We start from the raw sequence: 67,521 nt of genomic DNA, 5'->3' as shown, positions 1-67,521 counted from the left end.
TGAAATCATATCATTTAAAAATAGTGTGCTTTGAGTTTAAAAATGTAATATTTATTGCTTGATGTGAACTGTGTACAGCAGTTGAACGTCCTCCACCCTGTCAAATGATATTTCTACAAATCTATGAAAGGAAAACAACTCTTCGTCTGTTTGTCAAGCTTGCTAGGGCAAGGAATGCGTGTACTTTCCCCAGGTGTTAAATTTCACAAGCAAAACTAACTCAATAAAAGTTAAGAAAAGTGACTCTCGAATAAGAAACAAATGATCACAGCATCATGTATTTAAATGTAATCCATAGGTTTGAGGAAATTTATACAAATCTGATGCATAAATTAAATTTATAACAGGCCAGTTATAGTGCATTTTTTCAATCTCATAGCTATGATTTTGGTATGTTGCTAAATGGTATTCAATGAAATTTGAACTCTGTTCACCAAAAACCTATGAATGAGAAAAATATAGGAACTTGAGGGAACAAACAAAAAATCTGCTTATGGAAGAATGTACATAACGTGCAATACTACCTTAACACTTTCATTTTATGTTTCATTTTAACAACCTAACTTCAAGCTAGGCTTTTTTTATAGAAAGTCATATGCGCTGGTAGGTTGACTATCGAGAATTTTACTACAGATATTAAAGGTACGTTGAACCCCTATGAAAGAGATGTTAAGGTCATATTGGACGGCGACCTTGCAATAAACAATGGGCTCTTATTTCATTTGACGTCAATCAGTGGGATTGAATAATTTCCAGGAAATCTGGATGTTCAGAGACAACAACACGCCATGGGAGCACTGGCACTCCCAGGCTGTTATATATGACACCAAAATCACATTAAGAAGATGTATACTCCTAGAAAACATCATCTTACACATGTGCGTCACAGCTTGTTTACATGCGTTAGCACAGACGGGCTGTATACAATTACCCACTGTGATCTGGTTCCAGTTACGTACCTACGTACGTCAACCTTGGTGACCTTGTACATGCCTTGCTAGTTTTTGACCTTGTGTATTGTAAGTTGGCCAAGGCCATATTTCCTATTAGGTTGCAAGTATATGATGTCATATAACAGTGTGTTTGTCCTGGCCTGCCCTTACTCCACATGTTTTTGTTTATTTATTGAAGACAAATTGCTTCCCACCATAAAGGCAGTAGCGCTTCAAAACCAAAAACAAGAAAAAAACCACGGTGTAATTAGAATATATCACATTCCCCAATCAATGTGTACAGGGCTTAGTTCAATACAGGAAAAACATTGTAGAACTGATTCCTTATGTCAGATAATTTGCAGACTAATAAAATGAGCTTGTCTAGTTTTCCCACACAGCAATTACAGAAAGTGCAAAGGAGAGGCCAAGATAAAGCCTCACACACTCACTTTGTGCAACTTGATGACTGTCAGAGAACTTTGAACTGAAATTCCTGAGGCCTATGTTGACGTATTTATTTTTAAAAGCGATGATTTTTTGAGCGAGACCAGGGTATGATTAAACTGTACTCTCTCCATGAAAATTTCTCACTTTCTGCGTCAGGGTCAGGCTGACCTCGCACGGCCGTATAGTATGAATATTTCTTTTGTTCCAATTGTCTTCAATGAAGTGCACAACCAATTAGCTATTGGTGGCCTTATATTTGTGTTGCTTCTTTACGATTATTAAAGTTATAAAAAATTTTCAAAAAGAGATTTCAAGACTATTGTTATTTTACATACTATTGAGTAAATTAGAATAGAGAGTAAAATTAATTATCATTTTTGTACTGAATTGCCCAAGCTGACTCTCAGAGATTGGATTTTAATATTGCTGTCATTTTAAGGTTGACTTGGCTGTTTTCTACAATCTTTGTTTAAATTATTTAACATTGCTATGTGAGAATCATGCATGCATCCGATGGATTATCGTTTTGTTATGATACTTTAATTGGAATGACGCTATAAAGGGAAACAAGATTACATAATATCAGTAATGATATGTAATAGATGATAGTATATCTATATATATGATAGTAATGTTCATTGACGGGGCAAGTGCAAAGCCCGGCTGTTACTAAGGCTGTTCCATTTGTAAAGCACAGTCCCTGTGGGAGACCATTTAACATACGTCCAATTACATTATTAGTGGGATTCAACCCAGGGGTTCAACACAAGCCTTGTAATGATGTGATCTCCACATATGGAACTTTGCAATCTTTCAGTTTTTTGTGTGGAGATATTTTGTTAAAAGGCACAATCTCTAGCAATCTGATTGAAATCAGATGAAGGGATAAATGGTTTGTTATTTTTTCCTTTCTGTGTCCTTGGCTGTTAGTCTCAAACTCCCTACAAGCAAAAACACAGCAAGCTCACATGTTAATCAGACTGAATCTTTACCTGCTTGGGGCCATGAATAAATGATTAGTCACACTCTAATGCTTTTGAAAATTTTTAATTTCAACCAACTTTATGACTAGGGCTGAAGGAAACTGGTTTTAAAGATGTTTATATACACAATAAAGTCCCAGTGAGGTCTTTCAGAACTATAAATTGTACTCGATGGAAAGTGATAAAGGAAAGATATTAAGACTAAATAAAATGTACAGAAGTTATAGGAAGTTGTGTCCTAAAATTATTAATTGTTCTGCTCTCATAGGATCCCTTTTCAAAGTGCACATACAGCTAATTGACATTCACTTTGCGTATGAATATGCATGACTTCAGTTATATATTGAAAGAGATTGAAGTGCCACGTGTCAAGCAATGCTGCTGCTGATGCGGTGGCATAGCGTAGGAGCTCAGACTCCGAGAGCTATAGCTAGCATGAAAGATGGACTCACATTATAGCCACGTTTTGATTAAAACTTTTGTTACTTGACCCCTTTTAGCAAACTTTGATGCAAATGAGCTGACAGTACCACTGGCATCACTGAAATGTACAGGACATTTTTAAAGAAGATTAAATTGTAGCTTAATAGTTCAACTTCGTGGGACTCGGGGGAGGTGAAGTACGACGAAAACAGTTGCCTATCTGATAACTTTTTTTGCAATGTCTGTGAGTATAATCCCTTAATCAACACATTTATTAAACTTTAAGAGTTTTATCAGGGGAGTGTATACAGCCACTCAGACTAATTTTTGAGTTTTTTTTAATGTACTATGAACTTTCAACACTGTATGTATTGTCCATTAATCTTAAATTTGCATACAACTTGGGTAAGCAGCATGCTATAATCTGCATATAAGGTAGTATTCGCCTCAAAATTGAAAGACTTAAAGTTTTGGTCAAACTTTCCTCAACGAAACTTTAAACCAGTCTCTTTCAAAATAAAGAATAAAATAAATAGAGGGTCACATACATTGCAAATTTTGGTATCCCTCCCTTTTGTTAACCCCTTTGGGAAAACTGCAATTTTCGTTTGTCAAAAAAATAAGCTGGTGTAAATTTGAGTTCTAAGCTTCAAAATGAGCCCCCCCCCCCCTAGTGGCAGATAAATTTAAGTATTTAAAAGTTTGAGAGTCCAAACATCTGTCCCCAGGGTGCATTCAACCATAAAACCTAATTCAACACTGAACATTCAGGATAACTATCATCACGTGAACACCTTATTAGATTTTATGGCAGTGTATACTTGTTTACGATTTCTTTATGTCACCTGCCGGCAAGATCTGAAGTGGTTGTGTGGAGATAATACTCCATTTTGAAGGCAAAATCTGTCAGCTTTTGACAAAGAGGTCTTTCAAGTTTTGATATAACATCACATAGCAGAGGTGCTAATGTAAATTCCTTTACTGATGGCGACTGCTGTGGTCCTCTCTCTCAGTTTTCCATATGGTACCAAAGTTTTACCCCCTGCTATAATCAAGGCACATGCGTTGACATAAATTGTCTTGAGGAAAGGTCTGCAGTGCCCCTGTGACCCGCCGCTCAGTGCATACTTTCATGCATTTTTTGAACACGTCTTTACACACGTGAGCATACGTCGCAGCGATGTCCGTCTGTCTGTCTGTCTGTCTGTTGGTCCGATATCTCAAAATCGGCTCATCAGATCAGAATCAAATCTGGTACGGCTTATCAGATTAGAATCAAATCTGGTACATATATTCAGTTAGCAAATTGCAAGAACTGATTAGTTTTTGGTGGGTGTGGCTTGCATACTTTTTACTCATTTGCATAATTAATGATTTTAGAAAAAAAAACCCTGATATACATTAAAAAGGACCACACACAATTTGATGAGATTTGCTACAAATGTTGATCACAGCAAGATATATCAGCAGTGGGAACCATAAGGGGTGACATGAAAGATATTTGCTAATTTGCATATTTAATGAGCTTTCCTAGTTAGGGATATATATCTGATTTGACTTGATCAAAATTGACCAAACTTGGTATGTATATTAAAGATACTATGATTTAACATTATTGAAAGTCATTGAACATTTTTACTTCAGCCAATTCCGAATTTTGTCAACCAAAGTTGACAAAACTTGCTACATATATTGCAGATACCATGGTACAACATTAAAAATCATTAAGCATTTTTACTTAAGCCAATTCCTAATTTACATATTTAATGAACTTTGCTTATTAGGGATATATACTGGGATTTACTTGATCAAAGTTGGCAAAATATGCTATGTACATTGATGATTATACCAGGTTAAAACAATATCAAAAGTCATTTCACATTTTCATGTCATGTAATTTATAATTTGCATGTCTAATGAGCTTTCACAGCACGGCATATATGGTTTGAAGGACTTGGCCACCGGTAATTACACTTGCTTTATAAAGTGGTGATACAATGACAGCAGTAAGAGAACTTTAATATTTTTATTTCAGCTAATTACATATACTTCATGACCTATCCCGTGGTGATTATTGTTCATTATGTTGATCATAATACTTTCAATGAAGTTGCAAACATGTGGCAAAGGTTCAAATTTACACATAACTGCAATATATAATGAAACATGTGAGCATTTTCAGTTCATATCTGGTTATTCTTGATGTGGTAGGTGAAAGTTTTATTGAGGACAGTTTGAGCAAAAGTTTAAGTCTTTCACTTTCGAGGCGTATACTACCTTTGGGGAAAATAACTACAAGCTGTGATAATATTTTCTTTTATTTGTTCTAGAAAATATAGTATGTTTTTTTTTTCTCTCTATTAAAAGTGTGCTAAAATACAATTATTTGTTCACTGGGATTTAATTTTGCTGTTTTTACTCAGAGATGAGTCTAAATTTCATTGTTTCATTGACAAAAAAGTAAAATCCCAGTAAAAATATCCCAAACATCAAAACAGTGCAATTAAAATCCTAGTAGAAATAAATGAATTTTATAGTATAAGCCTTGCAATCACAACACTTCATGCATACTTTGCAGTGTTGGTTTTGAAAGATGAATTTAGTCTGGACTAAAATTCAATTATAGACAATAACATTTGACATTTAATACACACATATACTGATAATGTTGACAAGTTGCATTTGAAACGTTTCAACATGATTTTGAGACTTCAGGAGTAAAACAAGAAACTACGTTTTACAAACAGCAGAAAAATACTTGAAAATACATTAAAAGTTACTGCTTATGGAGCTTGAAATTATCTCATGATATCTATTACATATTGGTCTGATTACAATAGTTGTTAACATTGTCCGATTCTGTAAATAAAAACTCATATAGCGAATGTGATGTAGTAGAGTAATCATGACTTTTTTCTGACTGCGATGTGGTAGAGTTATTGCGAGATTTCCAGAGAAACTTTCTGCCAATCTCATTAACTCCACGCATGCACAAATCCACTACCCGGCATGTTCACCTCACACATGCGTTGAGGACAATGGTGTGGGATCATATTGCAGAATCTCAGTCAAAACATTTTAAATACAAAGTAACATTAACATGTTTACCGTGCATAAAAAGCTTGCTGAAATGACTTTATTTAACACAATTACCGACATGTTTAATAATCCTATAAATAAGCCTGAGTATGAAAACCAACTCGTCAATCAAATGTTAAAAGTGTACCTTGAACATTATTTTGTTGACAGTTTTTGAAATTCGTGAACTTTCTTTCTCAAGATTGAATGGCGTACAAAAACTGTCCCTTCTTGCCAGCTGTTTTTCCCTTTAATAACAGTGAAAGTCTACCAAAGTTAAAACAGCTGTTAAATTAACATTTTCTCATATCTTCTTCAAATCAGCTATCAGTAGACATTTTGCGACTCACAGTTTTGATGAAAGATTGGCAGGCAGCTGCTGTTTTGACATGCTGACCGGCACATCGCTGTTACTTATTAAACAGTTGTTATATGGTACATATATGAAAAAGGATGTATTGGGGATTTAGGCCATATCAACCACCATTACTGTAAAAAGTCGCAGGCTTTTTAAATTGTGTAACGTTTTGCTCTCACACTTAAGAAAGTGTTGAGTGCGTTTTAAGCCACCTAATTGACCGTACTTTTTGACTTTTCAGTGATTTGCCGTGAATGTGTTCAAAGATTTTCCAACCCGTAATAGACAGGAAAAATAACACCCATCGTTTAGAAACATTTTTCTCATTTCATGTATTTCAGAAAAACAACCTTTTGTACCTCGCAAAAACAATCTTCAAACTTATGCATCAAATCACAGTGTATATGAAAGTTTCGAAACCAACATGTTGTAACATATCATTGCTTGGCTGTGCCCCTAACTCCTGGCAGCACACTGATGTTTCCTTTTTCTTGTTCATTTATTGATGCTCTATGATCAGCAGAAGCTGTAATTGTAGATATTTTTAAAAACTGTAAGGTGACGGGCAAGTTACCATTATGTCATTGTTTCGATTGAACTTGGAGCCACAGTTATTAGTTTTTTTGTTCCTCTTTTTCTGCAGGTCTTCCTGGGAGTGTGCCTACTTCTTGGAACAGCCTGACAGGTAACAAACACTCTGCAGGCATGAAGGAAACCAATGGTTTCGGGGGAATTCCCTGACCAGTACCTGACCATAACCAAATGAGAAGTGCTGTCTTACCTCAACAAAGGCATCAAAGCGTATAATGAAAATGAGCGTGCTCTGAATCTTAATACAAAAAGTGGCGTCTTCTTGATTTGAAAATCATGTATCCGCAAGGTTCAACCTCTTGAACCAGGAAGACCATCGAAAAAATAAAGCTGCATTTTTTCCGTTATTTTTTCTGCTACTGTTTTCCTTCTCGAGTCAAATGCACAAACGTATACACATACAAATGTACATGCATGTAATATTTGTCCTTTCAAAGCTTTTTTTTTCAATGATCAAAAACTTCACGCTTTTTGATAGTGTTTTTCTATTATAGGAGTCATTTAAATTAACAATTTTCATGGCATTCTCGTCGCATAAACTTTCAAATTTCGAAGATAAAAGTTATAGCATTGTAGAGTGTAACAGCCGTAAATTTAATTTTTTACATTTCTATCTGAGATTTGAAGTTTCTTTGAACTATATTTTTAAAAAAATTGAACTTTTAAGGAGCAATATTCAGTTTCCTACTATCATGACAACTTCCAAAACCTATCATTCTTTGAAACAGGAAATAAGTTTTTATTTTGTTATTTAATACTGTGAGGGTTTCCCGCGTGTTCACAACAATGTTTCATTTAACAAACTTTTCAGTGTCTTCACTCTCACTTTTTAAGAAATTTTGTGCCGTGAAACTAGTTTTAACTTCTCCCAACAGTATGCTAAAATGGAGTTAAAATATTGCAAATAGATTGTACATCAAATGTGTGCATAAGTTGTGTGCAACATCTGTATCGTTGGCAAACGAATTCTACTCTCGACTAAAATTTCATCATCAATGGTGATACATTTCACATTAACGTAGTATGCGCCTCGAAAGTGAAAGACTTAAACTTTTGCTCAAACTTTCCTGAATGAAACTTGAATGGGGGGTTACCGTGCAAAGTTTAGAACTAATGAAACAAATTATACCCAACGTTTTGCGATATTTTAAATTTAAAATGGCCGCCATTCCTGTGTTAACTCTATGGGGAAAAGTAAATTTTGGATTTTTGAAAAACTAAGACGGTGAGAGTATTTCTTTCTCCAAGAGCTTTAAAATGAACCCCACAAGTGGTAGATCAGAAAAGATTTGTAGAAATTTGAGAGTCAGACTATCTGAGACACATTCTAGGAGGTTAAATATGGTTCAAACCGTTATTAGGCATTTATATGATTTAATTTAGGAGTAGAATAAGGAACAGTGTTCTATGAGTGGAACTAAAATAGCTGAATATACATTGAAAGTTAGAGCTGTTAATAAAAGCTTTAAGTTGTCTGAGTGAAGTTAAAGAGGCACATTCCTGGTGAGAAAGAAAATTACAGAAAGCAAATTATTCCAATTGACTTAGAAATCAGCGGAAAACAATTGTAAAGCATGAATTAAACAAGTATATACACACACTGAACAGTCAATGTATTGCATTCAGAAATGTGTCTCTGTTAATTCCCAATCTAATCGGTTGAATTAGTACAATCAGTGAACAGTCGTCAAGTTACACAAACTCATGTTCATCTTCGCTAATAAGTGTGATATCTTTTTTCCCGTTTTCTAAGCTTCATGATTATCTAAAATTTTAGTCAAGCAGTCCAAACTATGCGTTCAGGTGGAATGCACTATTGTGCCAGTTTTTTTCAGACTTGCAAATTTTTGACAATACTACCCTGGGTAAATTTGTCCGCTGCTTGTGCATGCCTGTGGCAGCTAATGGAAAAGCCTTGCCAAATTTCAAACATGGCCAAATTGTCGGTACCTAAATTGTTTCTCAACTCCCACTTTACCATTTGGATCTCTGATTTTTATTTTTGATTTTGGAGGAGCACGAAGAATGGTGCAGAATTCTGAGAACAAGACAGCTTGTGGAGTGTATTTTGTATATTAGTGGGTGACTGTCATTGTGTAGGAGATTTACACCTGCTTCAGTCACCTAGTCCTCTGTATAACTTCCGAGAAATTTTAATCAAGAGATTTATGAACTTGTGAAGAATATATTTCCCCCGTTTCCCCCATGGATTAAGAATGAGATTGAAGGATTTCAATATGAATAGATGACTTACATCATCACAGTCAGGAATGGTGTACATGAAACACACCACCCACACATGATTTTAGAGCAAACTTCAAATCATAAAATATTCCACATTCCTCAACTGAGCATGTGCTTGAGATAAAATTTCTGTCCAGGGTCAACGAAGAGTGGAAAAAAAACAAATATACAGAGGCGTGGTCTATAGGTGTTGTTCATATTAACCCCAAGATAAAATAGTGTAACTTTTGTTTTGCTTGCAGCTCCATTGCTGTATGCACATACAGATACCAACAGCTTATTACTATCATCTGCATAGACTTTTGATGTAATTTTGCATACTGCAGTATTATTAAACACAAACGGCATGCATCTGACAGCGTCAAGTCCCAGTTTATCTTTTACGACTTGAATTATATTCATTTGTCAACTAAGCATTGTGAGCACAAGGCTTAATTATAAAATATTCAAATTACTTCAGGGAAAAGACACCAGAACAAAAGTGATCATTATCACAAAAAAAGTTGAAGCAAAAACAGATATATCTTGATGCCCTTTAGCAAACAGATAATCAAATAGGGTGTGGTACTAATACACTTAGTTCATCGTTTATAGATAACAGAGCTTTTAGCTCTCTAGTGCTTTTCTCAGAAAAGTTGACTATTTTTTTGACAGGGAGAAGTCCGGTCTCAAATTACTTGGGTCAGCCATCGATAGAAGGTTTAACATGGAAATTAGCTCACCCATGAACGATAGTTTTACCAGATTGAGCTCCCACACAGTAGTTTTGATCAAGAGCGTTATCACCGGCTTCTATAGAAAATCATGTTTTAATATCAAGCGTTTGCTACCGAACACACATCTTTGCCAGCCGAGCCATACATCATCATTATAACCTAATATCAGCTGATATGGCATGCACATAGCTGGCCCCTCGGGAGATAAGTCACAAGGCTGATTTTTTGTTTGCTGTTGCGGCTTTTGCTTATCACAGAGCTCTCATCGTATATGACATACAAACAAGGCGTGTACACCGGACAAAGTTTGAATTTCTGTCCATGACTTCCTCTATGGTTTAAGAAAGGCTACATCCCATGAAGGACAGCAGAAGAGATTTAACTCATCAGGGGTTCACATACACCTATACACAGTGTTAATCCATAGTCAGTCTGCTGCTCCACCACATGTCTATACGGTAGCATCTGAATTGTTTTACTCTCATGTTTTAATTCTGAAACAAAACTATCACATTCTTGCAACATTTACACATTATTCATCAACTTTTTTTATCCTCACAACCTTTTGATATCAGTGCATGTATTTTTCATAATTTGTTTTTATTTTTTCGTAAGTTTTTTTATATGAACAATCATTTAAAAAGTTGTGAAACACTTTTGCGATAAATACCGTCATGAGACTAGTTCATAGCTTTTGACAAAGCAGTGTTGATAGTATCTCCCACACATCAAAATAGCTAGGGTAAAAATTAGTCCATTTACCGTGGTGATGATCAACACTCATTCCGTGCGGTTGTAGTCTGTATTTTAAAGTCTGGTTGAAGTAATATAAATATAAAACCTAGGTACAATGAAACCAAGCAGATTGATGACAGGGTCTACCACATATCATCGGCAATGTGTATGGAAAAATCTGTAAAGTGGTTGATGTGTGAAGAGAAAAAAAAACACATTCTCTTTTATTTTAATATTTATTTGACTTAACAGAGCAACTTGAATGAGAGATATAAAAGGTGAGATTGCATTATAAGGTACTGTACACTAAGCTGGATCTGTGTATAATATATCATATTTCCTGAAACTCCGCTTGCTTCAGGCAATCTGAAACAGGAAATACGGTGTTTTCAATGAAAACTACAGTTCAGTATTGTACATGTAAACAGCATATCAAGAACCAACAAGTCACATTTACCTAGAAAAGAGAAAATTGGTTTATAATTATTAAAGTGTGTGCCATTCAACAGTGTTTACATGGTTTTACAGTCATCAAATACAGGCGTAGAGGAAATACCTTTCATGATATTTCAGCCTTTAAAATATATAATTCCTTCCGTATAAAACTGCATTTCAAATTATGTTTTAGTTTCCTCATTTGCAGCATATCTTAGACATTTATCACTATCCCAGTGTGTGTGTGTGTGTGTGTGTAATATATATATATATATATATATATATATATATATATATATATATATATATATATATATATATATATATATATATATATAGTTAAAACTAAATTGGAAAGACTAACATTCTAAACAATCGTTGGGCGATATAAGTTATTATAATACATATGAAGTATATAAAAATCTATAAATGCTGTTTTATATAGATACTGTTAGATAATCACTAGATATAGGAACGTGCAAATGACACTTACTGCTGCTAGCAGATGTTTGGCCAAATATTGTCTGTTTGTGCATGCACTTGCTTATTGCTATAGCGGCTTGAGATGATAAGTCTCAGTCTCAATTTGTCAATCGTGTGAGCAAATTAATTTCTGAATCTGTTCAAACTTTTTGAAAAAAAAATTTATTGTTGCATATTAATGGTGGAGCGAGCTCTGTCTATTAATCAGTATGAGTCGAGGGTATGACAATATGTCAAACACCTCTCTCTCTCTCTATCTCTCTCTCTCTCTCTCTCTCTCTCTCTCTATGTTTCTGGTTGAACTTAAGACTCCCAAACACAAAAGTTCACGCCCAAATATGGTGACTTTGTCCCACTTTTAATTTGCATATCTGAAGAGTAACACTTTCTATTTTGTGAAAAATCTATATTTGTAACATCTACAACTGTACAGATCGAGCTGAATTATTTATTTAAGCAAAAATAAACACAATTAATACAATTGTTACGACTCTTGTGAAAGGCCAACTGAGAACCCTTTATTATGTCTTTGTTTCTAGGAAATGCCAATTATATCCTTTCTATTTTTGCCTGGTCAGTATAAATTTAAACAACTTACATCCTGTAGAATATTTATTTGTCATAAATATCTATTGTAGTATGTGTTTGTCATTTCTTTGGTAATTGTGAAATTTAAGACTGCTATGGTGATACAATTAATACTTCTGCATCTGTACAGGTACTATTGTACATGTTGTGTGGGTGGTGCATCAAATATACTGCCATGACTCAAACGTGTGATGGCTATAAAATTTAACACAATGATCACCAATGCACTGAGGAAACATACAAGATCATAAATATACAGTACAAATTATAGTTGTATGTTTAGTCAATTATAGAATGAACCATGCAGTTTTAAAATGTTACTTAATCAATTGTTTTTTGTTGATTTTGTGATCCATTTATCTTCACTGGTACCATTTTCCTAAAATCAGTTGTTGTTTCTGATTCTGAACTTTGAACAGTCTCTGATGTCCATACAGTTGTGATATGAAAACTGTAAAAAGTGCAAGCTGCAAGGTGAACCAAGCTCTAACTCAAAATTCTGGTATGCTGAGTATTAATATCATGCCAATTCAACAATCCTGTTTTCATCTAAAAATCATTCATGCAACGCTGATCGAAGCTCAGGCAGCTTAGGCATCCTGTATGTTAAGGGGTGAACCATTTGATATGCGGTGGGGGGGGGGGTCTGAAAGATTGATGAGGTTGCATTATTTTTTTTTACCTGATCCACTGTACATTTTTTCCCACTTTTTTGTCAAGCCTATTCTGGCTGGGCTGATTTTTTTTCATTTCACTGATATTTGCTGGGAATCTTTTTTTTTCGAAAATCTTTCAAACCGCCCCCCCCCCCAGGATATCAAATGGTTCACCCCTAGTGCCACTACACATAGGTTATCAAGAGCTCAAAAGGTTTGTACTTACAAGTTCATACCAACATTCTCACCTGGGACTGTGGGTATTACATCATGATCACATGCTTCATATGACTTCGAGTTTTATGGCAAAAGGTGCTGCATGCATGCTTGGTTAATCATGTACTATTCCTGGACCATGTGGTCATCTTGGAACAATGCTGCCGGACTTTAGCTGAACAGCTTTAAAAATTCCAACATACCTTATTTTATGATACCTGCAATGGCCTGGATTTTTTGGACAGTGTACTATGAAATGCCTTGTTTGTTTGACGCTAATTAGGCTGCAGATGTACACCAATCTCAGAATGCTTAAAGCAGTGTATCAATTTATACCTCAGTGCCAGCCAGGTGATTATTATCAGATTGCATCGGGGCATGCGTGGGTGGATCCAGTTACAGCGCTGTTCAATTTTAGTAAGCAAGTCCATATGTGAATATTATTTAGTTAACACAGTGTGTTGTATTGGCAAGTATTATCTTCAGTGATTTTAAAATATTATTTACAGCTCTGATAAACACGTTTAAAATAACCAATATGTTAATGTTATATAAAAGTGCAGGTTATAGCACCCAACAATGCTCTGTATTCAGGCAAGCCAATAAAGTGGATGTTATAGGAATTTCAACACAGCCAATATGTTGAGTGGTATTTACAGCAATATCACTATGGCCAATTAAGTGGTATCTATAAGCAAAAATCAATCAAGCATAGATTCTATGTTACAATAATATACAGTTGTACCAAATATGATTGACCTTACTTGATCTTGCCAATATTGATTTACCTACATGTATAACTGAATTTTTTACACAGGCCTGATTTTAGAATTCATGATGATTATAATTAATGCATACTTGATGTGCCTTAATTGTCCTGATTTGCAACGATTATATAAATGATTCTGTTCAACACCAATTAAGAAACAAGAATAATTAGCTTATAAAAATACATCAGACATCAGTATGGAATCTTTTACAACTGTCCCTGGCAGTTTGATTTAATTCAGCTTTTCAGAGTCATGAGAGATATACTTCTTTGTTGGCAAACTATGATGATTTCAAAGATGATGGCTTGAAGAGTGAGCCATTGACCTTGCTGTGTATTTAAAATTATAATCCCTTCCCAATAACTTTGTCAGAATAAGATTTTTAAAAAGTTAAAACTAAATTATGTTCTACAGATACATCTGCTGCACGCTATAATTTATTATTTTAGAATAGCTTGTGTATTTTACCATGTACAACTCACAAATTATATCAAATAGAGGACTGTATACATTTGAAATGACAAATACATTTGTTAATACCTTTCCATCACCAATTCAAATTGTTAATATATATATAATTTTATATATATATATATATATATATATATATATATATATATATATATATATATATATATTAACAGAATGGCATACATATGAATCTCTGCTTGTTTGGCTACATCTCCTTTACAATGATCATGGTTCATGCATATTTGTAAATTCATTCAGAGGGAAAAACAGCCTATCAACACTGCAGATTTTTATACAGCTTATGCCTAAGTCAGTCAACATCAACTGAATTAAATTTAATTGCTGTGATAGCAAAGTAGGCAAAGAAATGTGTGTTTCCCACTGTCATTAAAACGATCATGCTTTTTGGCATTAGAGAACCAGTATATAGCTTTAACTATTTCACTATTTTTGTTTTTAAAAGTCAACTTCAGTTTTTTGTTCTTACTTTATAAGAGCATAAGAGTTTGTTGATGAACACAATATTCAGCTTGTCAACTCAGACTACATACATATAAAGACTGCATTGTTATTGTTGACAAGTGAATTCTGGTTCGGACTAAAATTCAAACGTAAATAATAACAGGACATTTTACAGGTATCGAGACATTGTGTTGGCAAGTTAACCAGTTGGTGTCTCAACATGCTGTGGGGAGTAGATCCTTCTATTTGCCCGCAAAACAATGATGTTAAAAAATCATCAAAAGTGGCTTTTGATCTCTCTTTTATCATTTTTTTCTAAAAAAGATATGTGTGCAATATGTTTAGTTCTGAAATAAACATATAAATGACATTGAACAGAGATCAGTAATGACCCAATCAACATTCCATAATTAATTTGCCTTAATAAATTCATTTTACACAATAGCCCTAATATCACATCACAGAGATCCCAGTTTGATACCCTCAAATAGCGAGATATCGATTGGTCACAGTGTGGGTTGAATTAAATTAATGGTTCTCATTTAGCTCCCAACAGAGTGTTAAAGAACGTTTCCTTGGGGAGTATGGTTTTAAATAGAACATATCCCTAGGGGACATTTTTGTGTTTTTGAATGAAATTAATGCCTTGTCAATCAACTTCACAGTGGTATATCTCCGAGTGCTCCACTGCAGATGGAAATGGGTTGACCATTAAGTATGTATGCGTTTAGTATGTACATGTACGTGGTCGCATTTACATGCAGTGTGCACATCAGCAAAAGTCCTCAATCACTACTGGTCTCGCATATATGGTACATGATGTCAGTACTCTGCTTTCTTATGAAAGTTAATTGTGTCCACTTGTAATTTGTGTAAACATGAGGCTCATGAAAAAACTACCCTTATCATGCTCTTTGCCAATTATATCTGTCTCTCAAAACAAGTTTCCGGCAGGCTATGCTACTTTTAACTTGAATAAATAACGAGTTTCACGAATCTTTGGTAATTTAAGTCAGGCAACTTTGAGATCAGGGTATTATTATCAGTGGAACTAGATGACTCACATCCGATATGTGGCAGCAGTGGGTTCAATGACATCTTTCTGACCCTTTGTAACCCCTGCTTCCCCAATCTCAAGGTCCACTCTGCTATAAATAAAACAATAGCATCGGGCCAAACCATGCAATTTAGAGGGGTGAAGGTCCAGTGGTAACATCAAGTGGGTCATCTGTCACATATGACTTTATCTTGGCGAAAAGGACACAATCCAATAAATGGGAACGAGCAGATGGGATGTATAATGTCAAGTGCGTGGACAAGCTGTTTCGTATTTGATGTTGCAATTTATTCTGTTGAAGTATTACATGTCTCTAAAGTGACACAATGGTTGAATGTGTTGAGTTATTGAGCCATTCCGTGTAAAGTAAAATATTACATGTTATCATTTCCAAGAAATGTTCTCTGAAATTACAGTGAAAATTTAAGAGCTATCATACAGCTCATTGTCTGGCACAAGCATATTTTATAGGTATATTATACACATATATTAATTTCAAATGCAGATCGCAGCTGTGTATAGACTGCAATTTAAGATTCATGTGTATGGATCGGTGTTCCACCATCGATCCGCGACCCTATGGAGTGCATGCAATGGCTATAGAGTAGACCCAGTCTTTAATATATCTCAGTTGTTGATTCCAATTGATTGACAGAAAACTAGCATGGGTTTTCTTACATCTAAAGTCTATCTAGCCACACAGGAGCCACATAGGCAATTAATTTGCATATTTGATCAAGCTGTTTTATTGATCAATTCACAGCAGAAAGTTGAAAGACTAGAATATAATTTGCAACACTTTCCACCTGTCACCAGACTCACCAATGCTATTGGTTCTGCCGTCAGTGTAGAATATTGGTGACTGCCCTGGTCTGTGTGGCTTTGTAATATCTTTTACACAGTACCTAAAACTGCTTGTGTGATTAATTGTACAGTAAGTCAGTGGCAACTCTTTCATTCAACAGTTCAAGAATGATCTCATAGGTGGCCCATCATTTCAAATGAGATCTGACATTTAATGGCATTGTATGAAATAATTATAATTGTATTTAAATGTATGTTAATTCTGCTGAGGAAGGATACGCCTCTTCCTCCTGCAAGCACTGACTCATTGTTTTTAAAATGTGTGGAACATCCATTAAAAGTAAAAGATATTTCAAAAATTCATGACCTAACAACCAGATTGCCTGTGGGATATAATAAAAGCAACATGTGTTTTTTTTTGCCTATGTGATACTGGCAACTGTCCATTATAAAAGATGTGGGTAATATTTTCTAAGTAAGATATGTATACATCCTTTTGGCAACCACTACAACTGTTCAATTTTTGTTATATCATTTTGTATAGACACACACACACACACACACATATATATATATATATATATATATATATATATATATATATATATATATATATATATATATATATATATTTGGTTTGATGGATTAATTTCAAGTTTTCTGATAGGCAAAGACTGCATTTTGCTTAGAGTAACTCAATGCCCTTGCAATGATCTATCATCCATCTATGCTGTTGAAAATTCAGCATACGAATTGAAAAAGTGTTTATCTCTAACCATTGAGAATATTGTTAAAGCTAAATTAACGGTTTTATCACTTTTATTTATCACTTCCTTATGTACTAAAATGCTAAAACGACTGAGAATAATTTTAATATATATATATACACACACACACACACACACACATATATATATATATATATATATATATATATATATATATTATATTACATTATATCCATTATATCCACAGACACAAATATATGTTAAATATGTATATATATATATATATATATATATATATATTAAAGATGTGATATATATATACAAAAAATGTATATAATGTGCATATATATATATATATATATATATATATATATATAATATATATATATATATATATATATATATTAAAGATGTGATATTTATGGTGCTTGTCTGATCTTATATACCAGGGGTAATATATGTGTAAATATATCGTACATAAAAATATTCAGACAGAGCTGTATTATTTTGATATTGATAGCTTGTCTGCTTTCAATCTTAGTCGGAAATTTGTCCTTCATGACTGAAACGGTGAGGAAAGTTGCATAATCAAATGTCATTATTCCAGGAAGACATGAGTGTGTGCTCCGTTGTGCGTCAATTGAAACCTGGATGAGGATGTTAAAGTGACTGGCACTGATCAGTTTCATTGATCCCAGCAGCTGGATTGAACGTTTTAAATTGTGTGCCACAATGCTTATATACGTGTCATACGATGCTATATATTCAACCTGCGTGAGCGATATAGGGAGTGTCCTTCAGTCGAAAACTGGAAAGTTCCTGAGAATTTTTGTAGCAATATCCGTTGTTCCAAGTGTTTAAAGGACCTCTAGCGGTTGGCGGTGTAGTTGACTACGCATGGACCGAAATCTACTGGGGCAGGATTATACAGTGTAACCATAGACAGTACAGAAACTGTCTATGGTGTAACATGTTCACTCAGAACCGATGATCAACTTGAAAAACTAAGATCACAGTCATCTGTGGTCTATTCCACTCTGCGTCTATATATGCGCCCCATCACACGTCCATGGGGCGCATATATAGACGCAGAGTGGGATAGATCACAGGTGACTGTGCTAAGATGTTTGATATCCGCACACTGTCCACAGAAATATAAATACTCAAGAAAACTGGTTATAGTGTCTGTACTTTACCAATGAGTTTATTAATAAATGGGTTATTTATTGAATAAACAAAATGAATGAATAAATAAGTAATTAAATGAACAATGAGAGTGAAAACCTGAATCAGTAAATGAAATGCACAGTGTGCGTGCCATGTCAGTTCAAATCCAGAGCATTGGGGAGACTGAGTGTCCGCCATGCCTGCGGTATGCTGGAATGTGACATCGCAACATAAACCTGTTAAACGTTTTGATGAATAGGAATTGATACAGTCAAAGTAGCTGAAGCGCTTCAGTCATTTCATTTAACTGTCAGAAAAGAAAGTGGTTTTACCGTCTTGTTTCGTCGATAAATTTCCATTTTCTCCATTTTAAAATATCCTAAAAACTCGAAAGTCAAAGTGTACAGAATGAAATACAAAAAATGTGCTTTGTAAATAAGTTTAACAGCTCCAAATAGTCTGCTTCTTTGTATAATTTATTTTGCTAAATTAACCGACAAAGAACACTCCAAAAGGTGCTGGTTTCAGTTTTGAAGCCTACAGCTGCGCATAAAGATTTATGAACAGAGATCACGCAGGTGAACGTGTACAACAAAACCTGAACAGATGAATGTTTTAGAACCAATATGGCGAAGCACCTCGGTAAAACAAATATGATCATTCTGTAAGAGGTAAGTTTTATGTTTTTTGTTGGGTTTTTTTTTTCACTTTTAAGAACAAATCAATGAAACGTGTAGGTGAATTCAATCATAAATTTCTCGTGAAATGCATACTATGCGAGCGAAAAATGGGACGACGCAATAAAAACGATGATATGAAATATTCGTGCGCAGAAATTTTCCTGATTCCATGGGGAAATGTAGACCTATACAAAAATATACTGTAAATATCTTTTAATGCTCTGTGCTTTGTGCAAAGAAGCAGAATGAATATTTGTACAAACAAAATTATAAGGAAATGCAAAAAGCCGACTTGACAGCCATTGCTTCCCCCTATGTAAAATGGTTTGTCCTGTGCATTGCGATGAGTGACCCACATTTCACCGCGACACTTTCCCGGTTCGTGAAAACACACTGACAGATTTCTCGTTAGGAATATTCCAGGAACAGATCGCGCTTCATTTCATGAAAAGCTAGTTGGAAAATCTCGCTATTAAAAATTGTCCATCGCTCTCTTTGAGTGTTCGGATGATAGACCGGGCAGCAACAATAATGTCTGATTACGGATGCGTACAAAGACCCGACCTACATTTTGCCCTTCAGGACAAAGTTATGCTCTCTTGCGTTTCTGTTAATTCTTGTCAATTTGGGCAAAGGGAGGAGTCGGCAGTAAAGCGGAACCTTGAAAGTGTTGCCAACCAAAATTACCTGCCACAATACGTATGTAACGTACAGTGTGACCCAGCAGGACCCAGTATATGCAGTGCCATGGCCAGAGTAATTAAATTCTTTGTTTAGCATTCAATTAACATTTTGAAAGATAGGCGGGCAAGCGGTTCAAAGACACACGGACAATTTTAAAGACCCAAGTTTTATATTGACTTGTTTCTTTCCACGTCATACGAATGCCCCCCCCCCGCACTAGAATCTAAGGGACGGGTCATTAGCTCTTTGGAGGTCACAATCAGATTGTAAATATTTTTTACAATTGTATTTTTTTCTAAGTAAACTGTCACACTTATAATGTTTTTGCGTTCTGATTTTATTTTTTTTATTCTAATGATCCATACCTTACGCTATCTGAAGACAGCAACCACCCCCAAAAAAGGGAAAAATTACATGGTTTAATAAGCCACCGTCCTGCCACTTACAGTGAAGGGACGGTGTATAAACCAACCAGAGATCCCGGTCTATCACTGCAGTGAGTCATCTGTTAGTAGAGAAAATGTCCATCTATGCGGATGTCAATAGGCAAAGTTACAAAAAAACATTTAAGGTAAAACGCGCCTCGGGGACCGTCAGATATTCGGACTCTCAAACTTTAACATTTCTTTTCTGGTATACCACCTGTGGGGTTAATTTTAAAGCTCTGGGTGAAAGAAAACTTTTCACCGGCTTAGTTTTTCGAAATTTGTATTTTTTCTCCATAGAGTTAACACAGGGATGGCGGCCATTTTGAATTTCAAATATCGGTAAATCTCGAGTAATTTGTCTCTCTTGTTCCAAAATTTGGACGGTGACCCCCGATTTTTATTCTTGATTTTGAAAGAGAATGGTTTAAATATTCTTTGAGGAAAGTTTGAGCAAAAGTGTAAGTCTTTCAATTTCGAGGAGCATACTACCTTAACTGCTATAAATGATGGCAAATGTGTGGGTGAGGAAATTAGTCGGCCACAACAGCTTTCAAATGTTGATAGGGTGACTGAGGTCAATGACCCTATATGAATATTCATGAGACAAAAAACAACTCTTCACACAGACTTTTGTCGAGTGGTTTGTTTTATTCATGATCTACATTTGTAGAAAATAATATAGACCTGAGCATCGTGTTATATATCATGTAGCTTTGTGAACACAACAATTCAAATAATTCGTGAGTTAACTCTCTGGTTCTTGCCAAATTTCTGCTTTGAACATACTTTCCATGGAAAAAATTGTACGAGCTACATGTAAGAGGTCGACACAAGTTCATGAGTAGACAAAAATATTAAACAGAAATACATGAGCTATAGCCTTGAAGATTACAATAGCTGAGGAAAAAATGCAAGGTGAAGTGGAAGTCAGAAAATATTACATATTGAAAAATAATTTCTAGTTCTCAAATCTTCACTTTTTCCATGGAAATTATTCTCTATTTGATTTTCAGCATGGAATATTCTTAAGTTCATTTAAAAATCAGAAACGTTTCTTCACCTGCTTAAAAGTTTTTTTCCATATATGTATATACAGAGGTGGTCTGTCGACTGAATGTCACATGAACGGCTGTTTCCTGAACTCACCGGCTGCCTGACATCATGATGATGTCACTATCGTAAAAAAAAAACCGCTCTTTGTAGAACTGAGAACTAAGGATGTTTGTTTCCAGGAAGTATGAAAATAATTAATTCTCTGTACAATAATTTAATGAATAATTTAGATATATTATATTCGATATTAACTTGACGCAGTAACTGAAGTCTCACCGAATTATTTTGCGGGCTGATGGTGACTTTACTCAGGCTCAAATTGACAAGTTCTTTGACATTCAGGGTTGAGGTGCTGTTCAGATAGTTGTGCTCATAAAAATCGTTATCATGGTACGAGCACGCCGGGTTTCCAACTTTAATTACGCAGACAAAAACAGGGGAGGCACCTGGCTGTGAGTACACGCACACCCCAGAAAATACCGGCGGACGACACAGGGCCAGCAAACGAAAAACAAATCTAGACGTTGACGAGTATAGGCACCCAACATCAATCCGCTGGAACCGGTGTCTTACATCACGTGCGATGTAGGCGAATGACATCAGACCATACGGAGATATTACCTGTATGGACTGACTGACGCGAGTATAGTACTTGTCTCAGGAACGCCTCAAGGCCCAGGCTGCAGTAGCGTGGTTTGATGAGTTCTCCCCGTCTCGCAGCTTCACCTTTGGGATCGATCGATGTTCATACCTTTGTAGAATGTTGCCGCGAACAAAACTTATCGGTCAGTCGTCTGCTATTAATTAAAGACGACAGGTGAAAACAAGATCACAGCATTTTCTCCGTGACCGAGCATGTAATGTTACGTGAAATTGTCAGTACGCATTCGATCCGAAATAAGCATAAGCTTATGCTCCGCCTCCACGTCGACGTACGTAATCGTACAAAATCAGACATGTGCCGGCAAAAGTCAACCCGGTTGCTCCTAATTACTCGCCCGTGTTCGGGTCGCCGGTATCACCTCCATGGGTTTCGTGAATTTCAACCAGGGTGTGTGCCCTATGGTTTTAACAACGGTCGGAACATGTCCTTGTAACGGCTCACAGAGACGCCGCCTGCCGCGCCGTCATGCTTGCAGCGAGGTCACCATGCCAACCATTTCCGCGAACAGCGGTGAAAATCTCGGAAGTGTTGACACGCAGGTATTCACCGTATGTTCCCCTCCGTGCTGTTAGTGGAATTTGACCGTACGCTGCTGATGGTACGTAGGCTCGGCTACGACGACGTGCCAGATGTACGAAGTCACCACTCAAGGCGTTGGTCTTGTAAAAATGTAGTGATATTTCCAACAAACGTGCGTGTCTTCGGAAAGAACATATCCGTTTACGGCCAGTGTGTGTCATTTGTCTTCTACATATGACAACTTTTTTACCGAAATTTGAACGGCGTTTCTGAACATAAGTTAAACAACAACAGTGGCTTGTACAAAAATAAGTTTCTTTCAAGTGTGAGATCGAAAAGTTTGTCGTTCAAAATATCATTGTCTACACTGATAGTCCATGAGGTAATTTTTCAGTGTCCCCGGCAGTGGCAAGTTCGCTACACGCTTCTTAGGCGAGATGTTCGTTTTGAGCGACCTGTTTATTGACAGTCTACACAGATGTTGCAACGTCGGTACGTCCGCTTTGAGCGGGCAGCTGAGTTTCACTGGGACGTCTTTTCTCCCAGATGGTTCGAGCCAATAAAGTTGCTTGCCAGGGTTGTAAGTCGTGCTCTCCCCATCCATGTAGTATGCTATCAGTTTCACAACACAGTCGAACACGGGCGCCCGGTCCCTTATACTTTCGTCGGAATCGAGTCTGAATTTCCCCTCGCTGGTGTATTCGATTCGCACACTTGTAGTTCCTCGATGGGTCTTTACCGACAAACTGAAGAGGTGTCTCGGGTCTTGGCTGTCTCTGATCAGGAAGGTACCGGTCGGGGTCGACCTGAGCTTGTCTTTGGCTTCCTTCGATGACATAGCCCCGTGATACCAACAGGACATCTCCAACATGCCCAAAGTTTTCACAATTTTGTCCAAATCAAGTTGGCTATGCCGGTGATAAACATGCTTCTGGTAGTATTGGTATATCCGGCCGCCTCCCGGTAGCCGCCCAAGTGTCTGTTCAGCACCGTTATTATCATCCTGTGCCATTTTACCTTGTGGGGATAGGCACAGTGACACTAGAGTGGTGGTGGCTACCGTCGACATGTCAATGTTGAGTTGCGTATCAAAGCACTGTAGCGCGCTGGTTGTGAGTACAGCAGTCATTGACTCGGCGAGTGGGTACTGTCTCCGTCGAAGTCTGTTCTAAGTTTGCCGGTCGCCTGGCCCACATCGTCGTATATATGAGCTTTCAGCGGTTTACGTTCCAGGAACGGGGGCCCAGAGCTGCGCGCGCGACCTGCTTTCCAGTAGCTGCGTTCCCCGTACGTACTGTGACTGTAGATTTCGCCGAATCACAAATCGGAACTGGAACGGTTGATAAGCGGCTAAGCTGGCCTGTTCCGTTACGGCGAACTCCCTCAGCAGTTTCGGACGATCGACGCTTCGCCGAAAACCAAAAGTCACGAAAATTCCTTGTCTCTGTGGATACTTTTTTGTAAAGCTGACGGCTTTTGTTAACAGTTTGCTTCACCGAACCGAAAGTAGTACAGCCGCGTCGTTGGCAAACAGTACACTGGAAGCTCTAATAATATGCGCGAGTTTTCTAAATTGGGCATACAGCATTTTCCTGGAACCATGAGGCTCCCTAAGCTACTATAATTATATCAGCCAATGGTGGCGCATGTGCTGTTTAATCGGTATAGGTACCGTTCTGCGAAACGCCGCAACATGCGTCACGCTTCTTGTTTACAATGCTGTCAGTACTGAAGTAGCCAGAACCGTGTCGTAAAACATGTTTTTGAGAGGATATGACTCAACTCTGTAGCGAGAACAGAAGCAGAGCGGGGATAGCGGTAAGGATTTGATCAGATCAAACCATAGTCATCCGTCTAGTTACCTCCATGGTCGTACGTACGTGCACGCGCCTGGCGCCTGCTGTCAATCGATGAACGATGCGGCCCATGTGCAGATGTGGGACATGCGTTATTCGCCACCGAGCGGTGTGCAAGTCACTGACAATATGGATATGGGGGCGCTACTCCGCAAGCTAACAAATTTCAAAGCGAAAAATGTAATGTGACTCTTGTGAGCTATTAAAACCTAAAGTATCGCGTAAAATCGCCTGTGCTCGAGACATTAAGTTAATTGTTACTGAAAACTTGCGTCAAAATGAAAGAAATTATCCGTTTATGCGTGTTTGATGATAAATTATTTTTTCTCTCTTGTCTGACTCCCACTATTACTCTACAGCAGCAGGCGCGTTTAGTATCCTCTGTCATGACTGTCCTTGACATTGAAATAAAAAATAAAATGGATTGAGAGAATTCAGAAAGCGAAGGACATATACGTCAAATTGAATAACCGCACTTGAGTATTAAAATATAATTCAATAGTACTACTACCCTTATCGCTTACTCTTTCAATATTAATAACTTTTCTTCCCGATTCCACGTATTATAAGGTAAATTCTCTAAACACGACGCGCGCATAATTTTTGTTCGTTACTGGGTAAAGTCGTGCCTTCGTTTTGTCTCCTATTTAACGGGAAGTAGGCCTATCATTTCCACTTTTGGGGTGCTGTGCGTCACGGTGATATAGATTCAATTTGTAACAATACGAAGTATATTAATATAAAGACCGATTGTCTACTTTCGTGGAAATAACGAATTGATTTTTATTACAGTTTGGCTTGAGAGTCACTTTCCTTGCTTTTTTAAATTTCATACCGTTCGTAAATATTACTCGCTTGTTCTGCTTCCCCGAAGTAGTAAGAGCATTAACCCTTTGAGTGCCAAAGTCCATTTTTGTTGCCTTTATACTGTATAACGCCAACAATTTCTTTCAGATCTAGACAATTTTTTTCTGATTTTTCCCAAAATTTTGGTCAAAAAGTGCAGCCCATGAAAATGTATGTCCATTAAGTCCAAAATCGTGGAAAAAATTACAGAAAAATTCATAAAAGTTGGTAAAATGTTGCCCTGATATTTTTTTTAGGGGGGGATTACAGTGCTCAAGGGGTTAAATTCCACCACTGGTAGATGCAATCTCATGAAAATGATGTAGAACAATAGATTGCTTTATTTGTTTTGTTTTGTTTTGTTTTGTTTTGTTTTGTTTTGTTTGTTTTTTCGGAAGCAAATCAGTGAATGCCAGTGAAACTGCCAGTATCTCAAACATCAAAGGAGTGAAATTACATCCAGGATTTTTACCTGTGGAAGCACCATGTGAGTCACTGGGACATAATTTTCACCAGTTGTAGCCGATAACTGAAATCCCATGCAGTGAAAGCATTAAATAACAATACATTCGATTGTGTTACTTACAAACTTGAAGTCGGTGAATTTGAATCCTGGTGAAACCGCCTGAAACATCAAAATTTAAGAGTGACATTAAATCACCGTGATATTTAATGATTTTTCCAGTAAATTTGTCGAGATTGCTACACCCCTTGGCCACAGGCGCATTTTAATGATTTGCCACGTCTTTCATTTTAAGTCTTTTTATCGTACGCTTCCTTTGCAAATCATTAAAAGATCATAGATAGGACGCTTTGTACACCCCTATATTGGGAGTGAATTGAGTCCCCCCCCCCAAAAAAAAAACCCACTTTGTTTTGATTTTGTCACCGCTAGTACAGTGACAATATTCTTTAAGAGCTCACCGTGTTGATTGTGGCTCCTTGTTCTTTTCAATTTATGCCTTTTCGCGCTCTAAACATGGTTGTGCAGGTCCCCTCGCTAACTACGCCGCGAGGGGATGGGGTGGGGTTGAGGAAGGCGGCCACATATTACGGTTTTTGTCTAAGGGCTATGTCACAAACAGCCAGATTTATTGTCGATGAAGAATTATTGATGCCTTGTTTTAACATTCACGGTAGCAAAAACAACAAAATTGTAAAAATTACAATCCGAAAAATAATCAGTTCCAGTTAACCGAAAATTTCAATATAAGGGTATTTTGACAAACTGACAAAAGTTATGTCCATTTAATGTTCATGTTTCCGTGGTAACCGTTTTGTGTTTGAGAGTTTATGTATTTATAATCGTCATTATCAATTATGAGCATTTAGGATGATGATAACAACGCCTTTTTATCATGGGGCCTCATTCTCGGAAACAAGCGCAAACGTCACAAAGTACGATTAGTAACGGCGGACGGATCCAAGTCACTGAAGTGATAAAGCGATGCTATCGATGTGCCCAGATAATTAGAACCCTGCAAATCGATATCATCGATTTTTTGCAGAGGGGCTATGTGTTAGATGTATTTATTAGAAAAATAAATGTAACACCTATGTACAGAAACACGCCCCCCCCCCGAATTTTTCTGTATGAGTAACTTCGATTCTCCTGAGCTGTGAAGACTAAAATCAGACACCGTAATTATGAAGTAGAGAATTTGATATATATCTAAAAGACGTCGCAAAACACACCACCTTTAACGTGCACCTTTAACGTGAACAAAGGCGCTCTCCCTGATATCTGTGTCGTATTGATTGAGAAGGCGTCGTTCCGCCCTGCCCAGGTGAAGTAAATCTAAGTCATCGGGCATCCTGTAAATAACTTCCAGATCTGGCCAATAAACCGGCCGGCCCCGCGGGTGACTTTTGTTTCAAATCTCTCATTGGGCTCGCCCGTATCAGACAGAAAGTTTCAGGAATGATTCATGGTTAGAACTTTAGATCCACCGACAAGAATTCTAGTCCGGCTCGGAGCTCTTAGTTTAATGATCGGTGCACATTTTACGAGTGAAAAATGATGACGGCAATGGTATATTTTATATAAACTTCTATTTGAAGATCGCATTTTCGAACTTTACGAGTTCGCATGATTATTACAGAGAATGTTGCTATCAAGACACTTATATTTTCTCATTCTTCTCCCTAAAGTGCGTTGAAATACCAAGTATCTGCCTTGTCGACACAACGCATCGTGCGCAATGATGTACTACAGACTTATATATGTTGTGAGATAAATGACTTCTGGTCCGAGCCGAATTTCAGATTTTAGTGACTGGATATCACTTTCATCACACAGACAGACTGACAGACAGACAGACAGGTTGTGATGACAATTTGGACATCAGAATCGAATAAGGAGCCATACCTTTTAACCCCCCCCCCCCCCATTACTTATAGGAATATGACAAGCTACTGCTGTAAGGGACCGCACGATTTTACCGGCGAAGGGATGCACAACAAACGGAGGGCCGAGTCATTTGTTTCGGGGAAGGACAATTTTTAAGGATTCGAGGAGGAGTCGTGGTAGTGTTTTCCGAAACATCTGAGCCGCTTATGCGCGATTGGTTGAATATGGGACTAGTATACCTAGGTATATTCGTCCCAGGTTGAATATACCATAACTTTAAGAGGCCTGTGGAACAGCATACCTCTCAATACGTCCAGGAAAAGGCGTGGAAATTCCAGTGCATAGGGTGGGGTAAAATTAAATCTTCCACAAAAGGGAGGGTCCATAAACAAGAAAATGAATTTAGCCGTTTGAAAATGGTCGTCGGTCGATAGAAACTTGAACGTGCGACCCATTGTTTGATGACTGTTTGTCGTGCACGGTCTTCCGTCAGGTGTGCGTGCGTCGATCATGGATGCATGCTAGCTTTGTATCCCAGCATTTTAAGCGTTTACAGACGCGCACCAGTCTGCTGCGTATAAATACATGTATGTGAGATTTTTCCCGTCCTAATTTCTGAACGCAGGTCCCATCGATTATACTAGTATTTGAAAGGTATCAATTTCATATTTTGCAATAGTTATTTGTAGGTGGCAAGTTAGAGTTCTTCACGACTTGACTCTGTTGGCGGGACTTCGTTTAATCGCAGGCGCCCGTTTTACGTAGTCGTCTCGGATTTAATTGACATCCGTGAGCAACGATCGTGGTATGTTCTAAGCTTATGATTACTCTTCTCGGAATATCACTTAATGAACATGCATGATTTTAAATGCGGTGGAATAATTAATTATGTAAATGATTAGTTTTTGATGGTCTCACTTGGTACCGATTTTGTAATATCTAGAGATGTATCAACCAATGAAAAATTATCTGCATGCTCATGTGATTGGATGCTTCATATGTTAAATTTACATTTTATTGTCAGGTTGAAGTTTGGTGTTATTATTCATAACGCTCTGTTTTAGCATCGAGCACTGTGATTTCCAACGAGGGCATCTATACTTTGTATATTATATATATATATATATATAGATATATATAATATATATATATATATATATATATATATATATATATATATATATATATATATATATATATATATATATATATATATATATATCAGTGTTGGAAACTGGCCAAAATATTTGCCAGACATCAGGACTGGTAACTTTCAAAACTTGCCTGTCCTGCCAGAAAGTTGCCTGTCCTGAATTTTTGACAAATCCATTCATTCAAAAAACACAAAACCATTATGTACTTCAAACTGTAAACAACTTTATTTTCAACATGAGTATTAACTGTGATCTTACAAACTGTTCTGAATTCCACTGTTTGAAATGAATTCTAATCCGGACTTGAATACAAAATTTCTACAATAACAATGATGATAACACGCTGATTAATTAATTAACACACTTTGCCCATATCGCTCAAACAGTTAAAAGGTTTCAGGATAGCGGCTTTAACAACGAGGAAACATTTTTTTTAATTTGTCTCCATTTTATGCCACTTTATCGTATAAAACCAAGATGCAATCTGTCATCGAATTGGTACTACAATCAACCAAACTGAAAAGATTGCTGAGCAATACAGAAAATATCATCTGGCAAAGAAAGTCAAAAACTGAGAGAGCTGCCATATAAGTAATCAAAGTTGGCGACATGAATTAAATAAACCAATACTCTCCTCAGACCAAACCGATTTCAAAGGCCGTTTACAGCAAATATTGTTAACGAAACCATGAAACCTGGGAATGGCTAAACACAGAGAAACAAGATTTATTTCTCGAAGCAGCCCTTCACAACATGCTTTTCAAACACCGGAAAGCAGGCAACAATATCGACCCGAAATCTATTACAAAGTCCACGAAAACTTGACACAAAACTAAAAGTTAATTCGGATAATCGATTTAAATGCCTAAAACAAACTAATCGTTGACAGATTAGTACAACATTTACTGTTAAGATAACGAGCACTAGCAACGCTCAAAATACTAGTATGCCCCACGGTCCCTCCACAAAACAAAAATCCTTATAAGCGTCCAGAAACTCCGGTCGATGCTGGGTCATGTTAATTATAATATGACACCACACACCGGATCGCTCACTATAGAATCAGTCAATAGTGGCTAACTCTCTCAATAACGAATCTGGCTTCTCCTCCTCGAGAACGAAGATGACTTCATCACACAACCAAGCGGATGGGATACAGAACAAGAGAGCGACTGATGAAGGAACCCCATTTTTGGTTCCGAACACCGTTAAGAGAAATCACTCAATCAATAAACCGGTTTACCGGGCACCCAAATCACATGACTAGGGTCAAAGCACTATCGATTCACCGGTGTCTCGCCATGTATTCCACACAAAATAAATGCAATGATCCTTTTTTTCACCATATCGTAATACAAAACAATCTTGGTAGAGCCAGGTGCTGTCAACTAAGCTGTTCGTGCAAAAAGGTGTTCATGCGCAGTTTTTCAGCGGGCGGGCAAATTTCAAAACTAATCAGTGGGCAGGGAGAAAATATCGATATTTTCTGTGGGCGGGGAAGAAATTTCACTATTTTCAGTGGGCAGGGAGAAAATTTTTGACAGTGGGCACCGGAAGATACGTAGAGGGAGGGGAAAGCAGCGTGGTTGATTGAACTTGCGGGGAGATTGAGCGCCTAACTTAGAGGGGAGCAATGTTCCAAGGTGTACTGCTAGCTGCTCGCACGGTTTGCATTGATCTGGGTTGCCTGGTAGGCATCTAGTTGGCAATGGGAAATTTCAGTAGTGGGGAGAGGGCAGAGGGAAGCTTGAAATGTTGTGGGGAGTGGGGAGCGGGCAGACTATAGGTACTGGAGGGCAGCGGGCATCAAAATTCAGTGGGACGGCACATTTTTCTTGTATGCCAGTGGGAGGGCAGTTAAGAACAGCTCTACTTTCCCCTCCAAATTTTAGGTCTAGGTCAAAAATACGAAAAATCGGCGTATAAGCCTTCAAAACATGTTTTGTGACGATTTTGCGAAATTCATGAAATTTAGCAGTTGGCGGCACCTTTAGATGTGTGGAGTTGCCCTCATTTTCCTTTATATCCTTTATATCTTTATATGTTTCCTTTATATCTTTATATTTATAGCACTGGCTGATATCGCACAATCTCGCTTAGTGTGAGGTTTACTAGTATGAGAGACTTCCTGTTTACCCGTGTTTACGTGTCTCGCTTGCATTGCGTTCCGGCGTCGCACAGTTTCAGGAGCATAAACGCGTCGAAGTCGGACGTATTGGTATACTACATTTCGTTTATTTTACACAACATCTAGAAGCGGCTGATCGATGAGATTACTTGGTATGCCGTATAGGCTACTATCGAGAGCCCGACACACGGACGTGGAAGTAAAATTTTCCTCCCGTCCGACTGAAAAGTTACCCGTCTCGGACGGGAGGACGGGCGGTAGTTTCCAACGCTGTATATATATATATATATATATATATAATATATATATATATATATATATATATATATATATATATATATATATATATATATATATATATATATATAAACAATTAAAAGTAATAATATATGTTACTTAGGTTACATGCATCTTGCAATAGTCAGACAGATATCTACGTTTATCTATAGCTATAACTTTAGATATTTAGGTGCTATATAAATTTTTGTGTTATATATATATATATATATATATATATATATATATATATATATATATATATATATATATATATATATATATATTAAATGACTTCATTGCGTCGTGTTCGTTTCGTTTTCGTTTCGGGGAATCATGCAAGTCACGATGAATTTCGGGTATCGACACAAAAAGCTTATCTCCGATCACCGGTACTCGATAGTCTTGTTTCGGTTCTGTATCCACCTATTATGCGTGCGGGTGTTTTCCCAAAGTTCCCGAAAATAGTTCAGAGGCCATGGGTTCGAATGCGTAAAATTGCTTACACAAGGCCTATGAGTACAAATATACTGCAGATTGTATGCGTTTGCACGCTATAGACGTAGTGGGAATATTGAGAGATCAGGTGAATCGTGCGAGAATTAGCTAGCTCTCGCGTAAATCTCGCCCCAGGCATGCAAAGGTTGTGACATGATTGCGTGAAATGGCGTTAAATCTTCAAGTCACATCCATGTATACTTATTTATCGGCGCCACGTAACGTTAATACATCTGATGCGTTGCGAAAGCCACTTGTGTGCGCAGGGTGGATGGCTGTCGCTCTTTCACTGTCGCAATGAATATAAATAACCACCTTGCTATCGTTGCCGTTATGATAAGATTAGGCAGTTCGTGGTAATAACACCCCCCCCCCCCCCACTATTTACATTATTTACAGTTATAGGGTAGACCTGTGAGCGTGGACGCCGACTTGCAACACAGAGGGTACTCTGTGCTTGCAAGTAGTGGTGGCGGCATATTTTATCGCTGGTCGTGTAGCCGCGAAATACAGCGTTTGCGCGGAGCATTTATTTGAAATCGCCTACAGTTCATAAGAAATAACACCGATACTCGCATTAAAGAATAGGATTAAGTAAATGCATAGGAAGAACACTACACCTGTAAACCTGGCACAGTGGCCTCAGGTGACCTCGTGGCAGTCATTTCATATCAACATGTGTACAGTTCGATCTATGCGATACACGAATTCGACGTTTCGTGGTGCCTGTACCAGCTAGGTGTAGGCCTACATATTCATATTATTGAAAATTAGTTCATGAATGTTACTGTAACGTTGCCACTGCGCGACCGGCGACAACGGCCCAGGTTACTAAATTACCGGAAGTTGACAGCACTTGCTGACTTTTCGCTGCTGTCTAGGCCTACATTCATGTATTAAGGGATGGACCATCAGACCTTGGGAGGGGGGGTGGTCACAATGAAATTGTGAAAAATTTTTTACTATTGTAAATTTCTGAAATTTTTTTTTCCAATTGAGATTAGCTGTGCAAATTTTTTTTTTCAGAGTAAATTTTCAGATTTATAATTTTTTTTTCGTTCGTCGCTGTCTGAAGGTAAAGAGGGCAAACGTGGTGCCAAGCACCACAAGCGGCCACGCAAGCGGTCACTGGGAAGAGGTCAGGAGAGGGGTGTCTCCCTGCTGCTGTTGGAGCTTTTGAAAAATAGAGATTAAAATGGTGTTATTTGGTGGCACTTGGGGATATTTTTGTGGGGGGTGGTCAGGAGGGGTGTCCCCCTCCTGCCGTTGGAGCTTTTGAAAAATAGAGATTAAAATGGTGTTATTTGGTGGCACTTGGGGAGTATTTTTGCGGGGGGTGGTCAGGAGGGGTGTCCCCTCCTGCCGTTGGAGCTTTTGAAAAATAGAGATAAAAATGGTGTTATTTGGTGGCACTTTGGGAGCATTTTTTTCGGATTACACATCTTCCTCTGAAACATGGTCTTCTTGCTCCTCAGTAGCTTCGTATAGTTTTGAAAATTGACTATTTTGGTTTCCTGGCTTCCTTTCTACTGCATGGTGAAATGCCTACATTCACCCCACCAAACATCATGCATATCTCATGATTTACAATTGATTTTGACAAGCTGAGAAGCTAAAATAAGCTAAATAATATAGTGAAATTTGCATATTTGTGTTTTTAGAGCAATTGTTGCCCTTTTTTGATCAAAACATCTATTTCTCCGTAGCAGCATGTCCAAATTGATTGGATGTGTATATAGATGTGTTGAAATTTCAATATTTGTTTTTTTAGGGCAATTTATGCAATTCATAGTCAAAAAATCTGTATTCTCTGAAAGGGCTTGTCCAATTTCTTTGAAATTTGCTACACAAAAACGATTAACCATGCAGATTTATTCAGTATTTGCTATCGAGAAACTTTCAAAGTTCAACCCTTTTATGTGTTTTGTGTTGGGATTTGTTGGATAGATGGCATTCTACGTAGTGTATTGTTGAATGTTAAAACATGTGTTGCTGTTGTTATTTGAGGCTGATTTTTGAGAAAAAAGAACTGAAAATGCCTTTTTAAAAGCAAAATAATACATAATGACTTGATATGTTGTTTATCATTATTGACGTGTTTCTACTTGTTCACCCATTCTTGCATTCATCATTGTAATAAAATGCTGTGAAAAAAATGAAACTGATGTGGCCTGCATCTGTTTACCTTGATCTTAAAAGGCAAATACACTTTCTGTCTTGACAACCATACCATAGTTTCAATGTTTTTCCTAGTGTACCTGCTTGGTATGTACGCAGGAAACAAGTAGAAAACAGGCTCTATAATTTCATAATTTTCAAGTGATCAGAATACAAAAGTCCTGAAAAGATAAGATAATCACAACTTCCAGTATAAGGGATACAGTCACTCTAAATGTATAAATTAAAATTAAAAATGTGCCGGGAGGATGTATTAAAAATACAGAAAGTTGTTTACTGTCGGTAAAATCTAAAAAAAATTCAAAATTGTAAAGACTTTTGCAGATTTTTTTTAGGCCTTTGTCTTCTTATTTATTTTTTTTTATTTTGCAAACTAGTTTGAAGATTTTTTTTTCCTAACTTTCTGCTCTGAAATTTTTTTTTCTGTTTTTGACCACCCCCCTCCCAAGATCTAATGGTCCGTCCCTAACCCTGTCTATTTACTTAGGGACCGTTCAGTTTTTACGGCCTGGGGGGGCGGCAAAATCTTGTCGCCAGTGTTCAAATCAATATAGACCCCCCCTGCATTTTTCGCGCAAAAATGATGACCCCCCCCCTTTGTCAGACGAAAAAAATTGATGACCCCCCCCCCCCCGCTGAAAAATAACCAAAACCCATATGTCAAATTTACCCGCACGGTTTGGATTTGAACTCCGGTACGCGGCGCACTTTATTCGTGTAGCAGAGATGCCAGTGCACAACTTCTCAGCCACATCCATGCAAACGTCTGTACGTTACTTAGGACAACTGTAAGGCAATTTTTTAACTTCATTTCCATAGACTAAAAAAAAAGTAAACTTTATTAGCCCGCCAGTTAAGAGGGTCATGGGCCATTACGTAAAGTCAACTTTATTCTAGTGGGCAACCAAAGGTGGCCCGCTGGGAAAAAGAGGGTCGATCATGGCCATTGCACGAAGTAAACTTTACTGACCATGGCCGCTGAAGGCGTCCAGCCATTAAGATGGTCATGGGGTATTACATAAAGTCAATTTATTGTAGTGGGCCGCCGCAGGCGGCCCGCCGGTAAAGAGGGTCGATCATGGCCATTGCATGAAGTAAACCTAATCGGAGTGGGCCGCCAAAGGCGTCTGCCCGTTAGGAGGGTCATGGGTAATACATAAAGTATATATTTATTGTAGTGGGCCGCCGAAGGCGGCCCGCCGGTAAAGAGGGTCGATCATGGCCATGGCATAAAGTGAACTTTATTGTAGGTATTATGATTTTGAAAATGTGGTGACCCCCCCTTTCCTACCAGTGAAAAAGTGATGACCCCCCCCCCCTTCGCGGATTCCAAAATTATGATGAACCCCCCCCCCCCCCCCTGGATTTTTGCCGGCCCCCCGGCCGTAAAAACTGAACGGTCCCTTAGTCTGGAGAGGGGCGGTTTGCAAATCAGGCCTTATTCATCGATAACATCATTCTAGGCTAAGCAAAAGCATCCATGGTCAATGTTTTTCAAAACCAAATGTTGCGAAGCGAGTTGCTTGGTATTGTGCATAACTTTCATTTTGTATCTATCACCTGTGTTTCTGAACACGGTTTGCAGGCGGCCGCGCCTTCGCTGTATGCGTATAGTTAATAGCTCTTCACGCGTGAGTTGACGGGCATGAGGCACGTCCAGAAGCAAGTTGGCCTGCATGGTAAATGCTCGTCGTGTGCAAATTCTATTCTTACTCTAACCCCGTGCACTGACTCGACTCTCGGTCCTGTACCGTGGTTCTCTTCTACGATTGGCTGTCAATAGGAAAAACGAAAGTGCCCCTATGATGTTTCGCTGTAGGTCTAATGCAATGCGCATCAAGTGAATCGCGTTACGAGATAGCTTTGCATGGCAGGGCTGTGTTACCGGCGTCATACGGTCTCACTGTGGTGGGAGGCCGTATAACGCCGGTAACACACATGCAGAGCATGTGCCATGCAGAGCTAGTTACGCGACAGACAGAGGCCGCAGTCAGAATACATAATACCTTTGTGAACTTACGTTGAATTTTGTTGTTTGTAAAAAGGGCAAAGTTTTCTTTCTCTAATTCTTACAAAGAGCAGACCATTTACGTTTGGTTTCTCTTTAATTTCTAGGGATTTGACATCTTTTATAGGTTGTCCCCGCTACCCTGGATCCATCCTTGAGGCACGCTTCAACTCGACCCCTTTCTTATCAGTACAACTATTAAAGGTCACTGAGGTACGCCCGCCAGACGCTCTCATAGCACAGCAATCTTTGACATTTTATGCTTCTAGCGTTTGCTCTTGGCAACAGACCTGTTGTGTACCTCTAAATTGAATTGACTCGTTTCTCTGAAAATGTCTTGACAGAATCGCCATCAATAATCCGTTAGAGCTCTGCCGCAAGTACGTGCATGGTGAGCATAGTTTGGCTGGGGCCCACTGTGAGCACCTTCGTAGTTCAGGTCGGAATGAAAACCAGAGCAATTAATAGATATTATCTTAATATACCAGTATTCACCCATCAACACAGTCATGCAACAGACACCCAGAGAGATATGAGACAGTTATGGCTGCTCCGTCCACACCGCTCCTATTTGTCGGCCCTGCAATAAAGACTCTGCCCCCTCGTATATAGTGAGTGTATTCTGCATGTCTGCAGAAAAATCTCGTATTAAATTGTGCGTCCTTTATCTCTAGATGACAGATACAGCTGTTGACAAATTCTGCTGTAGAGATGGCGATATGGGCTTTTGATACAAGAGGAAACCATTCCTTCGTGAAACATTTGACAGGAAAATTCAAAGTTTAATGGTCATTTGATTTCCCGCCATTTTCAAAATCTGGTAATATTATAGGAAACAACATACAATGTCACAGTTGAAAACATTCACCCCTATGCATTACATTTGACCACTCTGTCCAGTTTATGTGAAGATTTCAGTGCAGATAGGCACAGTATCCACGGTTTTTGCCTTTCCGCATTGGGCAAACATTTAATTGAAGTGTATGTTGTGAAAAATAGCACATACAGTCCCAGCGGGTAGTTAATAATAAGTGTATACTCACACCTGAATTAGTACATTCTCACAAACTTACATGTATTTTAGTTTGAAATAAAGTCACAAAAATAATGCTAAAAAATACAGCAAGTGGGGCTTTAAAGCCAATTGAAACTGCCGCCGGCGACATTTTAATACACATGTGCAGGTATTTTTCTTTAATTTGATGGCGCCCCGTCCATAACGTTCTGTTGTATAGATGCGCGACTTTGCCCTTGTAAAAAAATCAACAGTTAATTATTATCTATAGTATTGATAATAGTATTTTTGATAATAGGCTGTGCGAGAGTCATTGAGGTCTCCGATAAAGAACCTCTCCTCCCCCCCCCCCCTCTCTCTCTCTCTCTCTCTCTCTCTCTCTCTCCTCTAAATGAATTGAATCAACAGTTTAGTATTTTCATGTGTCTGTTTTAGCGCCACACTTTCTTTGTGCACGGCATTTTCCAGCTGTCTCGAGCCCCATGGGGTGTCATGGATCCCTGCCCTTTCGTTCTACCCATTTTACGCGGCAGGTTTTCACTTTAGGGACGGACCATTAGATCTTGGGAGGGGGTGGTCACAATGAAATTGTGAACATTTTTTTTTACAATAGTAAATTTCTAAAAAAAAATTTTCCAAATGAGAAAAGCTGTGCTAATTTTTTTTTTCTGAGTAAATTTTTTTTCAGATTTATAATTTTGTTTTAGTTCGACGCTGTCTGAGGATACAATGTACATCCATAACACTAGCGCAAATAAGATTGTGTGCTGTAACCCAAACATACATATGGCCTAGTGATTTACATTGCTGATAGATTTCACGAAATGTTTCAGATCATCTTGCGCACTGAATGTCCAACAGTACTGCCTAATACTGGAACAGAAGGAAATGAAGAAGTGGTGGAATCAGAGACTGATTTTTGCACAACCAATGACAGTCCATCCGTCACTCCTGGTTCTGTAAACAATTCTGAACAGATGATTCATATAAATGAGACAAATCAGAAAAAAGACAATGTCGGCAATGAGTTTCCCTCCCTGTATGATGACAGTGTTCTCCGTAGGATTTTTTTACAAGCGGGTGAAGATGTGGTGCGAAGCGGTCGGGGGGGGGGGGGAGGTCAGGAGAGGGTGTCCCCCCTCCTGCCGTTGAAGCTTTTAAAAAATAGAGATTCAAATGGTGTTATTTGGTGGCACTTGGGGAGTATTTTTTCAGATTACACATCTTTCTCTGAAACATGGTCTTCTTGCTCCTCAGTAGCTTCCTATGTTTTGAAAATTGACTATTTGGGTTTCCTGGCTTCGCTTTCTACTGCGTGGTGAAATGCCAACATTCACCCCGCCAAACATCATGCATATCTCATGATTTACAATTGATTTTGACAAGCTGAGAAGCTGTTTGCAAAATATAGCGAAATTTGCATATTTGTGTTTTTAGGGCAATTTTTGCCCTTTTTGATCAAAACATCTATTTCTCTGTAGCAGCATGTCCAAAATGATTGGATGTGTATAGAACTGGTGAAATTTCAATATTTGTCTTTTTAGGGCAATTTATGCCATTTATGGTCAAAAAATCTGTATTCTCTCAAAGGGCTTGTCCAATTTCTTTGAAATTTGCTACATAAGTCCCTTAAGATTTGTTTAAATCATGCTCTTTTTTTGTGGTGGAAAAATTCTTCAGATAATTGTCATTCAGCATTTGCTACACACAAACGATTAGTCATGCAGATTTATTCAGTATTTGCTATCGAGAAACCTTCAAAGTTCAACCCTTTTGTGTGTTTTTGTGTTGGGATTTGTTGGATAGATGGCATTCTACGTAGTGTATTGTTGAATGTTAAAAATAAGTTGCTGTTGTTTTTAAGGCTGTTTTTTGAGAAAAAAGAACTGAAAATGCCTAATTAAAAGCAAAATAATACATAACGACCTGATATGTTGTTTTATCATTATTGATGTGTTTCTACTTGTTCACCCATTCTTGCATTCATCATTGCAATAAAATGCTATGAAAAAAATGAACCTGATGTGGCCTGCATATGTTCACCTTGATCTTAAAAGGCAAATATAACTTTCTGTCTTGACAACCATACCATAGTTTCAATGCTTTATCTAGTGCACCTGCTTGGTTTGTACGCAGGAAACAAATAGAAAACAGGCTCTATAATTTTATAATTTTCAAGTGATCAGAATACAAAAGTCCTGAAAAGATAAGATGATCACAACTTCCAGTATAAGGGATACAGTCACTCTAAATGTATACAATAAAATTTAAAATGTGCCCGGAGGATGTGCTAAAAATACAGAAAGCTACTTCCTGTCGGTAAAATCTAAAAAAATTCAAGATTTTTAAGACTTTTGCAGATTTTTTTACGCATTTGTATTCTTATTTTTTTTTTTTTTTTGCAAACTAGTTTGAAGATTTTGTTTCCCCTAACTTTCTGCTCTGATTTTTTTTTCTGTTTTTGACCATCCCCCTCCCAAGATCTAATGGTCCGTCCCTTATAATATGATGATTACAGGTGAGAGATTTTTAGACCCAAGCCTGCATTCGGTATTCCATTAACGTCTTAGCTAAAGGTTGAAGGACGGTCAAGACCGACATGCATGCCGACGTGTCGCACGTAGGTGTCTTTGCGTAAAAGAAAGTGGTGAATTCGTAAATTCATCTGTTTCGATGTTTATTTGAATGGAACGGTTGCTTTGTCTGCCTCGGTATCCTTTCATCTGAAGAGAAAGAGAAAATCGTAGTCGTTCGGCTGAAAGAGAATATGCACGTCAAAATGAAAGTGATAGGGCGGGGCGTGGATATCATTTCGAATGCAAGAGTGATGATGTCACAGAGGCGCGAAAAGATATCGTTCGGTGTCGGCAACAAAGAAAAGGGAAAGTGACTGGATATTTTCGCTTGAAGAATTTGTTATCGGATAACCTCATCATTAAAGGAAAGTACAGGCTGCAAGACATTGCTTAACAAAAATGAAAATTATTGAAAAAGGCGTGATTTTGCTCAAAATTTATGCTACGCCTACACAAGTCAAGATAGGACCTTCTCCTTTGATGACATTGTGCTGGTGTCTGTCTGTGTAGGCGTAAGATATATAGTGCACTTGCCCCCAGGCTCGCCTAGGCTCGCCAAACCCCATTTTACGTGCGATTTTTTCAGTTTTATCGTAAATCCTTTGATGTCATTTCCCCCCTAGTGCATAACTTTATTTGATAACTAAAAAGCTACATCAATTCGCCGTTTCATTTCGTTTCGCCTATGAGAAGAAGAGGCGGTACTGTTGAAGATATTGTGACATTGTCTGTTCCCGATACTGTATTTAAAAGCATATATATGGGAGTGCTAGGACCGGTAAACTGATTTCATTTCGTTCCTTCGGTCTTTCGACAATTTTTTCCGTTGTTTCAATCCTCACTCGTGTTTTGATAGTTCATTTGGGTTGTAGTAATCTTTTCAACATCTTGTCGGAGGCATGACCTGTATACTGCACTGATGTACAATTATAACCTTTTCGGGGTTCCACCTATATCACAGGCTTGCCACCCTATCCACACCTTGTCATAGAATTCGGAAACATTTGGATCAGAGTGGCCCTGATAGAGTCTGGGTATATTTTACACCGTCGGTGTAACGACGCCCACAAGTGCCCGGATCGGGTGACACAGCCATGCGGCGACTGTGACATGTGCGTCATCAAAGACAGCCCCCCCCCACACACACACATGCACATAGACTTCAAAACTCTCGACACACCTTTAGGCTAAATGTCGTCACTGACCAGTGATAAAGTTCAACGTTTCTACTCGACAATATAACAGATTATTAAGGTGATCGATTATATCTTCCTGATTTTAATAATCATCATCGTGGTTTTTTTCCAAGTCTTGTCTTCGTTGCTGACAATCCTGTCGAGTATACGCCATAACAGACCTGTCTTTTCTTGCCCCCCGGGGGGGCAGTCTCAATCTGATACAATTTTGACCGAGTTATTTCTGTGTCATGGCCCACTGGTGGAGAGGTGTGCCATTTGAGGCCAAATAAAAAAAGAACATGTAGTTCCAGTAACCTGATCCTTATCCTATTAAAACAACCTTGACCCAACTTTTCTTTGAATTCTTAAAAATTATTATGAATAATAGTTCGCTGCGTCGCAACCCGTTTAAAAACGAAAGTAAAATTGTTTTCGACTGAGTTTCACCTATACCATTTATCCTGTTTTGTCCTATTGACAGTCTTTGTGACTTTTGATCCGTAATCGCGCAGTGAATAGAAGACCTTTGAAGGTTTCTCTGGCAATGCTTTTCGACAGTCCCCTCACGTCAATGAGTCATTAATATACTATTTTATCCAGACAGCGGCATGCTTTTCAAAATATGTGACAACTAAGCACGTTTTCTTTGAAAAATGACGATGCTGTCCTTTTTGACAAATGGCTGACATTTAGGTGATGTGGTTTCTATTTGAATTCGAGGGATAAGAGACAACATACATAAGATTTCGTCAGAATTATACCAAGCTGTCATTAACACAATGGACTGACTAGTAAACCTATTTCATTTCATTCATCCTATACGTACATTGGCCAACCCATCGTCCGCCTGTATGGGTCGTAAGTTCGACTTCAGTCTTCTATTTGTATTTCAATGAGCATCAAACTGCCGGACAAGACTCAAGAGACCTTTGTGAGCGATGATGCGTACACACCCTCGCCGCTCCAGTGCATTCCTGTGTTTCAATTTGATTCAGTGTTTTTTTTTTTTCAACTGGGCTCCTTTCTGTACAGAACACATTCACATTGATGTGTACTTTACTCATTCTCAAATAACTTTAGACGAAGGGTTGACTCAACAAAGAAACCGCAGGCTGACATCTGCACTGCACTGTATAAAGTTTGATCTCCTCAAGAGTTCTGCGTACCACGGATAGGACGACGCAGCAACTCACACGTGCATCATCTCAGACTTCTAACACATTCCCTGAATGGAGGGAGTCAGTGTAACATTCATTGTCTTGGGCGGATATCGTCACCAATGACTCCTCTTTGTAAAGTTCAATATCATCATTTATTGTATAACAGAATACAAAGGTTCTCAGTTATCATATAAATTGATTTTAATATTCATTACCACGACTTTTTTCTGCTGCTGACATTCGTTTCGAACTGCACCGCAGAAAGACATGTCAGTTCCAGTCTGACATCTTTGACCGAATTAGGCCTGCTTTGTGCTGGTGTGCTATATGACCCACCCGCCGGCGGATCTGTGTGCCGTTTGATTTCACGAGGTCAAATTTTAAAATATATATTTTTTTTTCAAAGCAGCTCGGCCTACCTTATTGAAACCCCCACCCGACCTTTTTGTTGCGTTTTTTTTTAAATTATACATGATTTTGCCAAATTTTGCTGTTTTTATAGGTTGTATACCGTTGAAGAGAAACAGAATTCTGGAAGTTCACGACCAGCCTACCCTACTTCCACGAGGCACGTCATTACGTTGGCCTAATGTAGGTCTCTGTGACTTCAACAGCCTTCGCAACCGCGAAATGCAGACTTTGAAAGTCTCTCAGTCAGGATTTCCGAAAGGCGCTTTTGTTCAACTCGGGCCATAGCTGACATTGGCGCACGCACCGTAGGGGTGTGGTGCATAAAACATGCGTGGGTTTCTATGCTTACCGCCACGCGTGGTTTACCGCTGTTGCTTACAGCATAGGAGATAGTGTATATGTCCGTCCCCAGGGGTAGGGGACACGGGGTAAAGGTGTCTTGATCTGAGCACAGGTCTCTTGATGCTATTGTTTATTTTATTTTAATACGTTCGGCCATGATATAATATTGCCAATAAAGATTTATACTACCAACCTTGTGTCTCGGTCTTATGTTGGCGCTGGTTTTGCAAGATTTCTTTTTCTCCTTTACTCTGTGTACTGTATTTGTCCTTTTGACAATCTTACGCAATCACTGTGTTGCGTCTGTTACATGTATCTGCCTTTGATCACGGTCCCTGACCTATGGTCTGATTGCCTAATGCGTCCAAGAAAGCAAGGGTTAGTTACTAATCTGTGGACGATGTCACCAGATTATCACCGGATTAACTTTGACAAAATAATAATAATAATAATATAATAATAATACTTGGTTCTTATATAGCGCACATATCCACAAGTAGATGTGATCAAGGCGCTTTACAATTATTATTGCCCCTGGTCACTGGACCTAATATTATACCACTCAACTCCCTGGGGAGCAGACAACAGCTCACATGTGCAGCCAATAAGCGCAGCAGAGCTAAACACACATAACAACCTCTGTCTTACCAGGTACCCATCACTCCTGGGTGGGGAGAAGCAATGAGGAATAAAGTGCCTTGCCCAAGGACACAACACCACAGCCATGCCGGGGCTCGAACTCACCATCCTTTGATTGTGAGTCCACAAAGTCAACAAAGATCGCACCTGCAGGGGTTTACCCTTTTTATTTTTTATTTTTTTCTTGATTTCGAAAGATGGTCTATGACAGTTTGAGCAAATTTCATTTCGAGGCGTGTACTGCGTTCAAATCATGCCACATCTCCATGCTTCAATATCTGCACCGTTATTGTGCTCGGTCAAAGACCATTCGCTTTATAGTGCCACCATATAGGGGCAGTTCAAATGTCCGTCTCCTGAGGGTTGGGGTAAAGGTGTATTGGTCTGAGCAGAGGTTTCTTCTTGCTATTGTTAACTAATACCCTTAGGCACAGACATGCGAACTGCCCCCTATGGTGCCACTTTGTGGCATGACATGTAGATTGGGGAACAATACTATGACGTAATATAACCGAAGTTGTACAATAGAAACGTGAAAACAATTAAATGTGGACAGGCGTTGCTGCGCCTTGTAAATGCCTAAGTACTATAATCTATGACGTCACTCACACATCGCATTGGGACTTGAACAGATTATGGACAGACGAGACGAGCGATTGTGACAATGGCGCATCGGGATACCCCACAGGCGACCCATTAAGTATTACTGAGTTTTTCAGTTTTCTCTATCATTTTCTCTTCTTTCTTCATGCTCTGAATGATCGGAATAAATAAAATAAATGGTTTATATAACCTAACCTAGCCTCTGTGACTCTTTATTTATTTTACACTCCATTACAAGGACGTATATCTCTCATACACACATGCTGTAATTAATTAGTCAACACAACTAATTATGCTAATCCGTGGACTTATCAGGGATTTTACGGGTTAGTCAACATCGCGAAAGATAGGAATGGTTACTAAAACGGGAAGGTAAGAAGCTCTCCTGAAATGTGTCCAGAAATTACCAAATTGCGGCCGGTCATGACCATTTATCCAAAATCTACTGCAGCCAATATATTTCGATGGCGAGGAAAGCCAGCTACTCTAATTTCAAGCGTGTATATGGTCGCGAACAGTGCAAACCCTACCAGTGCCTTGCCTGCAGCTCATGGCATGAGGACGTCCGTAAAGCAGGAAGTCGGAAGTTGAAACCTTTGACCTTTACGTTGTTTAGATGTGGGCAAACTTGTAAACATATTTCCCAGGGACAAGTCTGATTTTGACTAGGGTCAAAGTTCGTGTGGTTAAGCGTGGTTCTCTCAATCGGGTGGTGTTGCTAAGGTTTTGTCTGCCCACCGTCCGTGGGTGGAGGGACGGTGGTCTGCCTTTCAGTTGAGCTGTGCGTTCTCGATAATTTTGCTGCATTTTTTCTCACAAACATTGGAAATTCGTTTAAGATTTAAGAAACATTGATTTTTATATGAGGAATATTCTAGCTCGTATCCTCGAATTAAATCAGCCGATTTTCTTTGATACAGTTTTTTATATGGTTTGGAGAACTCTTTAGGGCGGCGTCAGATATTCATGAGACAACAACATTTCGTTCATGTAAGGAAATCATATAGCAAGTTCTTCTTGCGCTGTTGCAAACTCTACGAAATATTATGATATCAAAGATGTTTTCCATGATAGTTTACAAGGTTTCTTGTCTAAATTCGAGGAAATCATCAAGAATATCTAAAAAATACTACACGTAATTATGACTACATTTTGTATGTGTAGAGGTGTTGTTTACCGTTCCTAACGTATGTTCTACACGTACGCGACGTATGTTTATCACTGATCAGCTGAATTACGTGTAGGCCTAACTAAACTTCTCCATAACGATATGTTACCGGCAGACATGGAGATGATAGCGAGTAAATAGAAATGACGGTGACTGGTTTACAAAATTAATAGTGCTGGTAAAAATTCTCACAGGCTTCTTAAAGTAGTGGCCGACATCATCGGTGATGTCAGTTTGTGTTTCGATGTTGCGAGGTCACCGCTCAGGTGACTTTAGTGACGGGCTGCACTGAGCCTCGTCAATTGCTTGTACGCCAGAAAAAGAACGGTCTGCGAGTAGTCATGTCGGGAAAAGCTGGACAAACGGCGATAGTTTGGTGATTTTTGAGCGGATTTCTGGTAGTGGTAGGCCCCTGATAACCATGTTGTCGACGAGTGTTGGCAATTTGGGTGGAAAATTTTCGAAATATCGACAAAGTTGCGACAAGCGTGCTGTCGGGCAGCATGGACGTTCCCATGGCTGTGGTGGTGACGTTAAAATCAAAACCAGCCGTAAAAGGCAGAAATCCCGTCCGAAAACACCACAGCTATGGACCCAAAGCTAGCCTAACAGTACAAACGAAGTTTTATAGCCCGTGCGCCGCTTCTTTCGGAAATTTTGTACACTAACAGCACAAGGCGCGATTCAAGTTGAAAATCGAGAATTCCTTAGAATAGTAGCGACCATGGAGCTAGAAACTAGCTCCATGTAGCGACGAACTCTCTTTTATTAGGCGAAAAAAGTAACCGGCGAGATTAACTCTTTGACGCCGTAGAGTCATTCTAGTCATGAGCTTGGTTGCTACCGTATACCAGAAAACAACCGACTTTGACGTCAAAGGCCTGTTGCTGGTACGTACTTTGAGACAGAAATAAAACGATATGTTACCGGCAGACATGGAGTTAATAGCGAGTGCAGAGAAATGAAGGTGACTGGTTTAAAAAATTCACAGTGCTGGCCAAAATTGTGTGCTGCTGCTAATGTGTCACCATTGTGCCTTGAATCACGACGCGGTTTGTAAATTATACTTGGTATATACACTCCCAGAAAACGACGACGTGAAACATACATCTATATAATTTTGTTGAAAAACTCATGAAACGGCCACTCCGGCAACCTTTTTCTGCTTGGTCTGTCGATACTTTCTGGGTGGCATTTGTTACATGGAGCAGGACCATGTCTGCTTAGTTATGTGAGAATTTGGCGCTTGGCAACGAAAAGCATGCGCGTTTCCAGCGTTCCTTTCGATCTAACTTCCCGTTTATTTTTGAATAATGAGCAGTGTTTGTTTGCGCATATCATGAATATATAAGCGTCCACTAGGTTTACGGACGTCCTCGAGACACATTTCCCAAGATCTTCATACCTTCCCCTTTTTCATTAACATCACTATCTTTCCGATGTTGACTAACCTCTGATAAGTCCACGGATTAGCATAATTAGTTGTGTTGACGAATTAATCACAACATGTGTGTATGAGAGATATACGTCCTTGTAATGGAGTGTAAATTAAATAAAGAGTCACAGAGGCTAGGTTAGGTTATACAAGCTAGCCATTTATTTTATTTACTCCGATCATTCAGAGCATGAAGAAAGAAGAGAAAATGATAGAGAAAACTGTGAAAAACTCAGTAATACTTAATGGGTCGCCTGTGGATACACATGTTGCTTTTCAAACATTTCAGAAATTATTGCTTTTTTACTTGTTTTACGGGCCTCAAAGGCAATGCAGACTGCAGTGTGACTCGAATGCGTGTCTGGTGTCTGAATCAGCTAATTTGTACTCCATATGACCGAAAGCAAAGGCGGGGCGGAGGGCTGGGGAGGGGGGGCAATTTGATGCAGATGAAGTAACAGGCGTGAAAAGTCGGGAAAATGTTTAACCCCGTTGAGCGCCAAAGTCTATTTTTGTCCCCTACATAAAATAACCACCGTCAATTTTTCTCAGATTTTTGCCAAAATTTTGAGAAAAAGCCGTAGCCAATGAAATGTCATGTCCATTTGATCCAAAATTATCAAAAAATTACAGGAAAATTCATAAAAATTTGTATAATTTTGCACAAAAATTTTGGCAGGAGAAAATGACAGCGCTCAAAGGATTAAGGTAACTTTGTGAAGTAAAACTTCCCGCTGTAGCTGTGATCAAAAGTTTGCTAAAAAAACCTACTGGACGATAACAGAAGAACCTATTACATCAACGCAGAATATGCCGTAGCTTACCTTGAACTAACAAAAAATATGTTTTTGTCACCCTGCCAATAACAACCGGGTGGGTACTATTTTCAATCAAACTAAAACAGTTTACGGTATGCTGTTGTGGAAGATTAAAGAATCCTTTCTCCGAAATACATTGGACCCCAGGAAGGGATGGCTGTTCTCGGAAACACGGAGCGACGGAGTTGGACAGCGTGCCAGTCGCGTGACTGTCATCTGGCCATCACTGGCACGTTTCTGGCCATCTGCAGGAAAAGCAAAAGCACTTCAAACACGTTTACATGATTTGCTCAGCGCTGTTCTAATCAATGTCGCTGCCCATTTCGTTGAAAAAAGTTCTAGTTCGAGAAAGGCTGAAATTTGTTGAAAAAAAATTGGATTTCTGTGATGCAAAGTGTTTTTGATGCAAAGCGAAGGTGTTGGAATATATCCACCGATTACAGTACAGCCGCGCGCGTGGCCGACTCGCAGCGATTTCGAAGCTGTTATCCAATTGGTTGGCAGAATCGTACCGTTATAATGAAATAATACAAATAAACTCCCTAAGTTGCTGTGAATAGTGACAATCGACCAATCAGATATAACCTTGCAAACACGCTGCGAGTCAGCCGCGCGCGTTCAGTGAGTATTGTTTTTTTTATGGTTAGGGGGCCTGTGATTTCGCATTTGTGTCTGTGTCGCTCCATTTTCGCCGTGGCAACCGGTTCCTGGTAGACACTACCAGGGACAATTGAAAAGTTTGCCTCATTGTACATGCCGTGCTATTGTGGTAGTTGTCTGAGATACGACGTTATGCTGCATCGCCTTTTTACTACAAAAAGGGTAGAGGGGCAAGGCCTCGAAATTTACCCTCAAACTATTTACCCCCCCCCCCCAATATTATCCAATCCCATACTATACAATGCTATAAAACTATTAGAATACATTTTGTCGCATGGAATCTTATAACCCTGAGAAATATTACGACTTTGGAGCCTAAACTTTGGAGCCTAGCCACTAAGCCAAAATGCAACTTCCACGTTCCTAGGAAAATTATTGTCTGATTTTACATGGAACGCGTATGTTTTTTTCCAAAATTTTCTCACGTTTTCCAGGCAATCTTCATGTTTACAATGTTTTTCTCAAAAGAAGCATTTAACCCCTCGTCACCGCTCCGTCTTCTGAGAAGTACCAAATCAACTTCAATATACTAGTATTGTACTACAATAATACACAATACTACAATATGCTACAGCGGGGGTGATTCATTTGTTACACGACAAACAGACGCTATCATTTGTGCGATGTAGCTTTTGGCGGGCGAAGAAAGGCTTAGAAATATGTTGGAAAGGTGAAATACACTAGTTGTAAATTTACGCTCTGATCAGTCGGGCGACCCATTAAGTATTACTGAGTTTTTCACAGTTTTCTCTATCATTTTCTCTTCTTTCTTCATGCTCTGAATGATCGGAATAAATAAAAATAAATGGTTTATATAACCTAACCTAGCCTCTGTGACTCTTTATTTTTTTACACTCCATTACAAGGACGTATATCTCTCATACACACATGTTGTGATTAATTAGTCAACACAACTAATTATGCTAATCCGTGGACTTATCAGGGATTTTACGGGTTAGTCAACATCGCGAAAGATAGGAATGGTTACTAAAACGGGCCCCTTTTTCATTAACATCACTATCTTTCCGATGTTGACTAACCTCTGATAAGTCCACGGATTAGCATAATTAGTTGTGTTGACGAATTAATCACAACATGTGTGTATGAGAGATATACGTCCTTGTAATGGAGTGTAAATTAAATAAAGAGTCACAGAGGCTAGGTTAGGTTATATAACCATTTATTTTATTTACTCCGATCATTCAGAGCATGAAGAAAGAAGAGAAAATGATAGAGAAAACTGTGAAAAACTCAGTAATACTTAATGGGTCGCCTGTGCTCTGATCTGTCGGTAGGCCGTGTAACTTATAGCAACAACAAGCAGGTACACAGCGTTGTCGAAATTCACGTGACACTCATGTGATTTATCGCAAAATACACGTCGACAAGTGTTCATGCAAAGCCCTTTTCTTTTTAGCCTACCTTCCGGTTGTTGTCTAACCTTTTTATGACGCTCGACGATGCCTCTGCTTTGTAAACAAAAATGAAATTGTTTGGCTTAAACAGTTTCGTTCGCAGTAAAGGGGCATAAATTCGCCATACTGAATTCAACATGATAGCAAAGGTCAGATTAACAGACGCGTTGACCGATGTTCACCGTGATTTGCATGTTATCCGACCTGAATGCGCGATTTCGTAGAAGCTGGTCCCTTGTGATCGAAGTATTGAAGGTAAGTTAGAGGGTATTAAGTTCTATGCACCAATCACACCGCCATTTACATAACGATGCATATATTATCTTCGAACACATGAACATGTTTATTGCGGCAACCTGTACCTCAGACAGTGTAGTTGGTGTCTCAGCCTATAAAAGAAGACTAATGCATGTTGGGAGCAAGCGTAATGCCCATAAGCGGTGGTGACACTCTCAGAGAGCATGGGCATCCATGCTCGTTCCACAAAATTTGAAGATACCCGTAATCTGGGATTTTTCAACTAAAAAAGTCCCCCTTATTTTGAGAAATATGGGAGAAAATACGACCAAAAATACCCCCTTACTTACAAAATCCAGGGGAGGGAGACGTAATATTAGAGTTAGGTCAATGCTGAATTATTATTGTTTTCACATATATTAACACATCAGAGTCTGAAAGAAACCGTTAACTTTGGAACAAGAGTGTCAAACTCATAAAATTCATTAGATTTCGAATAACAGTTTTAAGCCAGATCAAATCATAGGAAACGCACAATGAAACTCTTGGTGAAGTTTTAGTGTCTAATAGATATTTCCTGGAATATTTCAAACTTTCTTAGGCAAGGTTTTTGGAAAAGTACCCCTTTTTCTCGATTTCACGGACCCGTGATAGGGAATAAAAAACACTCCCTTCCCCATGATTTTAGGAACACCGATTTCCCCCGACAGTGACACCACCGAGCCATTTTTGCGGGAGGGTTCCGTAAACTGGGTCGTGACTGCGGGCAGGTAACATGTCGGTACACACATCTTGGTATAATGTGACAAAAAAGGCGAGAGAATACTGCAATCGTGACATCATCTCCTATTGCAATTTTCCCCTAAAATGCTGTAAATTTGACCGTACAAATGCTTCGCATTTCAATTGTTTGTCAGTGGTGTTTTCCTGCCGAGGTGAACCCATATTCATTTGAGAAAAATATCTAAGGTTAATCTCTATATCTTGGAAAAAATTGAAATGACAAATTAAATAAATTCTTGAGTATTTTAAATTATTGAAGAAATTTACGAGTAATAAAGCATTTTTAATCTATCTCCGGTTTTGTTGCCCAAACCTGGCTACTATCCACGAAACGCTATTTCTTCTCTAGCCAACCGGAGCTGCACCAGATCGTACAACAATCACCCTACTTGTAGACTAGACTTTGTTCAAGTCTGTGATTTGTGAATGTGTTAGTGTAGTGAAAGCGACACAAGACCCCCAGGGGAGCTTCACCAGAAATCACACTACTGCGCAGACTCAAAGGTAACGCCTTCGATCACCTACTAGGAAAACCTGACCTGGGCAGCCAAATTTCAAATAGCTTTGTATGAAATAGAAGATCGAAGAGATACAAGACAACTTTTGCAAGTGATTTTATTTGTCAAAAATTCACCGACTTGAACCAAGTTTACCCTACTAGCTCTTTGAGACACAAATGTTTCACCTTTCGCCGCTTTTGTTGCGGGTGGGGCGTCCATGACATGTTCTTTTAGCAGTTCGTCTGACCAGACCATAGCCAGCAAATCTACATAAATTAACATACATGAATGTGCTATCTTTTGCCTTCTGCAGCTCGCCTGGGTGACCTGTATATAGCTTGCTGAGTTTATCTGTGAATACGCTGTGGCGTATGGATGGCGCCCAGGTCAAGGATCATTTTGAGCTACTTCAAGATTATTCAGACGAAAAAATATCCGTAGCTGAAAAGTTCGAAGAAGAACGGTTCGTACCATAATTTCTGCAACTTACTCCCCAATAAAGACGAGAAGTCTGAAAAGTTGAAAGACATTTTGAATTCTGAGAAACGACCGTTTCAGCAAGATCACAAATGCACGAAATGTTCTGGATATAACACCGTTCTTGCACTCCCTCTCTCCCTTCCTGCCTCCCCTCTCTCTCACTCTGTTCTTGTCTGTCTCTGCCTGACTCTAGCTGGATGCCTGTTTTAATATACGTCACTACAGTTGTCTGCCTCCCTCTTCAGTTGTGTGTCCGTCTACCGTGACTGCTTGAAGAATCCTGATAATTGAACAACTGTAAAAAAGACTCAAAGGTCAAAACAAGTGGAGGGTTCTCATTGTCTCGTTTACGAGGAAAAGCAACGCCTTATCGAACCGTGGTGACCCACAGGCGCCCGTGGGTTGGGTAGTCTGCTGGGATCGATCGATCGATCGATCGATTGTCTGCTCCATCTATCGATCCCGTTCTGCGTGCTACTGCAAGGGATTATTTAGGTTGCAGCACAGTCACCTGTGTTCTATCCCGCTCTGCGCCTATGCGCCCCATAGACGTGTGTTTATACATGCCTCTTCTAAACTTAAAGCATATGCACACACGTCTGTTGGGAGCATGGGCACAGAGCGGAATAGAACACTGGTTTGTCTGGGCACACAGTCCATGTAGCGACAATGAGATGCAAATGATATGCGGTCAAGGTCTCCTCAACTAACTTTCAGCTGGTTCTTCACTTTCTACTATTTTTATAGTATTTTTTACAAAGGCACAGACTTATTTCTACCTGCAACTTAAACTGATAGTGATTTTGTAGCTCATTCTTTACTGTTTTTCATAGTTTTGGTAGCCAGTAACAGACACTTCGTGTTCGTGTCGGCTACATGGACGATCTGCCTGTGTCTGTGGTTGCAGAGGCGAGCAGATTAATCGAGTCCAAGGATCGACAGATCGAGCAGAGAATCTATCGATTTAGCAGACTACCCATCCCACGAACTCCTGTGTGGTGACCGAAGCAACACAATCTCCATGTAACTGCCACACACACCATTATAGCTCGAGGCGAATGTTTCATGCAAACGCGGCAGACCGACTACTAAGTCGCATTTGAAAATAACATCACGTGTACGATCGCTGGAAAAAATATCACCATATACGACAGTCCCTTCCAACTTCCATCACTTTGCAGTAAAGTTTCAAGCTTGTCAATGCTTTATCAATTGACATTAATGGCGTAAGGTCGGAATTTAAGTTTCGCCACAATGTTTGGAATTGTTTACCGTTGGCGGCGTTTTACGTCGTATGCGTTTTGGAATCTGGAAGTATAAAAAAATATAGATCGGGTAGGGATTGAGATATCAGTACCGGTATTAAGTTCATTTTTGATCAGACATTTCCATGAAAAGTTCGGTAATTACGGTCAGAAGTTCTCTGTAACGTAGTGCATTTCTAAATTGGCTTATTGTCAAGAGAGTTGAAAATAGATCCTGTTATCACAAGTTTTGTTTCCTGTTAATGACCCTGTGCACCACCTCTCTTATCTCACTTTACTCGATAAAATACACACTGACTACAATAGTGAAGCTGCCTACTGGAAGTCCCGACTTTAAAGGGATTTGTGAGGTAACCGATATCTAAATACACGGCATTCCTGTATGAGTCAGCATCCCGGATTAGTAGTTTGCAAGGACGGTCACGCGCCCTTCTCGGGTTAAACCAGTTAAACACGTACCGTGCCCGTTCAGAGCAAACGATTAACTTTTCCCGATGCGGACACCTGACAACGGCGACATAATTCAAAGTCATCGAGCGACGTCTGTAGACTGAACAGTATCAGATAACGGACGTTTGGTTTGCACATTTTTGATGAGATTCTAACCGCTATAGTCTCGACTGTGTTAGGTGAATTAGTACGGCTGTGCGTTAAGTCGGTAAATTGAAATGATGTACAATATAGAGCAGGACAGATAGCGAATTTCGGTCTCAACTTTTACCCACACACTTCACTCGCCCACAATTTTCTTGGTATTTCTAATAATTTAACTGTCTCTGAATATTAGTGAATTTTCTGTGATCGTCTTACTGCGCATGCGCTTTATTGTTTATCTGGTGGTACCCGACGAAAGCGGATCTTTAAGGAACACAGAGATACTGCTCATGGAGGAACTTATCTCTGAAAATGTCTGAAATTTGTGTTTGTTCATCCCACACACGTCATTGTAAAGGCTTTACAGGGATTCCACCGAGATAGACTCCAAACTTCCCTGTTGCCATTGATATTTTGCGTCCAGTCATGATTTCTACCACGGTCCCTCTGGACCTTGCTGCGGATCCGTAGCCCTACCACCCCCTTAGCTGGTTATGTTGGGGGAGGGCCAACATAACCAGCAAAGGGAGTGGTAGGGCTACGGATCCGCAGCAACTCTGGACCGTGTTTCTACTTGCGCTCTCCTAGCTACAGTACAGTAGCTCGAGGTTTTGTCTGGGTATGTGGGTCGGACGGCAAAACCAGATATTGCCTGGTTTTACCGTCCGACCCACATACCCAGACAAAACCTCGAGCTACAGTACTGAAGCTATAGCGCCTCCTAGACTAAAATTTAAACTCTGAAAATTCTGTTGGGCAAACGACGTGACGGTTGACCCACCAACTCCTTCAACGAAACGCATGTATTTGATACGAGAATACTCCGTATAGTGGTGCCGGACAAAGACCGGTGATAGCGCGCTCCGTATATCAGGAAAAATGTTTATTCCTTGAATTGCTTACTTTACAAATTTAGTCTGCCGTCTAATAATCCCGTTGATTGGAGCACTTTTCCAGAACGCGTAAACGTTTCCCGAAAATGAATGGATTTCTGGGCAAGCTGTATAGTCATGCTGATTCTTTATCATGCATTCGCCGTAAATATACACTGCACTTTTCGCAAATTACGGACTTGCCAAACAAGTGTTACACACTTCAATACAGCTGATGTGGATAAAGTTTATGATATCTGCGCAATGCTCTGGACAAAGTTTACGATATCTGCGCAATTCTCGAAGGTCACCTTGACGTGTGCGCCACGCGGACTTTACACCAGTTCGTGGTACTAGTATACATGAAGCGTGCGTGGAAGTGTTTGTAATTTAAATCATGCAGCCTTCTTTGTCAATTGGGCTCAAGCAAGACTGATTCTTCCGCCAAATGTCTATGAGCTATGCATCATGGGATATATCCTGACATCAAAATTCAGGATAAGGCAAGTGACTCGTTTTACCACTAACTCTTTCGGTAATCATTCAATTGAAGTTAAAATAAACATTTAACTAAGAATATAAAAAAAAACCATTTCACGGAAACTCAGCGCAGACAATGCATCCTGTCTCAGTGAACCGTAAAAGAAAATATATGTCGACGTTCAATGATCGTGTCTGTGCAAAACACCGATAAACCTTTCTGACGAGGAATCTCTGTATAGCCCCGGCTCTAACATGCATTTTGGTCTAATGAGTGAATGTAGACCCATTTTGAGATCTGTAAAGAAGTTGCATTTTAGCCGTCCTGTTTGTTTTTATCGAAATCGAAAACCTATATTTTTGTTCATACAGATTCAAAAGACAGCCACTTTGAATATGAAACACCTGAAAATATAACGCAGTATACTGTTATCGTCTGAAAAAAAAGCAAGATGAAGGGGGGGGGGGAAGATTCCTTTCTGGTCACCGCTCGCGTCGTTTCAAAACCTGAGCGTCATGTCTTTTTTTGGGTGGTGGTGGTGGGGGGGTTACATACTCATTAGTATCGCTATCCTTGATATCCCTGTTTGCATGTCCAAAATGCTAAAAAGAAACTGGAATATTATGCAGCCAGTGATAAAAGACAATAACTGTTGTATCAATAGTGCCAAACCAGCATTGTTAGGAATAAAAAAAGGAAAGGAAAAAGAGAAGACCGCGTCGCCGCATCACTTTTGCTGAATGTTAAGGGCCAGAAAAACTGTTTTTGTTTGTTTTGGTTTTTTTGCCTTACTGACTTTGCGTTTTGATTTGAAAGTGATTAATGCATTGCTTGATTTGCATATGGGCTAATTGTTTAATCTGCTGTGTAATTAATTAGGATTTCGCCGCCTCATTTTTGCGAAATCGAATATTTTCCTTCACCACAGGTAAAATGGCAGCCATTTTCAATCCAAAATAAATTGACAAGTTCGAAATGTTAAGTGATTATGGAAAAAACGTGCACCTTGACTCCAATGGTTTGCATGTTTATTTTACTGAGAACCTTTGCAATTTTCTCGAGCAAAGTACTGAAGCTTTATGAATTTACCTTTTTTTCAACTTTCGACATTATTTTCACGATTTGACCTTTAAACTGACATTAGGCCATGAACGTGTAATGACACCGAATGAGTTGAGTTGCATTGTAAAAGTATTATCTATGGACCGAAACGGCATTTGAACAGGATAAATAACAAACGGGTGCCCGTACTAAATGCAAAATCGACGGGGTTCATGCGCGATGTGGTGCATATATAGGCATTTGAATTGTCGCAGAACAGCATGTCTTTGTCGATAGGAAAGCACGACGACGAACATCCACTATTTTGATGTTGTATTTTGATCTGTTTCAGTGTAACCGGCTCTTTTGAAAATGTCAGGGAAAAAATGACGTGAAAACTGTTGAATGTACTTGCTCATTCCGTCACAAATGAATATGCTTGTGATGCAGAACAAAAGGCGCCTACACAGGGTTACACAGTCCTGAGGCCTAGCATAATTCAATAAGGTCGTCTCGGTTCAAAAATATCACCCTTCGCTTCTCTTCGCTTTTATTGGATTATGACAAATATATCGCACAAGAAAACATGCTCATCGAGTTTTTTCATCAGTATTGGGACAGCTGCTGTCTGGGGTGGTGATAACAGCCCAAACTTTTGACGTGTTGCATCTGCTTGTCCACTTGTTCAACTCTCTGCCATAGGAATTTCAGCTTCCGTAGAATATTCCAGCGATTTCACTTCTTCTAATACTGACGCAGCCACTTTCTACTTCTCTTTTTAACTTGTGGTGTTGTGTGCTGGGCAGGTGAAATTTCAGACCACAACAAACGAAGATCGAAAAAGTCAATGAAGAAAGCCAGTAAGACCGTTCGAGAAACTCGGCTATCCATTGAGAGTGAATTTATGATTAGCGTCTTTCGGAGAAATTAATATCTCGGTCATGATACTCCGCTTTACAGCGAATTTGACGGCAGTTGAAACGAGTGGAGGCAGGGGGCTACCATGAACAGACACAACTTATCACAGAAATTTATTTTTTGTACAAATTATTTTTTTAAATCCTGTTTTCTGTGCATGTGCTATACTGCTGCTCACCCATTGTTGGATGGATATTTCTAGACCTGTTCATCTGTTATTGTTAAGTACATGTAGATTCGGTTTCGTGTTTTGGATTATTTGTATTTCCCTACATGGGGTCATATTTGTTCATTCCTTATCGGTAGATCCTTAGCATTAACTGCCTATTTTTTTTTAAAGCAGCGCTGATAAGTACTCTGAACGGAACTCCTAAATTGGTATGTGTGCTTTACCGGTTCGAAATTGCGTACATACATGGACTGTTGAAGGTCTCGGTTTCCAGGATCTCACTCATCAGTGTTTGTAGATCGGTCATATTTACATCGCAAATACCGCTGGATTCACGGAAACGAACATATTTAGATTAAATTTTTAATTTCGTCTCACCCCTGGAGGCGCCCTACTTTCTCCCCTGACCTACTTCGGCTGCAAAGAGAGTACGACTTAACGACCTTTCACGAAGTTATACCACGTGAGGGAAATACCTATTATATTTAGAAGAGGGTGGTCACAGTCCATAAAAATCTTCCAACTTCCATTACCTTCTGTGTTTAATTTTGTCTAAGTCAAGGCTTAACTATTTTGCCCGGCATATTTTAGTTTCAATTTGAGTCGTACTCGTACTCGACATTATACAGAAAATAGGACGTGATTGTGTCCCTCAGTTATATTGATTTTTCCAATCTGCCGTATTCACTTGTGATGTTCATTTTGAACAGAATTTGCTAGATATCTTAACTAACCAAGGTTATTTTGCACTTTTTTACAATTCAAAAAAGCCGTGCCAGACAATCACATTTCGTTTTGGTACATCGAGATATAATTAGGCTCAATCGTTGAGTTTCTTTCTTCTTCAGAAATTGATGTATGTTTGCTCACAGGGTAAAAAGAATATACCATTTGGAGCTGCTTGTCGTTTTTAACGCAACCAAGAGTATCTCGAAAAGTAAAAAAAAAAATATAACACCATGCAATGTTCACGTTTGCAAGTTTAATTTGTTTTTCCACCTACAAGTTGGCCCGTGTATCACGGACAAAGGTGAGGCATGCACTTCATCTAGAGGTCGATAAAAGTGGGAGCACATTCTGGTATTTCTGCAACAGCGCTATTTCGCTTTCTTAAACGTTTGAGTTATAGCGAAAACAAGTGATATCCCCATAATACCTTGCCCTTGGACAATTAGAGCTAGGTTTGGTCTTTCAGGATTTTTCTCTCACTAGATCTGAGACTCGGCGTCAGATCTAGCGGAATTTACATACAGAGACGGCGGATAAATAATCATAATGGCTGCCGTAAAAACATTGCAATGTTTCGAGTTCCTCTTCGTTCACAGACGCCGGTTTCTCTACTTGTCATTTTGGCATTCAGGGTTCACATCTCCCGTTTTGGCTGTCCCCGAACTGTAAGGCTGTAATTCCCGATTTCGACCCAGACATAATAAACAGATCTGATGATATAACGTTTCCAAGAATATCAGTGTATAAAGCGTTGGTCGTTGGGTGCAACGCAAATAGTTCTTCTGTGTTCAATAAGTTGGCTTTCAGCGTCCCTGGACGTCGATACGCAAAGACAGATTCCGTGAATTCCATCGTAACACGAATTCCTTTGTGTGCTCTGGTTGAACAAGAATCGACGAGTACCTACATTTCAACGGAGTTCCAATGCAGCGCGCCCTAGAAATTGAAATGAAAGGGGCAACGGTATACATAAAAAACAAAGCAAACCCAAACCCATAACGTTGACGGCGCTATAAGCAGATTTTCGGTGACGCCTCAAAGCTGATGAGCAGCGTCTCGGAAGCTGATGTCCCATTGGGTGGCTGAATCTTACAGTTATAATTCAATATTACAAAAAAAGATTTCCTAAGTTGCTGTGAATAGTGACAATCGACCAATCAGAAATAATCTTCCGAGCACGCTGCACATTAGCAGGGAAAGTTCCTCCCTTATACTGCGATTTCCCTTTCCCGTTTTCACTTTATTTTTTTTCTGCGAAATGGCTGTACAGAGTGAAACAGAAATCTCCCTTTTCACGAAAGGGCTACTCCAAGTACGCTGCGTTGAATTGACAAAGTGCATGGCAACCCATCTATAGACAATGTGAGTCAAGCGCAGGGCGGCGAGAACTGCATGGCCAAGCTGTATTATTTACTCACTGCAAGCCCGTTTGAGCGTAGTGTAGACTTCATGCGAAATCATACTAGACTGGTCGAATGGTCAAGAGTTCTATGAGTATTAAATATTCATATCATTCAATAACGTTATACGACCAGACCTTCAAAAACACACAGTCATGACAATGCTTCTAATTTTCACCAGCACGAATTCATCAGTTCAATTTTTTGCACTTTTCTTGTGGTACATACGTATGTTACTGCATTTATTCAATTTGAATCATAGAGTCAACACCAACTATCCTGCTCTCATTTTTGTGTAGATTAGACGGGCAAGGCTGACGGCGGTTGCGTCCATATAGAATGTCGAACACACGCTCCGAAGCAAGATTGACCCAGGCCGCTATACTTCAGTATGGATCTTGTTCAGTACAATTGTGTGCTTTAGCACAAACGGCTACTGCGGCTAGTGACACAGGGGCTCTCAGAAAGGTGCGGTGATCATTTTATATAGGTTACGGAGATGTGGCATCGATATGTGACACGCCTGTTTCTCAGGTTTTGAGCCAGTTTGAGCAACAACCTTCGCTACAGGCGCGTGGCAACTTAGCATTTTAGTGGCTTTGCCGCATTGCACCACTCATCACTTGTGGCCAATCTTCACGGGAGTTGCATACTTGGTTTAATCATTCTGAACACGTGGTATTACAGTAGTAGTTCAAGATGACTATTGTGAATTTCTATTTGTTTCTTGGACCTCGTAAATTATTTGTCTTGAATGATACTTATTATACTGGGCCTGTTTTGAAGTCATGTTACCCGGGACTTGAATACGATATGGTGTTGCAATCTTACAGATTTATGACATTTCAAGTCGGCTGACTGATAATTAACCTGTTTGCGATAAGAGGCACATTATCTATCCATCTGACAGGTGTGTGACGTACAGCAGAACACGCACCGGCACGTACTCACGGACGTGCCAGCTGCATGTAGGGGGCTACGCCATCGGCTACTCAAGGATTGTGTCATTTCGTACAGATGGTAGAGACTTGTCCATTGCCGTGTCTCTTTGCAAAGCGACGCATTTCTACATCACTGGAAAATACGCACTTCAGGGTATACTTCATAAAGAAAGCCTAGCGTCAACTTTCTACTCCAGAAGCAATAAACACGATTGGAACTAATTTTGGATTATTGGATCTTCAGATTTTCAAATTTCTCAAAAAATGTCAGGTGCCCTACAGCTAAATGTTGCAATATCACAAATTACTCATAAAAACAAGTGTATAACTTTAAAAAAAAAGCAGATGGGCTTACATTTGCGGATCAAAACGACATAACTTCACTATCCCAAATTAGTTCCAATCGTGCTAATATATTTTTCTTTGTTCCGATCATGATAAAATGTCACACGGATAAATCTAGTCTTCATTTCAAACGGACAGACGAGAACGTCCATTGTCCTGCTACCTGAAGCAACGACCCCGATAGAGGCAGTTCCCGAGACAAGGAGACAGGCCGTGACGCGTTGCCCCAGCGTTGAGCGATATATGCTGAACGCTTTGTCGCTTGATGGCGCCCTTTGAAGTTTCCGTGACGACTATCGACTGTCTCCTGGACTTAATTTTCACATAACGATGAACACCAGTAGTCGTCTGAGGTTGGACTAATTTATACCTCTCTGGAGATTGAGCCACATAACAGATAAACACCAGTAGTCGTCTGAGGTTGGACTAATTTATTCCTCTCTGGAGATTGAGCCTGGCCACGGGCTCAAGGTATGTTGAGTGCGCATTCATCACGTTAATAATCCTCTATACCACACACATCATGACATGGACTCTCAATGGCTTGAACCCAGCCAAATAGTTCACAAAGATCCTGCAGCAGATGATGAAAGACTGTTCAAACTGGGAATATGGTTTTCACACATTGAAAGACCTCATTTTCAGCTTTAATAATTCATTTCAACAAAACAAAAATATACATAATCCAATACAAAGTTGGTGTTTACATGTATACACCGAACGTGCCGGATGAAACTTTAGTCATGTAACTATAATAAGGTAACCGGACTTGTCCAGTTAATAAAAAAGGTGGCGGATTCGGGAGTAAAGTTACTTGGTACAATGTCATTAGTGCAAGTGCATTGGCATAATTTGAAGAAAATGGACTGTACCTACGTGCACAGGTTCCAGAAAAAGTAAGATAAATAAATAAATGATAAGATAAATGAAAATAAATAAAGATTACAGTAAGAACTCCAGCACTATGATGCTGAGTCATTAATTGTCCTTTCATGACCAATCTAATAAATAGTTGATTTTGCTGACAAAAACGTCGCCCAATCTGATTGGGGGGGGGGGGGGCATGAAGAAAGGAAATCTTTCACCATATGTACCAGTGAGTGACACTTTCTTTATACTTGTATGTTTGTTGTCTAAAAAAAATCCCCGCATGCACATGCACAGCATGCAGCGCTGATGCGCACTGCATGCCACTCACTTTCCGCTGGTTGGGCTTATGACGCTTGTCAATCATCTTCGGCTGCTGTCTGTGATTGGACAGAGTCTGAAAGTGGCGCAGTGATTGGAAAACAAGTTGGTCAATTTCTATTCAATCTCCATGGTTACGTCGATTGTTTACAACGCGACCAGTTAGTTATCATCACCTAGGCTCATGCGGAGGGCTACTAGTAGGCAAGCCTAGTCGGCACTCCGAAATAGCACGGAGAGTATTAGTAAGATAAAGTAGAGTAAAGATTACTTTTGATAACATTTTTAGCATTGCATGCGGTTTCGAATGTGATAAGAAAAACTTACAAAACATGGAATAAATTATGTATAAGTGAATATGCATATGCATAACGGTAGTTCTCTTTTTGGAGGATGTGTTGGCCCTGAAAAGGGCCGTTTGGTATGTGAAGTAAAGTAGTTACTTCTTGGCCTTCTTGGCACCTGCTTTCTTTGCAGGCTTCTTTGCTTTCTTTGCAGGTTTCTTGGCCGCCGCCTTCTTCTTCGGTTTGGCTGCTGCCTTCTTCTTTGGAGACTTTTTGGCTGCCTTCTTTGTGGTCTTCTTCTTCGCAGTTTTTGCCTTTGGCTTCTTGGGAGCCTTAGCCTTCTTGGCGGGCTTCTTCTTCTTGGGCGCCTTCTTCTTGACGACCTTCTTCTTTTTCGGCTTGGCAGCTGCTGGTGGCTTGCCGACCCGGAATCGGCCCGTTGCACCCACTGAAGTGTCGCCTTTAGGTCTGACAAGCACACCTGAAGCGAGGCCGGTCTTGACAGCTCGTCGTAAAGATGAGTTGAGATGGCTAGCTTGAACGGTTGGGTAATTAGCCTTGATGTAGTTGCGGATACCTTGTAGTGAACTACCTTTGGCATCCTTCAGAGCCTTGATCGCCGCCACGACCATGTCTATGGTCTTGGGATGAGTTGGTTTTGCTCTGGCCTTGGTAGCCTTCTTCTTCTTGGGTGAAGCGGCAGACATCGTGAGAGAATTATCAACGCTACTTGTAGAGTTTCGAACTGGACGCAAATATACAGATTGAACTTCGCGGGAAGCTGTCTGCTATATTTATTGATTCATTGCGAACCTCCAAGAAAACACCCGGGCGACCCCCATTCACAGCTACCGACATGGCTGCCATACATGTTGTTTGTGTTAGTTTGTCTTAATCTCGTAATTTTTTGTATATTTTGTAACGGTTCTCCGCTATTCAAGTACCGTGCAAGGCTTTTTGGATATCCTAGCTCTAATTTGATGACTGCACATTCCAATTTACGGGTAGGTGTGAAACTAAATTTACGGTGAAAATGTTGTGAAGCATGTGTGAAAATGCATATTGATGTTTGACGATCGTGAATGTCTTGCATAATCACATTTTCAGAACGTATATAAGCCAGATATGCAGTTTTGATCTTCGATTTAGTGAAGACAGAAAATTTTCCGGGTTTTAAAGACGTGAAGTGGCGAAATTTGACGTACAACTTCAGTTACTAGAACATGTTGCTCGCCATCTTGCCCGCTGTTCTGTGAGATGTCGTCGCTGTCTTATCTGAAACACACAAACTCGATTAGCAGCGGTTTCGATGACCCTTTGCCAGCGTAAACCCTGAAAATGTAAATGGGAGTAAACTTGTAAGAGGGACAAGCAAACCCTTTTACCAAACCGCGAAACCGTTGTGTTACCCCTTTATTTCAAAACGCAAAACTGGCGAAGCAATCGGGCGTACTGTTCGCAACTTGTCTGCGTGCAGGAAACACAAACACATCTGGAATGGACGTTCGTTCCTGCAATGATTTTCGCTCTCTAGTTTTCACGTCGTTCGCACTTTTCCATACCAGTGTGAAGACATTACTTGGAGCCAGTCTTTAAGGAATGGAGAAATGTTTTATTTTAGTCCGTAATGTCTTTCATGTAAGTTGCCATTGACGATGCTGTATTTGGAGTCAATCATATTTGTGTGCATGCACTGTCAGATCTTGGCAAATTGCTGAATCGGACATACTGTACTTGCAACAAAATGCCACCCCCAAAAAACACAAACGTTTATTGTAATTCAACCTATCTAACAATGAAGTTATTAAAACCATAGATCCTCGAGAATTGTTTCTCTCGAGGCATTCTTCCAAACCCATTCGAACCACGGGATTTGAACTCCATGTGTTTAGCTTTGGGAGAGTGCCTTTGCCAAGTTTCAATATTTCGCCAGCAGCAACAGTGTGGGCAATAATATTGACCTGTAAATATCATAAGGAAGCCACTGTTAGACAAATGTGATATATAATTTCATACAGAAGAAGACATAATGAAAAGACAAGGCTCAAAATACCTGGGTGGTCGTTGTGATATTTAGAAATGTCCATGTTTATACCTAAAAGGTGCAGGTAGATTGCTAAACTGGTGTGCACACAGGTACTGCATATGCTGAAAATAATACAGCACATATTCGGATCTTCACTCAGTAAACAGACCATGCATCATGCTATTGGTCAGTTTGACCAGCAAAATTTTCACAATTTTGATATTATGTTGAAAATTAAGTTTTACCCACAACATGAAGTTTTGTTTGCCAAATGCGCAAGGCGGATAAGCTACCATGGCCATGAGACCAATTAAAGTTTGACACTAAGATAGTACTGATAAAAAACACATAGGAGGCACAAACATTGCCGTGTGTTCCAGGAATGCAATGAAGGAACTTGGCTAGGATAATGGGAGGGTGACTTGGAATATATATCATTTATGAAGAATAACTGAGTCACTGTACACATACAGGGAAGATGGGGATGTTGACACAAAACCTAACATGCACAGTGCACATGTTGGCAAAAAATTATTTCAATCGGGATAAGGTGTTTTTGGATTTTAATAAGTCCTAGAACTGCAGGTATTGAAATACCAATGGTAGCTACAGATATTTTATAACTGATGCAAATACCCGTATTGATTACGATTTCACAAGCAACTTTTCCAACAATTACTATGGCAATGTTTAACTTTTACAAAGTGAAACAGGGGTGAAGGGGTCAAAGGTCATTGTCGTATCTACCTCATATCTATATCATACATGTATAAAGGTAAATGTTGAAACATTGTTTCACTTTGACACCCAGTACAGATTGATAAATCAAAGGGAGGGACTTTTGAGATGTTTCACTCACAGTTCAAGGCAAAGTACCCAATTGTTGACAGAACAACTTCCAAATAAGTCCAGAGCAACACTGATTAAACCTGTGTAGCTAGTGCCAGTGTCCCCTGAAAAACTTTGTTGGTGTCTCTGTTCTGTATTATCATTTAAATAATGTACGAGCTCGTGGAAAAAATCATGTAATGTCTTGAATTAGTTTGCTGACAAAATCTTTTTTTTTAACCACCGACACAGAAAGCTTGTTTGAAGGATATGTAATGTGTGTATGGTTATGATGTGTAATTGAATAGAGCAGCAATACATACAGCCATAATGTGTGTTGAATCTAAATATTGCTTTTTCCGTAGAAAAGGAAAACAATACAATAATTCACTTAAAAAATTATTGCATCACTAGATAGAAATATGGATCCTGTCATAACAGATATATGTCTAATACTTGATTCATGTTATTCTCAGACAGATTCTTTGGATTGATGTGGATCAGAAATTGTGAAAATACAGATGATATTGAGAATGGCTAAGTCTCTGACAATGATGAAAACCTGTTCATCAAGGTGTCTGCTGAAGCATTTCGGGTCACTGCCTTGTAAACTCAAACCCAGACAATTCCCTAGCAGATCAGCGATTGGACCATGGATGCTAAGTTCAAGGCATCTGTCTGGTAATGAACCGGCAAAAAATGAGAGGAGTGGAGGATTCCGCATGAGCCTTGATGTCGATTACATCCAGCAGCACGTACTAGAACTCAGGAAGTACAACCGGAAGGGGGATGGAAATTTGCAAGAAGTTGAAACTCTGCTGAGGAGGTTCAACTCCGCTTCCAACTCGGAGAAGGAGCGCCTTGCCCTTGAGTTGTCAAACGCGGCGTTGTTACTGCCGAATAAAATGAATCCAGCTGTACCAATCGGAGATGAAAGTCAAGCTAATGTTGTTGGTTACATCGGGGAAAAGAGAGACTTTGATTTTGAGCCCAAAGATCATGTAGCAATCGGAGAAGATGTCGGTATTATGCGTGTGAGAAATCTGGGTCACTTCACAGGTCATAGGTCATACTATTTGATCGGTGAAGGGGCTGAACTTGAACAAGCTTTAATCAGGTATACATTGGATAGACTTCTGAAAAAAGGATTTCGGTGCATTTCTGTCCCAGACATTGTCAACTCGTTTGTCTTTGAAGGTTGCGGAATGCAAACTTCCGGAGTTCGGACTCAGGTCTACCACTTAGACCCTAGACGACACGTTGACCTGTGTTTGGCTGGAACGTCAGAGGTGTCTGTCGCCGGCTACTACATGAACCAAACCCTTCAGGCAAAAGACTTGCCCCAGAGGTTGACAGCCATCAGTCGGTGCTACAGGGCGGAGACAGCACATACAGCGGAGGCCAAGGGGATATACCGCGTGCATCAGTTTACGAAAGTTGAAATGTTCGCTGTCGCATCAGATGAGGAACAGAGTGATCAGCTACATCACGACTTTCTGGCGATAGAGAAAGAGCTATTTTCAGAGCTTGGCTTGCACTTCAGAATCTTAGACATGCCTTCAGAGGAACTCGGTGCACCAGCTTACCGCAAGTACGACATCGAAGCATGGATGCCGGGAAGAAGCACCTATGGGGAAATTTCCAGTACTTCCAATTGTACGGACTACCAGAGCAGGAGGTTGAATATCAAATATCTTGATGACTCCAGTAGGACGCACTTTATTCATACGGTTAATGGAACAGCCTGTGCTGTTCCGAGAATGATAATTGCTATCCTAGAGACATATCAACAAGAAGACGGCAGTGTTGCAATTCCGGATGCATTACAGGCGTATATGAAGGGACGGAAAGTTATCTGTAAAACAGGAAGGAAACCCATGCATTTTTGCCGGTTTTAAGTTATAACCAATGATGTGTCCAATTGCATCCAAATGTGTAGAAGTAAATGCCATGGCGTTTTCAACTTCGTTACTCTCCATATGATATGTAGAGTTCATGGAGGTATCACTTAAGAACATTCAGGTTGTTTCATTTCACAGGTATTTAACATAGCAAAGCATTAGATGCATGTGGCATTGCATATGAAATCAACTCATGACAGCCAATAACATAGAACCTGGAACAATCAAGCCTACAGGGTCCACCTACAGCCCAATGATTTGTATTACTAGTTCACCAGGCCTACTATTCTTGATGAACATTGTATTACACATCAGCGGATAATCAGTGATTTGTTTTGTTGATTGCAGTGCACCAGTCATTCGGAGTTGATTTTACAGGTGTACTGGATAAATAAATCATGTAAATTGCCAGATCTTTGAAAAAGCTTTAATTATTCAAATGAGAAAGGAAAATAATTAGTAGTAATTATCTCAAAAGCTTTTTGTAAATGTCATCGCTAACCCGCGACAAACCAAAGTTTGATACAACCCTATTGTTTTACTATTGTAATGTCAGACCCGTTTCCTCTCTATCACAGCGGATGACGTGAAAAGGTGAATAAAGTTGACAGCATGTTAATAATAAACTGTCTTACCTCCATTTGCCCATATATAGATAGGATTGGCCCATTGAAAACAAGGAATATACCAAGGTGTGGTTGTGAAAGGGTTAACCCCTGTAACTGCTATGGTTTGACCCATCTCCATTATTACCAATGGTGCTCAGGCCTGTTTACAGGGGTGAACAGGTTTAAAAACTGCAACTTTATCAATAGAAATATCAGGGTGTGTATAAACTCAGAGTAGGCTCTGGTTTTGCAGTCCATGGTTAGAAATGTTTATTTTGGAAATATTTTCATGATCATGTGTAAATTTCTTCAATAATATTAAAAAAATTTCTTTCAACTAAGGTGGAGTTGTATTCAATTTTAGAATTTGCCCCATAGAGCTGCGAGTTATTCATAAGTGAAAATTGTACGTAGTTCAACAGCTTTGTAAAACCCCAATTCAAATAAGCTAGGAATGTATTTGAAAAATTATCATTTCTTCTATGAAGTCATCTTGATGAAAATTCCTGTAAGAAAGTCGAGTGAATGGTCACTATAAACCTGAACAAGTATATTTTGTACATCTGCTGGATTAAGTGAAAAGAAAAGGGTGTCAAGTTTGGATCTTTGACATGACACTTTGAAAGTTTACATAAACCATTCCTAAATTCAAACTTCTGCACTACCCTGGTAAATGTTACCCGGGTTCCCCTTGGTATATTAATGAAATCAGATTTAGGGATAATAGAAATGTTACCGGGGTTCCCAAATCATCTAACACTGTTCCCCAACCTTGGCAAAAACACTTCTGATTTTGCACTGCAACAGCTAGATATGAAAATGACAATCCACTCTGTCAGAAC

At 39.2% G+C, this 67,521-nt stretch overlaps 3 protein-coding genes across 8 annotated transcripts; 1 reads left to right on the top strand and 2 right to left on the bottom strand.

The window, feature by feature from the left end:
- Window positions 1-22,543: 22,543 nt before the first annotated feature.
- Window positions 22,544-23,666, bottom strand: LOC139151623 (suppressor of cytokine signaling 2-like). The gene has a single exon (XM_070724546.1). It carries the CDS (start codon window positions 23,502-23,504, stop codon window positions 22,731-22,733), a length of 774 nt encoding a protein of 257 aa, XP_070580647.1. The 5' UTR covers window positions 23,505-23,666; the 3' UTR covers window positions 22,544-22,730.
- Window positions 23,667-24,032: 366 nt separating this feature from the next.
- LOC139151622 (serine--tRNA ligase, mitochondrial-like) lies at window positions 24,033-67,020 on the top strand. Of its 6 annotated transcripts, XM_070724542.1 has the most exons (3): window positions 24,086-24,193; window positions 50,923-51,072; window positions 64,651-67,020. In XM_070724542.1, the coding sequence occupies exon 3, from the start codon at window positions 64,692-64,694 to the stop codon at window positions 66,066-66,068; it is 1,377 nt and encodes a 458-aa protein (XP_070580643.1). In that variant the 5' UTR covers window positions 24,086-24,193; window positions 50,923-51,072; window positions 64,651-64,691; the 3' UTR covers window positions 66,069-67,020. The 6 variants fall into 6 exon arrangements, with proteins under 6 accessions (XP_070580642.1, XP_070580640.1, XP_070580643.1 ...); XM_070724541.1 differs by lacking the exon at window positions 50,923-51,072 and having other exon boundaries at window positions 24,033-24,193; XM_070724539.1 differs by lacking the exon at window positions 50,923-51,072 and having other exon boundaries at window positions 24,072-24,193; window positions 64,647-67,020.
- On the bottom strand, window positions 60,658-62,089 carry LOC139151624 (sperm-specific H1/protamine-like protein type 2). Its single transcript, XM_070724547.1, has one exon. It carries the CDS (start codon window positions 62,021-62,023, stop codon window positions 61,472-61,474), a length of 552 nt encoding a protein of 183 aa, XP_070580648.1. The 5' UTR covers window positions 62,024-62,089; the 3' UTR covers window positions 60,658-61,471.
- Window positions 67,021-67,521: the final 501 nt, after the last annotated feature.

This window comes from Ptychodera flava, chromosome 15 (genome assembly GCF_041260155.1).
Source record: "Ptychodera flava strain L36383 chromosome 15, AS_Pfla_20210202, whole genome shotgun sequence".
NCBI lineage: Eukaryota > Metazoa > Hemichordata > Enteropneusta > Ptychoderidae > Ptychodera > Ptychodera flava.
This window is presented reverse-complemented; position numbering and strand designations above follow the sequence as displayed.

Bases quoted from the DNA above. Each gene is read 5' to 3' on its own strand.
- LOC139151623 (XM_070724546.1), bottom strand. From the start codon at position 23,504: ATGACTGCTGTACTCACAACCAGCGCGCTACAGTGCTTTGATACGCAA.
- LOC139151624 (XM_070724547.1), bottom strand. From the start codon at position 62,023: ATGTCTGCCGCTTCACCCAAGAAGAAGAAGGCTACCAAGGCCAGAGCA.
- LOC139151622 (XM_070724541.1), top strand. From the start codon at position 64,692: ATGATATTGAGAATGGCTAAGTCTCTGACAATGATGAAAACCTGTTCA.